Source organism: Enoplosus armatus, chromosome 23, assembly GCF_043641665.1.
Source record: "Enoplosus armatus isolate fEnoArm2 chromosome 23, fEnoArm2.hap1, whole genome shotgun sequence".
Classification (NCBI taxonomy): Eukaryota; Metazoa; Chordata; class Actinopteri; order Centrarchiformes; family Enoplosidae; genus Enoplosus; species Enoplosus armatus.
This window is the reverse complement of record NC_092202.1, coordinates 15,206,973-15,278,360: the sequence shown is the minus strand read 5'-3', so window position 1 is coordinate 15,278,360 and position 71,388 is coordinate 15,206,973. Positions and strand designations below refer to the sequence as shown.

General features: G+C 44.7%; 3 protein-coding genes across 4 annotated transcripts; 2 read left to right on the top strand and 1 right to left on the bottom strand.

Moving 5' to 3' along the window:
- Positions 1-4,369: 4,369 nt before the first annotated feature.
- LOC139306179 (histone H2A.Z) lies at positions 4,370-5,979 on the bottom strand. Of its 2 annotated transcripts, none has more exons than XR_011599412.1 (5): positions 5,850-5,979; positions 5,474-5,551; positions 5,169-5,282; positions 4,918-5,069; positions 4,370-4,697 (listed from the first exon to the last, which is right to left on the bottom strand). XR_011599412.1 is itself a non-coding variant. In XM_070930139.1 (5 exons), exons 1-5 carry the CDS (start codon positions 5,850-5,852, stop codon positions 4,636-4,638), a joined length of 387 nt encoding a protein of 128 aa, XP_070786240.1. In that variant the 5' UTR covers positions 5,853-5,979; the 3' UTR covers positions 4,370-4,635. The 2 variants fall into 2 exon arrangements, 1 of the variants encoding a protein (XP_070786240.1); XM_070930139.1 differs by having other exon boundaries at positions 4,918-5,047.
- A 6,986-nt stretch (positions 5,980-12,965) lies between these two features.
- Positions 12,966-49,181, top strand: lrch4 (leucine-rich repeats and calponin homology (CH) domain containing 4). The gene is made up of 18 exons (XM_070929616.1): positions 12,966-13,241; positions 38,103-38,247; positions 39,227-39,356; positions 39,624-39,729; positions 41,079-41,325; positions 42,377-42,473; positions 43,122-43,233; positions 43,358-43,467; positions 43,585-43,637; positions 45,848-46,006; positions 46,229-46,297; positions 46,475-46,532; positions 46,645-46,708; positions 47,418-47,519; positions 47,608-47,705; positions 47,860-47,997; positions 48,550-48,627; positions 48,945-49,181. The coding sequence occupies exons 1-18, from the start codon at positions 13,070-13,072 to the stop codon at positions 49,170-49,172; spliced, it is 2,166 nt and encodes a 721-aa protein (XP_070785717.1). The 5' UTR covers positions 12,966-13,069; the 3' UTR covers positions 49,173-49,181.
- A 14,066-nt stretch (positions 49,182-63,247) lies between these two features.
- LOC139306323 (E3 SUMO-protein ligase ZBED1-like) lies at positions 63,248-64,889 on the top strand. The gene is made up of 2 exons (XM_070930258.1): positions 63,248-64,122; positions 64,235-64,889. The coding sequence occupies exons 1-2, from the start codon at positions 63,248-63,250 to the stop codon at positions 64,887-64,889; spliced, it is 1,530 nt and encodes a 509-aa protein (XP_070786359.1).
- Positions 64,890-71,388: the final 6,499 nt, after the last annotated feature.

Sequence of the window (71,388 nt, the reverse complement as noted above, 5' to 3'; positions counted from 1 at the left end):
GTCCGATTGTGTGACCGCTCAGGTTCACCAGCTAGTCTCCAACTGTGTCTGATAATAGCGCTGAGACCAAACAGCCATAAAACATAAAAACAATGCGCTAAAAGAAGCAAAAAAACAACAACACAATGAGCCGCAATGAGTGAACCCTTCCCGTCACACGTGGTCATGTGATCCACTGTCCTTCGACGTTTGTAGGTTTCTCGTTTTATAATTCACCGGCCCCATCACCTATCTGTTGGGTGATGATGATGGTGAGTGTTCTCAGGTCCCTCTCAGGCGTATATATGGGACATTTGTTCCTTACGTACTTGCCCGTAATGTCACTGTCACTGTAAATATAGTGTAAACTATGGAATTCAAACCCACCGAAGTCTTTTCACACGTGGTAAATTCTTCATCTAACTCGCGATGACACGGCTGTTATGAGCTCTGTAAAGCCCAATAAATGCTAAATCCATCCAGTGAGGCCAGATGTGCTAATGGCTTCCAGAGAGCTCCGGAGAGACCGTCCAGCCTGAAGGTAGGGTAGGTGAGCGCCGCTGTTTCACTTCCTGCACTTTAATTACAACCAAATTAAAAGGAGCCCCCCCCCACCACCACCACCACCACCACCGCTCTGTCCCCCTCAGTCTACTCTTAATTGACTTAATGGTTGAGTGGTGCCCTGCCTGGCTGGAGCTGTGGGTGGGGGGGGTTGGGGGGGCGGTGGGCTCATTAGCACTCCGCTTTTCACCAGGCCCACAAAACAAATCATCAATAGCCGAGTGGACAGATGTGCTTGTTAAAGACTCCAAAGGTTAATTATGGATCAGCCGACCGCATTTTGAAGTTCATTACGTCCCAAAGTCTTTTGATCCGTGTCAGTCCTGATACTTAGTCCACCAACAGTTTGGGGGGGCGAAAGAAAATCTGGTGCAAATTTGTAGCTCCTCCTCCAAAAAGGCGCACGAATCCAAAAGCAACCAAAGCCGAAGAAACAAAAGAATAAGTTACGTTTTTGAGAAATCTGGACCAAACTTCATTAAGATTTCTTCATTAAACTTCTAAACTTCCTTCCAGCTTCTGTTGACGTTTCGGAAATTTCAACTTTTTTTTCCTTTTAGAAACTCAACTGCGAAGCGTGTCGGGTTGCAAATCCTCAACAGAGATCTTGGAAGAGATACTGAGGTCGGTAAAGGTAAATATTCCCTTCATCGCATTGTCACCTCCCACCCTCACTTCCTCCCACCCGTCCTTATGCGCTCGCAATGCTCAAAATGACAATGCTAACAAAACATAATGTAACGTTTTACCATGTTCACCGTCTTAGTTTGGTGTGTTAGCATGCTAAATTGCTAAACGCTGGTAAAATCTGAAAGGGGCTGGTAGATTTTCAGACACAAAATAATCACTTGCTATCGAGTGGCAGGAGAATTTAAACATTTATCTGTCAGTGGCTGGTAGCGCCTTTTGGTCATAAACCGAAACATCGGGCAAATTGAAAATTTGACCTGGTGATGGCGCCAGTTTATTAGATTGTATCCTTCAGGTGAACACGAAGGTGTGCGCCAAATCGCATGGCAATCCACCCAAAAGTTGTTTGAAAAAAACCCCCACAAAGCTTAACATCAACCTCTAGCGTCGCAGGAGGAGGAGTCACCTCGGGTCTGTAGGTTTCGTCCTCTGCGGACCGCGAACGTCTGTGCCACATTTCATGGCGATCCGTGCAATAACTGCTGAGATGTTCCAGTCCAGACCAAAGTAGCGGACCCACTAGAGCCACTGCTAGCTTGGCTAAAAATGAAAGTTACGTGCTTGGTGTCTTGAGAAACGACAGCCGGGTGCGGTGACTTTGACACCATCGCACCTGCACAGAGAACAAAAACCGAAACTTGAAACGACAGTTCCTTTGAAGCATAATAATAAGACTTTGAAAAGAAGGCCTGCTTGTTGTTGGTTTTGTAAAGAAAAAGGAATGATCCACAGTGTCTTAGCCAGTGCGTGGTGGGGAGGGCTCTGGCCCCATGGAGCCCTGGACAAGACAAACAAAAGACATTACACGACCTCTTGAAAATGAAAAAACTAGCGCAGAAGCGGCGGCGGCGGCGTCAGCGGCGGTCCGAGAGGATCTGACGAGTAGACTGAGCTGACCCCTGCTCATGATTAAGTGCGTACCAGCGTTCGGCGGTTATGGGTTTCGGTGCGGGTCGCACATGGGATCAGTTTACTGATTACTCCTCTCATTATTTCCTCGTAAATGAGTCACAGTGAGGAGTGCACCCGGGTAGCGTTGGGACTCATTTGTCCCGTTAAGGACCTCGGCCTCGCCTCGCATGTTTGATTCGTTTGGACAAGCCAGCGAGGCCAGCTCCGGTGCTGCGTGCGAGCCAGACCTTTTGTCACGCCGAAAAAGGTTTTCTTAATTATTTTTGAATGTCACATCTGATTTCACTTGCACAAAGAGGGAAAAGGAAACAGTCTTATTCTGCAAAGTCCTTAAGCCTGTGCACTGACACACAACTAACAAGGAATTTGTGCTTTCCTTCCTATTTGTCTTAAAGTTACAGTATAGTTTTGACTGAATTAACTCATTTGGACCACTGCATGTCACTAACTAGTATTTAATTGAAGGGCCCCTTTAAAAAAAATAAGGTCTCTGAGCACCCGTCCCTTTTGTATTTAGTCTTTTCAAAAACTGGCTCGAGTGATGTCACTTGAGTCGGCACCGGCTGGGGCTGAAGACTATAAGCTTGAAAATAAGAATGATTTGTGAGCTTACCCGTTGCTCATCTGCCACGTCAGCCGCTACTACATCCAACCAAACTGCCGGTGGTCGAGTGGCACTCTGGGTAATGTAGGCACCGGGTTTTGACAAGGAAGAAGAAGAAGAAGAAGAAGACATGCAACCAAAAATACGATATCTCTTTTAATGCTGTCTTTTAAGGCCAGCGACTGCGGGTTTATTACAAGCCGGATTTTGTTTTCGTCACGGTATCTGACTACTGATAACACGTGGGTTTCTGGGTAATGAAGTCCTACAAATACTCAATCATCCCTTGCTTTAACTAAGTGTTGCTAAAGTGCAGAGTTGGTTGATGCAGCTTTTTACCAAAAGGACGACTCGGTGTCTATTTAAAGTGCAGCTTCCAGTTTGCCGTAAAACTCTCACTCAAAGTCGTCCGGGTCGCTAAGTTGGAGATGGTTTTGTCCCCATAAATCTGCCTGGACACACACACACACACACACACACACACACACACACACACACACACACACACCACAGATCTCAATCCCGTTTTAAAGCACATCACTCAACTCTGGGTTCAAATTGAACACCTGTGGGGGAACATTTTTGGGTGTTGAATCCACATCGTTATTCCTTTTGGGGGTCATTATTACCCCCCCCCCCCATTCTCAGAAGAGAACTTCCCCGACACAAGAGTCTGACGCTTGATGAATACAGACCCTGGCTTTCTGGTCACTTGGGACTCCATATATCAGAATAAACGAGGCCACGGCTGGCACCTCACGCGGTAGCAGGCTTGCGGTGGTATTATAGTGTCACCTGGTGGTGGTCTAATGTTATGGTTAAGCTTTAACTCAAACCTTTCCTGTCTAGACCCATGGATGATTGAAACGTATGTTCTTTAATTTAATTTATTTAAAATATGTTCAGAATCAACTATGTTCTATGAAATCAACCTCCCTGGTAAAAATTATGTGAGGTTATATAACACCGTAATATAAATCCTATACCATATTTTGTGCATTTTGGAAATGTATTGATGGTTGCATTAATACATTTATTGCACTCCCATTATTTTCTATATACATATTTCAATAGATGAAAGGGGAAATTATTTTTTTACTCCAGATCAAACCACCTCATTTTGAAACCAGGATCGGTCAAGCTGCCGTCGTGCAATAAGCCGTCCATATACCACAATATGCAAAGTGTTCTGACTGTGCCAGTCCAGTCTTTATTCAGAATCCACAAATGACTACAGGGGTTTTCCAACCCGAGTTCACGTCAGTCCAGGGGGGGGGGGCATCAAAGCATGCAAACATGCTTTGAAATTCATGCAACGACAAGGCCGAAAGTGATGGTTCGCATGCTTAAAGCTGGTTCTGAGTATGCCATGACTCTTTCTCCATGTGCAGACTGCGGTAGTCCTTTGCTGCTTTTTTTATTTTTTTTTCTCTCTCTCTCTCTTTATTGGACAGGTGGATTCTTTCAAAACTGGGACAAAACACTAAAGCCAAAAACACAATGAACACCAGCCACACTGGGAGTAGTCAACAGAATATCCACAGAGTAGAAATCAAACCAAAAAAAAAGAAAAAAAAAGGGGAACAAGCTCATGAAAATGAAAGAACTGAAAGAACAAACTGCAAAAACGCCCAACAAGAGCTTTATTAAAACACCACTTTTAAAAACATGGGAACGCCACAAAAGCAAGTTTCAACACAAAACTGCAGGGGGGGAAAAAAATTAAAAAAATCTGAGCTTCTCTGAAGCCACTTTAAAAAAAAAAAAAAAAAAAATACCCCAGCTGAGTAAATGCAAGCTCAACCATACAAATACATTTCTAAAAAGGGTGTTGTAACCTAAAAGACATTTAAACCACTTGATGCAAACTTTCCGAGCACTCCAGGTTATACGGTCTTCTGCTGGCCCTTCTTTCCAATCAGAGACTTGTGGATGTGAGGGATCACACCTGGAAAACAGGGGGGGGGTGGAGGACAACGGATGAGCCATTGACAACATGAAAGACGCGTAAATACTTGCAGTTAGTTGAGAAAAGGGCAGAAAATTAAGAGGCATAGAACGGACAGGGATATATTCACTCGTGCATTTGTAGATTCTTTATCATAAAAAAAAAAAAAAAAAGACCAAAACTTTGAAAATGCCACCCCGGTGCACAACCGTTCCCTTACCTCCTCCAGCAATCGTGGCCTTGATAAGTGAATCCAGCTCTTCATCTCCTCTAATGGCCAGCTGCAAGTGGCGTGGGGTTATACGCTTCACCTTAAGATCCTTTGATGCATTTCCTGCCAACTCCAGGACCTGGAAGGCAACCGAGCATTAGCTATAAAAACACACACACACACACTCTGGTCAGAAAACAAAACCTCCCCAGGGCCCTTTTTCGGGGATAAAGTGCAAGATAAATGGAGGTTAACGTTACCTCGGCCGTGAGGTATTCGAGAATAGCTGCGCTGTACACCGCTGCGGTGGCTCCCACTCTGCCGTGGCTGGTGGTTCTGGACTTCAGGTGTCTGTGGATACGGCCCACTGGGAACTGCGGCGGCGAGACAGACCGGACGTTAGAGGACGCAGAGACACACATACACACACAAAAAAAAAAAGGGTCCGCCGGCCCGCCTGTGAGAGACGGCCACCAGCCGAGCTAACCTCTGCGACGTCCGGCTGTTAACGCTAGCTTGCGTGTTAGCACAGCCGAGGAAAATGAATACATGTCAATGGACAAACCTGCAGTCCTGCTCTCTGCGAGCGCGAAATAGCTTTCGTCTTGGTCTTCCCGGAGTCTTTACCTGCCTTGCCACCGGCCTGGAAAACACGAGTGCTGTTAGAAATTACAGCCGCCAAATCGTGGAACAACGTTAACTAAGGGTGGTCAGTTTTATCGCCCCTTTTAGCGTCCCGTGGCCATTATATTGCTTGCTCAGTGCGGCCAATAACGATAAGTTAGCTAGCATGTTAAGCTACTACAACAGCTAACGCTAGCGGCCAACAGTTAGCTATTCACTGAAATGCACTGGCGGCTATTTAACATTTATTGCCAACAAACCACTATCATACACAGCGTGCCCCTCTGGTGTGTCGCCAGCCGGCATGGACAACTTACCATATTTAACACCCACAAATAATCTCTGACGCCGCAGCACAAAAGCGGGTTTCTTGTTGCCGAGTATCGACTCTTGGTTTGAACTACAGCCCCCCGCCTTCGATTGTCCAGAAAATATAGCCAATTTTTATCCGGGTAACTGCAGGGACAGCGCTAGCCAATCGTATTTCATCATGGGTTTCCTGCCATGGCGTTCGGCCAATGAACGAGAAAAGCCCTCTCTTTGCGGGAAAAGTGGTAAATCTCCGTTTAAAGGAATGCTGGGTAATGTAGTTCCGACACAGGCACAGCCTATTCCCATTGTTTTTTTTCACAATAAAAGAAGTTAGACGCGTGCGTGCATACAAGTGTGCAAAACGGATATCATTATTAGTTAAAAAGGGTATTATACTGTGCCAGAAAATGTAAATGTCAGCCCAGTTAGAGTCCAGTAAGACCTCAGCAGCCTCCCAGTCCACTGATGTCCACACTGTGACACAGCGGGGATGAGTCCAGAGAGTCCGGCTACTTCCAATCGCTCCTCTGGAGGAAGTACAGCCGGCGCTGGCCCCTCATGTAGAGCCCCCCCCCCGTGTTCCCAGCCCTATAGCCTGTTGTCCGGGTGCACTCTAAAGGTATCTGCATTAGTGAACCACCTCGACATCCTCCTCCCCTAATGGATACAGGGGTCAGAGGAGACCTAGTCCTGCGGAAGTCCTCAATCAGAATTTGATGAGCAGGGTCAAGCGCAGTAGTGTAGTTTCGTACTGTGACCACATGAGGGCAGTGAATGCTCATGATTGTACATGCAGTCTCTTTTAATGCAAACTCAGCACCCCCTTCATCATCATTTTCAAATGAAAATACTCCACTATATCAGGATTTACCATTATTATTATTATTATTATTATTAATTTAATGGAAATAGAATTATGCTGACTAGAAATATAAAAAATGTTACACACCAATATTGTTTGTTAATTTCAGGCATATATTGTTGTATATTTTAGTCCACATGAGTGGTTTGTGAAAGTGGTCCTTATGATGCTAACATGCTAGAGGTTAAAGTTTAGCCTGGTATCAGCAGCAGGTGCAGGAACAGTGACTGGTAAAGAGTCATGAAACCAGAGGGTTTAACTGCAGCATTATTGTGTCACAGGCTCCAGTCAAGGGGTGTGTGTCAGGACTTGATAAGACAATCTGTGTGTGTGTGTGTGTGTGTGTGTGTGTGTGTGTGTGTGTGTGTGTCTGGGACAACATGCACAGCTGGTGGTGGGCTGGTCATGTCTAAATCTCATACCATTCATTCCCAGGCATATTCCCCCTTTCAGCAGTCGCTCACTCACTCTCCCCCCTCTGACCTCTACCTCGCTCGCTCATTCTCCTCTCCCTCTCTCCCTCAGTCCTTGTCAATCACCTCCCGGTCTCTCCTGCCTCTGTCACTGAACTTTCAATGGCCTGTTTGAAAGTGTTGATAGTCCACCCCTTCGCCTGTCCCATGTATTCACACTGAGATCCTCCACTTGTAAGCCTTTCTTCCTTTAGGTCTTTAGCCCCCCCCCCGCGAGGTCAGAGAGGACTGAGAACTATCCACAGGACGTTCATTTCAGAGAGAAAACCACCAGTGACAGTGAACCAGGAAGCAAAATTGATACAACCCCTTGAAACTGCAGTAAGGACTCAGCCTTAATGGTACGCGCTCTACCAGGTGAGCTACCGCGGCGTCCCGAAATTCTTTCTTCTTGACCGCAGTGCGACATTTGATACAGTGGATCGTATTGTTGGATAGACTGGAAAATTCAGTGGAACTAAGGGGACTGGTCCTAAATCAGGAACTTTTTAGATTTCAGGTCAACACCATACAAACTTCACATGGGGTACCACAGGGTTCAATTCTTGGTCCTGTTTTATTTAAACTCTACATGCCTCCACTTGGCCAGATTATTCACAATAAGAATGTTCCCTATCGTAATTATGCAGACGATACTCAACTTTATATATGACTGGATGTCCCAGAACGTTCTCCAACTTAATATGGGAAACACTGAAGTAGTTGTTTTCAGGACTCCATCTTAACCTCAAATCAAGTCAGGAATCTGGGAGTAGTCATGGACTCTGACCTAAACCTCTGCAGCCCCATCAACTCTGTTACAAGATCTGCCTTTCATCATATGAAAAATTAAAAAAAAGAAAGACCTCATGTCCACAGCTGACCTGAAAAAGCTAATACATGCTTAGCATAAAGACTGGAAGCAGGGGGAAACAGCTAGTAATTCACTCTTTGTTTCTTGTTTGTTTAATATGCGGTATAAGATATGGTAGGGGTATTTTACTTTATGTTTAATGCTAATTAGCCAATTTTAATATGCTAGCACACTCAACTAAGATGGTGAGCATAGCACACACATGTTAACGTTGTCATTTTGACATGTTGACGCCTAAGCTCATATGCTCATAGAGCTGCTAGCATTGCTGTAGACTCTTAAAGTCTTGCCTTGCTGTAGACAGAGTGTGTTGTCTGTATGCTAAGCTAGGCTAACCACGTTTTGACTTCAGTCCAGCACAGTCACGAGCTTGATATTGATCTCCTCGTCTCACTCTCAGAAAGGAAGTGAACTGGCATATAAAATACTCCTCTTCGGATAGTAATTTGTGTCTGATACAGTTTTTCCGTAGAAAAAGTTAAATTCCTTTCTTAAAACCTCTTAGAAATGACATCTAAACCATCTCCCTCACTGAGCAGTCCAGACTCTGTGTGCAAATATTGTTCACTTCAAAAGTCTATTCTCGGTGTGTGTGTGTGTGTGTGTGTGTGTGTGTGTGTGTGTGTGTTCACTGGAGGGTTCAAGTGTCCGCATAGCACTTGAAACTTGAAAGTTGCATACCAGTCGTGATGTCTGCAAAGTCCTGCTGGTGCGTCCACGCCGTTGAACTGAGATTTAAGTTGAGCGCGGTGAAACTTTCCCTTTCAGCGGATGAATGTGAAGGCAGCCTTCTAGGGTCAAACAAACACGCATCATCCTGCACAGGGTGAAAGAGCACCAAGCAGAACACATTTTTGACTGGAGGGGGGGGGGGGGGGGGGGGGGGGGGGCTTTAAATCATGTCAGAAGATACCTTTTTTTTTTTTCTTTTACAGAATTTTCAGGGACAGAAGTAACAGGAAACCTGACAACGTCTACAACCCACTTGGGGCGGGGTGAGGGGGCTCAGAGGAAGAAGGGATGGACAAAGAGCGTGAGAGAAACTGTGATGTCACTCCTCCTGCTGGGACTCAAGTAGAAACAAAAAAAAAAAAAAAAAAAAAGTTCGGTGGGAAAAGACGCCGGAGCTGCTCAACTGGAGACTAGATTACTGGGTCACCGGTCCGCGAAGACCTCAGCAACAAGTAGAGACGCCAGTTCTCTAATAAATACATGGTGTAAATCAGTTAAATTGTAAATAACACCTGAGCTAGGGAGACAACATAGGCAGTAAACTAATGTGTCTCCGTAATCCCAGTAAATATGAACACCGACCCACATGGGACGTGCACTGACCGACGAGCGGAGCCACTGATTGGTCGCAGTGCCAGCCGATGACATCACTCAGAAAGCATGTGGGTCAAATGAGGAGCATGAATATTCACACTCATTAGCAGGGGGCCTTAGTTTGTGCCGCTGCTTCTTTTGTTGCGACGCTCCCGGAGACGGGACGATCACGCCGGGCGTGTTTAAAGGGCGCACTGTGGCCGTTTCCTAAAGCCTTAAACCCCTTACTGGGAGTCGTGCTGAGGTGTAAAGTGGTGCAATACTGTGGGGGTGACGGCGGGTGGCGAACTTGTCGTCTTTGCTCCTGCACATTCGCAACGCAGTCCGTTCAAGATGGGTGCTGGACTCCAAGGTGCTCCCCACTTCCAAGCCATGTTCAAAACCCCACCACTCCGGCCTGAGCGTGGCGCTCCCCTGCCTCAGGGTGACCGCCGATCGAGGAGACTCCCTTCTGGCCCTCACACTGGTGGCATGGATTCAGGAAGTCAGGACTGTAGGGTCGCTGCCCGTGTGCTTTGCTGCACACCTATTTTCCTCAGTGTTTGCCGCAGTATCACCAATACTGCGGCAAACACCTATGCGCGGATTGATTTGTTAACTATCTATATGCTTGATCAGTTAGACATGAAGCAAACAGCATTTCATTTAGTGGCCCTATATAGAGGTGCTGCAGGAATGAGTCCTAAAACCAGGGTTAGATGCCTGAAAATAAGGCCTGTGGTTACGTTCACGCTTCAACCATCCTAAAAGTGGTGTTCATCAGTGAAGATTATCTCGCTGAAAAACTTTTGTTCCCCACAGAGCTCATTTTCTGCGAGAATCCGAAATCCCATGAGAAAAAAAATCCCGTTTGTAGTTTGTGGAGATGAACCAGGGCGATGCCAACTTCCGGTGTTGGCCTACAAAAATACGTCATCCCTGCAGCGCTCTATTGCTCCTCCGTACGCGTTGTAGGTTCATAACATGGGGGGAGAAAAACAAACAAAGGGACAGAACAGCAGACCAAGCAATATCACAGCATCCCCATGGGTGGGGGGAGGTATTATATGCTTTCATTATAATCTCATTGAAATACAGCGGGCAGAGTGAGTTGACCAGAGACTGTTAATGGATTTACAAGTGCATGTAGTGAAAGTTTACCCCCCCCCCCCCCCACACACACACACACACACACACACTAGCCCCGGTCGCAGCTGGGGCAACTAGTCTGACGGGGACTTTGACAGATGGTCCAATGGGACGCTGGAGAGGGAGGGAGGACACAAGAGTGAAAAGGGAAGGATGAAGAGAGGAGGGGACAATGCTAATGGATGCAGAAGTGTGTGCATATATGCGTGTGCGTGTGTGTGTGTGTGTGTGTGTGTGTGTGTAGGAGGGGAGTCATCTGTTCCTGAAAGAATAGAAGAATAAGAATAAGGTCTATAAACCTCGCAGGAGGCAAGAGGGGACCATGCACTCCTGCTGACACTGCATTTGCACTTATATGGATGTTTGGACACGTGTGTGTGTGTGTGTGTGTGTGTGTGTGTGTGTATCCAGACACACAAACACACATGAACACAGTGGACACACACTCCTGTAGTACCCTAGTAACCCCCCCCCCCACACACACACACACACATTTTTCATTTTGCTTATTTGATCTTGTAGATTTTATTGCTATAATGAAGAATTAAGAACAAATTCAATTAACTCAACGGGAGCGTTCATTCATGGTGAATAGGACGCTGATTGGATCACCTGGCTGCCACCTCATCACGCACACGGCTTTGTGATTGGTTCATGTTTTAGTCATGTTAACGTTTCAATCGTGTCCCAAATTAAAAATGTGCAAGTGCTCCTCTGATTCTGATTGGCGCGTATTGGCACCAATCAGAATTGAAATTCTTGAAGTTCAAGCTACTTTCAGTGTAGCAAGCAGAGCCCCCCCCCCCGGGTGTCGGTCAAACAAACCAAAAAAAAATACTCGCGTTGTCACCACGCCCATTCCACCGCCCCCCCCCCCCCCGCTAACCTCGCGCAGGCTGCACCCTCCCGAAACCGCCCCGTGAGAGCCAGGTAGAAAGGAAAACGGTTTCGCTCGACTTCCGCTTGCAACTATCAAAATAAAATTCGAATTCAGCGACATAGAATGCTTTGAGGAGAAAGTAAGGAAATACACTCTAGGAGGCTCATGTATTGATTGAAAATACAATGTACATGTACATTTTCTTTCCACACCAGCTTGCCGGCTGCTTGGTTTTATGGCTACCTTTCTTCACTTCCATCGTTGTTGTTGTTGTTATTTAAAGGATCAGACATGTGGTTTTGCATTTGGTTTAGTTCCCTTAAAGGACAGATTCACATTTTTTTTTAATTTTTATGGTCTGCCCTATAACAATATTCACAATATGTCTACCCATATGTCCATTGAAGGAGTAACTCCGGTGCATACTGGCTGTGAAGGGATCCCTTCCTGATGATAGTCCAGTATAAGGGATGGGAACAAATTCCACAGTCCTTGCTTTGAGCAAAAAGAAAAAAAATGCATCGACACCCAACTTAGGGTTCACTGTCTTGCTCAAGGACACTTTGACATGACGGGGGCAGCCAGGGATTGAACCCCCAACCTGCTCTAACCACCTTGACCTATCATGTGACAGTGCTGAACACTGCGCCACCATGTCGGCAAGGACCCACTGTCTGTGAAAAATGCCATACTACAAAGGAATGGTATATCTAACCATTTTACCGATGTTTTAAAAACATTTCTTTCAAGACTGCCAGGCATTTTGGATAATTTCTGGGCCACAGCTGGGATTTCGCAGATATAGATGCCATGGGATGAAGCCACCATCCCAACCCCTAAAAAGTCTCACGAATGAAAAAAAAAAAAAAGACTGTTTGGATTTCCTTTGAATCTCATTTAAATCAAGGAGTTCTTTTCTGGAAATCAACACTATAATTAGTACCAGATTACATACAATAAAGTGTGATGATTTCATAGCCCTCCCCCATGCAGCTAGGAATAACAATCTGGCGGTGAGTCCTGGTGGAAAAATACTGGACCTAAAAATTATTGGAATCTGCTTTTTTTTTGTTTGTAGAATGTAAACACACGCTTAGGCCATCGGAAGATCTGTAAGATTTGAGCAGGCTGCCAAAACATAGGCTCCTGAATTTAAGAGGTTCTGCACGTTGCTGAAAAATCACTCCCCAAAAGACAAAACACTGGCCCATCAAAAAGATTTCCGTTTAATCATAAGAATGAGTGGGAAATCTATCTAAAAAAAAGTTGTGTGCCCACAGTAATGTAAAGTAGACATGAGTTTTTTTCTGGGTTAAAATGTGCAAAGTCGACAGTCCGTGCGAAACAGGGATGATTTCGTTGCTCTTTTGAAGCGGCAAAGTTTGGCGCCTTTATTTTGAAGGGAATCCACAGTCTTCCGGCTGCATTGTTGGGAAATACGGCGGCTTGACGCAACTTCCTGGAAGATTGACAGCTTGCGCCGCTCTCCTTTACTATTGGAAACGACAGTTCCCCTTGTGCGAGGGACTCAATCACGACTCGCCGCGCCAGCTGAGTTTTCTCGGATTTAATTTCGGCACTTCCAAACAAGTTCGCAAGGCGGGCGCTCGGCGTGGAGTTTAAACAGGAACCGACGGGGTGTGAAAGTGGAGCGGACGCCGCTTCAGACAAAGTAAAAAAGAGGCGGCAGACCCGTACGTTTGATGGCTGCTGGGGATGGAGCCCAGCTGCCGGCCACAGTAGCGGCCAGCCGGAGCGTGGAGAAGGCGCTCGAGGAGGCTGCCGCGAGCGGGGCTCTTAACTTGTCCAACCGAAAACTGAAGGAGTTCCCCCGGAGCGCCAGGAACTACGACCTGTCCGACATCACACACGCAGGTCGGTGTTGCTTTCCACTGTTTTGCCCCAACTTACGAAGCAGCGCAAGCGAGCTAACGTTAGCTGTTATCATGACAACCGCCTTTTGTGTTATCGCCACCTGCCTCTTTCTTCTAACGGGGAAGGCACGTCTTCCCTCAACTCCCGACGCGTTTCGCAAGACTCTTCCAAGTAACTCCGCAGTTTTTGGCCCCGGTGACTGTCACAACTGTAAACCTCGAAAATTCTGAATTAACTAAGACTCCTTTCCAGTCCCCGGGACCTGCCTCTTCCTTCGGCACATGTGTAACGTTACTCCACCGAAACTCTTTTACGTTAATAAGACTAAACTGGCCAATTATCGCTAATCGCTAATCTTCTTCCACCAAACTGCATCTCAGTTGAGCTCCAGTGTTGCCGTTAGCATGCTGCGTGCACCAGAATTGTGTACTTTTCAAATAGAAGTCCCTGCTTGGCGGACTTAAAATAGAGGCTTATTGTGTGGGGTGTTCGCTACTCTCTTTAAGCAGAGCCATGCAAAGTTCCAGCTTTTTTTATTTATTTATTTAAATTTTTTTTTTTTAGAAAGAAGCTTGACGTGTTGTTTTCTTAAAGTGAACTTCAAAGATTAACGTCAGACATGCGAGTTCCTCTTCCTCAACATATCCTCTTAGAAGCCACTGCCGTTCCCCTTCGCTTGGTTTTACTTAAGGTCAGAGCTCCATTCGCTAGGTTCGCGTTGTTCATAGCTTTGCTGCTTTTTGGTAGTTTTTAGTACTTCCTATTTGAGCCTGTAGTGTAACAACATGGCAACCTTTTTTGTTTTTCCTAACCAACCTCCCTGGAGTCCCTCTGAATGTGTCTGTGTGTGTGTGTGTGTGTGTGTGTGTGTGTGTGTGTGTCCCTTCATCCTTCATTGGGCTTAAGTTGCACAGAACCTTGTTGGAAGGCAGAGAGCAAAACCTCACAGTGAGGTAGGTGTGGGTGACGGCGTGGATTAAAGGGAACTACCGTGGGCCTCGCCTTGTTTGAAAAGAGGATTACCCCATCCAGGTTGCTGAAATCAATCCGGCTATGCAGCGGCTTAAAGCAACACCCCTTCTCCACTGCTGCTGCTGCTGCTGCTGCTTTCTGTGCGCCGGCAATTATGGCCGTCTGCTCGCAACAACCCCAGGTCTGGGCCCCGGTTTCTAAGGGGACGAGGAGGCCTCGAGCACACACAGGCACCTGCCACTGGGGCATCCCAACCCCTACTGGGAGTGATGAATACATCCCGCACCGATGGCGATGCCGCTTGATTAGGACGAAGTGTTTATCCCAAGCGCAGGTTCTTGGATGTAACAAAGTAATCCAGCTTGGCAAGTCGGTGAAGGATGCAGCTGCGGTTCTCAGAGGTTTTGGAGCTTGACCCATGCTAGGGACAAAAAACCCCAAAACAAACAAAAAACAGTCAGGATCTCCCGGGCCTCCGCTGGCTTGGTTTCAGGGGTGCATGAGCGGGTCCCAGATGGTAATCCTTCAGGAAGTCTTCAAGGGTTTCGGTGAGGCCCTACGAGTATCCGGAGTTGGTTGAGTGTCGTCTCCAGAAAGGGTCAGTTTCTCTGTCCTCCATGTGTTTAGCTTTCATTGGAGACGCACTAATGGCAGATTCCTTGGATGAACGGGGTCTTGGCTTGCATGCAGTAGGAGACCATAAGGGACAGGTTCGATGCCCTTCATTGTTAAGCTGCAGTAGACCTTGACATTTAGGTTAGCCGAACACAGGTGTAATTAATTACATTCATGACGGCTGCATTCCCTTTTAGATGTTCCAGTTCCCGGGGACCCTGCTGTGGTCAACGTTTGCGATAATGCCATGGCTTACTTGACTGGAATGGAGCCATCTTTTATTATTAATTACACCTGGGCTTTCCCCCGCTGTGACTATTGAACCTCCAGCATTATTTTTTGGTACCAACTGCAATATACTAGTAGCACTGGGTATCAAGAGTATTCATTGTCAATTAATGTGATTCATAATTATTTTTTCCAATGAATCAATGAATCGTTTGCTGTAGGTATTGTCAGAAAATAGTGAAACATGCCCAGTCACACTCTCCCAAAGCCCACGTTGACACGTTTTCATGCTTCCTGTCAGACCAACAGTCCAAAACCCAGAGGCATTCAAGTGGGCATGCAAGCTGAACCAGTGAACTTTTGGCATTTTTATTTACATTTTTTTTTAAATTGAAAAAACATGAATTGACTATCAAAATAATAAATACAATGATAATAATGATTATTATTATTATTTAGACAAAGTTATTTTATGACTGCCTGTGTTCAGACAACGTTTTAACATTTGACAACTTCTTTTATTTTATAACCCTTGAAAAATCTGGTTTCAGAAACAAAAGTGTGGTTTTGGTATTGACGCCGAAACTCTTGCATCGTCACTAGTGTCGAATAAACAATACGCAGGGCTGGATTTTCCCCGTCAAGTCGTAATATCTGCTGCTGAAGAACCCGGCCTGTTGACAGGCTTTTCGCTGAACAATGGCACTTTTTAGACGCTAACGACAGGGGAAAGTCAGGAAATGTAGACGAATCCCAGAGGATTGTCAAGAAATATCATAAAAAAAAAAAAGTCTAAAAGGGACATGTTTGTCATTTCAGTTGGCCTTGGCTTCACCTCCACATTGAACAAGGCAGCTGCTGCCATCACTGTCATTCACACTGGCTCCTGGTGACTCATTTGTTATTCATTCAGCTCTAATTGTAGGGTTGTGCTCTTCTATAGACCAGATTGTAGACATTTAGTCTTGAATACATGTTTTTGCAGCACCTAGGCGGTCTTTGTGGTAATGTCTAGTGTTTGAGTGATGCTCTCAGTTTCACTGAGATACCTGGTAGTTATGACGACTCAGGCAGAGCCCTGCCCCAGCACCTTCTCTGTGTGTGTGTGTGTGTGTGTGTGTGTGTGTGTGTGTGTGTGTGTGTGTGTGTGTGTGTGTGGCGACAGTCCTCCCTGATTCACCAAACCGCCATGGCGGTCGCCAGGTACGGTCTCGCCATAGATCTCATGTTACAAACGCAGTGTAACAAACTTTCCTAACAAGATGATGATCAGATATTTGGGAAAACTGGTTTGACATTTGATAATGAAACAGTTTCCTCTTCAGCGTGTCGATATTTTCCTATTTTCAGCAGTGAGCATTGTTAAGTCGGGGAGAGGGCAAGAGTGTTGCATCAACATGGCATCAAGCTCCTACCCAACAAGCTCTAATTAACCTGAACGAACATTGTTGAAATTACAAAAGGACGAGAGAAATGTGCATTTACATTAGGTTTTTTTGTTGAATCAATGGATGTGCGCTCTGTGTTGCGTGACATCCTCTGAGAACACAGCAGCCAAACTTGGACATCTTGGGCTGTTTTGGACGGTTTTGACTGCTTTTGATTTTGCCTTTTTATATACTATAACATTTTTTTTGCCATGCCAATGTTTGGTGTCTTTGTCTTCAGCACAACATCACCTGTACGACCTGACAATACTTTTTTTCCAAAAGTCTGAGACCACTAGTCAAGATACTTTTATTTTGCATTTGTTTCGAATGTAATAGTATTTTTTTTTTCATTACAAATGATAATATCAGCTGAACAATTTGAGTGAAAAGTTGAATCTTTGAAAAATGTTCAGGAATTTCAGAAAATCTTAGTGTTTTGGTATGCCCCCCTTTTGCTTTTAATGACAGCATGCACTCCAGCTGGCGTGGACTCCACAAGTTTGTGCAAAACCCGATGACCCATGTTATCCCAGCAGGATTTGACAATGTTCCAAAGGGCTCCTTGTGATGTCACAGAATGCTTGGCTTTCTGAGTCTTCAATGCCCCCCCCCTGTTAATAGTTAAATGGGGTTGCGGTCAGGTGACTGTGGAGGAAAGTCCACGACAGCCAGGACTCCTTGGTCTTCTTTGGTCTTCAAGTAGTTCTTGCAAAGCTTTGAGGTGTGTTTTGGGGTCCTTATCCTGCTGCAGTATGAATCCCTCTCCACAAAGATGCAAACCAGAGGGTATATCATGTCTCTGAAGAATGGAGTGGTGCTTCTCCTGGGTCAGGGTGTAGTCGATTCGGTGCAGGTGTCCAACTCCAGAGTAGGCAAAAGACTTGAAGAGACCCCAGACTTGAATATTCCCACACCCGTCTGTTGCTGCCATAAATCTCCAAAGTTTTTTTTTTTTTTTTTTTTTTTTTTTATCTCTCGGAACTAATCTTGCTGTATTGATCTTCTGATGGTGTGGTCACTGATGGTGCTTTGGATACAACTGATCCTGTTTCTTCAAAGCGTTTTAGAGTTCCCTGCATCCCCCCCCCCCCCCTTAGAAACCTTTAGTCTAGCCATGATTTGACGCTGAGGAAGCCCCTCTTTGCTCAGAACAACAATTGGACTTTTACACTTTCACTTAGTTCTGATGCCATGTTTCTCACTATCACAATGCTATAAAGGAGTTAAATTAGTCAAATGTGCTTAAATTTGATTGCTGACCTAAAAACAATCCGGGATCAAAATATTTCGTCTTCATTTTCACACGTCATAACTTCTTGTCACGTGAAGGGGTGATTTTTTTCCCCCCACCAACATGATTAAGTGTCCTGATTCATCAAGCATTTCATTCGCTGGATGAGACCAAAGACACACATCGGCCATAATTCTTCACTGTAACAGTTAGTGCGCCCAAATACTGACGTACATGCAGCATAGAGGCGGCGCGTCTGAGCGCGTTTTGCTGAAATTGGCTCATTACAGTGAAAGCACGCCGCGCTGTACTCGCCTGATCACGCCGTCATCAGGGTGGCGACGCTCCGTATCATCTGGGCGCAGGCTTAGGGACTAAAGCACTGACCTGAGAGAGTTGGCTGGTAATTCCTTGAGCGATTGGCTCTACCAGTGTAGGACTGTACAATTGTCCAACTTGTCAATATTGTGAATCTTTTAAGTGAATAAATCCCATATAATTAAACTGAGAGTAGCCAGTGTGAGCTAACTAGACAAAAGTCCACTCCAGATAATCATAATTAGGATATACAAACCAGAAATGATTATTATTTATGGACTGTACAGACAGGACATTAGCGAAGCTGTGTTGTTACAGAAAGAGAATGAATATGGTGGGCGAACTGGGATAAGACTGGGCTGTGGAGGCCCAGCAGTGTCTATGATAACATCAGCCCCCCCCCCCCCCCCTCTTCCCCACTGGAGCAGCTTCCCTCAGGAAGGTCAAAGGTTCACACACACACACACACACACACACACACACACACACACACACACACACACACACACAAAGAAGACGACTTGGCTTGCCTCCCCCAGAGTGTTTCCCGGTAGCTCAGAGCGGTTGAAGGGGAAACAAAGCCCAGCCATTGTATTCAGTGTGCACCTTGTGGACTCACAAGTCCGTGTGTTGTTGCAGAGTGAATATACGCAGCCCAACCTTGGGGCAAATGCTTTTTTAATTCGTTTTTTTTTTTTTTTTTTTTTAACCAAGTGTGGCCTTTGAAGTGATGACATTTGTGTTACTGGATTGAAGCGGAGATGGGAAAGTGATTTTGTTTTTAGCCAGTGTCCTACATCCAGTACAATATATATACAGTCAAATAGGTGCTAGTTTCATGACTTTTGTATTGTGTTATTGCTGTTACTGTGGCGCAAGGATTTTCTTCCGAGACCATCTGTAAGAACGCTTTGCGATGAAGAGGACATGTTCCCCGCTTTCGAGAGCCTTACTGAGTTGGAGGATTGGATCTTTTGCAGTGAACGAGCCCTATTTGCGTCGCACTAGTATTACCTGGGGATCTCACGTGATGTTTAGTAAGTTCAGAGGTAGTTTGTGTTTTTATTCAAGTTGAGGGCCGCAGCTAATGATTGTTTTCATTACCACTTAATCTGCCGATTGTCAGGATTAATTGATGAATGGTTTAGTCTATAAAATGTTGTGAGGAATGCTCCTCATAATCTCCCAGAGCCCAAAGTGACGCCTTCAAATTGCTTCCATTGTCTAAAACCCAAAGGCTCTTCATTTACTGTCATAAAACGTCAAAGAAACGCACAAACCAGCAAGCGTCTGACTGAAACGATTTATCGGTTGTCAAAACAGTTGGCAACTCATTTTCTTTCGACCGAAAGATCGATTAATCGAGGAATCGTTCCAGCCCTGCACCCAACAGTCCAAAACCTAAAGCTCCTCAGCTGTTCATCACATATGGCGAGGAGAGCAGCCAAATATTTGGCGACTTTGCTTGACAAATGACTACTGATGAAATAGCTAATATATAATCGATTTAATTCTTTTAAAGAGATCCAGCTCTAAATCTGAAAACCCATTCAACTGCAGAGGACCTACTATACGGTATTTCGCATGCTTTGTTTTGGCTGGTGGGAGTCCTCCAGTTGTCTGTGCTTTTTGTTCTCTCCTAAGTGGAAAGCGCTTTTACTGAGAGCAGCTGCCGCCGATCAGACGGGTTCAAATCCACCAAGGGACGCTTGGCTCGCACGGTGGCATCCGTCAAGGCCTCAGTATGCTTTCAGTGAAGTGCTCCTCGGATCGCCTAATGGCATCCGAGACCCGCTTTCCGACGGCTGCGCCACAATGTCTGACTTTCCGAAAGCAGACAATCTTAACGGCCACTTCATTCCTCTCACAACAGCTTTTTACACTTTTTACTGTGTACTGTACGACCGAGTGCAAACACTGTGAATGCCTTTTGAAGAGAGAGCTGTTTATCCTCATTTTGTACAATTCATTAAATTGAGTCTACAAAGATGTAAAAGACACAGGCTGTTTTACCCCACCTGAGTGTGGCCATTCGGTACATGTACACATGTACTTTGCATTTTAGATGTGGTCGGATGACATGTCGTACAACCTAGTATGCTTTGAGGCATACTGAGACCTTTAAGGACCCGGTAACTTGTTGCCAAGCCTGCTATCTTAAGCCCAGGCCGTTTCCGATCCTTTTATTTGCTCTGGGAACGCCGGCTGTAATAACGCCCCATCGCTCTCCATTAAAAAAACAAAACAAAACGAAACCCTGAAACCATACGGCATTGTGAGTGAGTGATTTAAATTGCTTTTCCGATTTTAGGCCTACCGAACGCTAAGTGAGCAAAGTACAAAATGAAGAGACACATAAAAACATCAGATACTTAATATTAAAGGACTCAGACTAGGATCCCTCTTAGGAGTGTACTAGATATTGAGTTCTTATTTCTTACTTTATTAAAAAGAAAAAAAGAAGCTCATAAGTGCATGTTCAGTAGCGACGGAAATGTTGTTGCATGGGCACGAAGTTTAATAAATTGACTTCCCCAGTCTCACATGACCTCTTGGGACATGAGAGACGAGAGCTTGTTGTTGAGAGCAGGAGGGGAGCTGGCAGCCGTGAAATGATGAATGAGGAAAGGAGGTGTGTATGTAAGTGTCCTGTAAAGTGGCTTACAGTGAGGGTTTACAGCCCTGCTGTTGTTTTGATGCTTTCCCAGGATTTATACAGCACCCAGACCTGCTTCATAATCAAACAAGGCATGGACATCTCACTTTCTACAATATGGGACCTTTAAGGCGATGACGGTAGCTCTTTTATTGTTGTTATTGTTGTTTTTAAAACGACGGTAAAACCCAGCGTCTGTAGTCAAAACCTAAATTCCTAAAAGTTTATTTTCCTCTTTTGCATTTCAGACACAAATACCTAGAAAAAGCTGGAGGGGCTCAAACCAAAACGGGTTCAAAGGTGGCTTCAAAACGTCCTTCTTTCAGTGAAGGACCACAGCTGTGCTTAGCTTGGATTCACAACAGTTCACACTGGGTTTGAACTGTGAACCAGTCTCATGGCTCCAGCTCTGTGTGTTACGGCTGAGAAGACGTCAAAACCTGGTGCCAAATGCACCTTTTTTTTTGACGGCTCTGACACCTCCCTAGAATAGCTGCCTAACCATCGAGGGACAGGGCCGCCATCCCAGAACCTCATTACCGGAGCACCTGCATCGGATGCAAACACCTAAATAAATGAAGTTGCCCTGTGCAGTAAGCCAGTCCAGCCACAGACCAGTTGTGTAGAAATCAAGATATTGCTGGAGCAAGCCATCCTTTTTTTATATGTGTGGGAGGGGGCAGTGACTCCAGTACAGCCAGCCAATCGCACCAGTTTTTAAAAAAAAATGTTTTAATTTCGTGTGATGACGTACCAGAGACGGTTTCAAAAGGAGACGATGCAACTTAAGAGTCATTTCCTGTATCGGTGTCACATGGCCTTTTCGCCACCGGCGGGGCGGCAGGTCCTGAGTCTGTTCACTCCGATGGGAGAAGTGAACGTGGTACTGAACCGGCGGTGAATAACAAGTTAAAACTGAAACGGAACGTGTGTTGCTTTGCTTAATAACACTATTATAATTATTATTTAACTGTTTTTGGATGGGGGGGGGGTATTATTACACAGATAAAAAGAGCGGCTGGGAGTTGACCGCGCCCACTTAGGAGACAGGAAGTGTACACCATTTCATACGTTATAGACGTTATAAAGAGTGATACAGTGAATACCCAAATCCCTGAAACAAGTGGCCTGGTCTGAAGTCTGTTGCTGAAAAGCTCTCTGGCTAAGCTGCCCGAAACGACTCTGTACTGTCAGTGAATGGTCGGGTTGAGCAAGCCCTGAATTCATCTGTGTGTGTGTGTGTGTGTGTGAGAGAGCTCAACATATGGCTGTAGCCTTCTCTGTCAGTTGTTTACATCTGTTCTGTGTCACTAAATGAGACTGCGTGCATGGATGTTGGTGCAGTGTGTGAGTGTGTGTTCTTCACACACACACTCACACACCCCCCCGCGTGTTTTATTTCCTCTGGGTTGCGGATGTGGGCTGCCTGTTCACTCAGTCTTCACTTCTGCTTTGTCTGTCTTCTTCTTCTTCTTCTCGGAGTCCTCTCTCTTTCGCCTTTTGCCCTTCTGATTGCTCCACACTAATCTGCCAGCCAACGTGTTTCCATCCAACCGTCCAGCAACTCTTTAAAGGACCTTTTTGTCTTAAATGTCTCGGATCTTATTAGATATTCATGGGAAAGAGTCTTTCATGAACTGATAAATACTGGACATGTTGTTAGTGTCAGCTAATGAATGCCACAGCTTGTGTAATTATAGAATGGAGCTCCTCGCGGAGCAGCGTGCACATCTTCAAGCATTCTTGCATCAACACTGACCAGAAGTCAGTTATTCATTTCAGTGGAGAATAAATGAGGCTTTAATTTACAGTATTTTTAGCTTCATGTCTCTCTCTCTCTCTCTCTGTCTGAAACCTGCTGGTGTGTTTTCTCTCTCAGAAGCGCAGCAGCTGGTGTGGGAGGGGGTGTTGGGGGGGGGGGGGGGGGGTCCCTCGTCAGTCCCATGGGAGGTAACCAGAGAAAAAGGCAGGAGACACAGACAAGGGAGACTGTAGGACAACACTAGCAGTCTGCCAGCAACCATATACCGTGCCATACATGCATACATATCCCGGTCTGGAGTCGTGTGTATGTGTGTGTGGAGAGACCATTGTTCCTTGGGCACCGAGTCATGAGGTGGCTGCTGTGTTGTAGCAGCATTTTAGCAGGTTTAAGGTGCAAAGATCTCCCTACAGAACCAGATCTCAACTGCTCGAAGGCTCTTTAAATGAGACTCCCATACAGAACAAGCAGGGAGCTGTATTTAGCCAGTGCTTTCCGTACATATGATGTACTGGTGAGAACTTTGTATTGTTTTAAAGCTTTGCTCTCCAACTGGTCTGGCCTTGGGATCTGTTTCGTTCTCATTCATTATGTCACTGTCCACACAGGCTAAATTAACACCCATTCAGTTTTTATGTCCATCCATTTTCTCATAGAAAGTGAGAGGCAGGTGACCTGGAAAAAAAAACTTTTGCTTAAAAAAAAAAAAACAATTAGCAAAATTGTTTACCATTCATTTCTTGTCTGTCAGTATTACAACGTGCTAATTCAAGACCACGTGACCATCAAAGCTGGTCTGTCTGTACTGTTACTGTAAAGCTGCATGTCGTGGCGTGGCTAATGGCGCCCAAAGACCTACTTCAAAACTAAAGGTGACGTGCTGGAAATTTGCTGTACTTTGGCAGACACTCCACGCTTTTGGATCCACCAGTTGGGAGACACCGTTTTCAAAGGATAACTCAAGCATTATTCTATATTTTGTCAACAAATCTGACGAAAAAGACCCAAAGCCAACAGTGTGTCTCACCTCTCACCTTCCCATCCTGTCTGTGGCCCCCAAGCCCATTGGTTCCTTCTGAAGACATAAATCCACAATCAAACAAATTTTTTTTTTCATTACATCTCCGAGAACGTCTGGTCACGGTAGTTCTTTTTTTCTTTTTCTTTTTTTTTTTTAGCAAACATAACTTTGGGGTTAAAAACATTTTTGGGGACTATTTTCAGCGGTGGATTAATCCACATTTGGTGCTCTAGTGAGTATTTGGGGCAGCAGGGCGGTGTATGTGGCATTGAGTCAAAATAAACTAGCGTGTGTGTTCATGGGTGATGAAGGAACATGTCACCCAGTTAGGGCTGCAGGATGGCTACACATTGAACACGGTGCATTCCTTTGCTGTGGCGTTATCTTTTTTCTTTTTTTTTCTTTTTTTTTAGTGAAGCTAAGCCAAACATTTGAGCGTTCGCTGCGGTCAGCCATGCTCCAGGATGTAAACGGAAGCGTCTCTTCTCACATGCTTTGCTGACGTACTGGGCAACAAATCACGTGACGTTAGGTCCACGTAGCAGGATAAGTGCAACTTTTATGGACTGTAAAAAAAAAAAAAAATATATATATAAAACTGCCGTTCACTCGGGAGCGCGAAATGCACGTGTCTTACTGGATCCACGGGGTCTCGGAAATTTGGAATACTAGTTCTTGATGGCTAACCCTGGTCTGGCTATGCGAGACTACCCCAAAAGTGAAGCCAAAACGATCTCGATCGCCCCCTGGTGATGGCTGTTAGTTTAGGGAGCGCTTGATTTGATACGCGTTGAGTTTTCGATGAGCGGAGAGCGCATTTTAAACGTCAATATCACAGTTGATCATGTTCATTTAAGTAATAATGGATTAATTGTGAAGCCCTACACCCAGTGCATCAGTGTGGGCTGTGTTTTTAATAGTTTTTGGGCGACAATGGAGCTCTGTGGCACAGAGGAAGAAGATATGTCAGGCTGGTTTGGCTCTTTTCAATAATTAAGCTATAGAATATTGTTAGCCTCATGTGTGTGAAGTGAGGAAGTGTATCATTTGTTTGTCTACAGTGACATTACATCTATCTCGAGGATAAAGTAACTAGTATCCATGACACTGCCACAGGGAACCCAGCCAAGCAACACACTCCTGTTTTTAAACTTTTGACACTTATGTAGTATAGTCGGACAAGATGATAGAGAGGCTGGGGGGGGGGGCAGCTGACCCACACCAAAGGTCCCAGGCTGGATTTGAAACCAGGACATCATGGCTTGTCTGGTCTCTACTTTCTGTTATTTCCTTTTTTATCTGTTGTGCCGTAGCTGCTGTCTCTCCTCCAGGCTCAGCAGGCAGCCATTAGTTAATGTGCCTAAGTCCCCCCCCGGCCCTGTGTTTGTCCCGCCACACAATGTAACACTATAAGAGTGAGCGTAAATAATCTAATGCCGTGGAGTGGACTACTTGGTGAATAATGAAAGCCGAGGCCCTGCCTGTCTTATGTAACCCAGCAGATCCATTAACTCCCACAGTGTTTGGTGTCCAGATGGCTGACTCACTGAGGATGTCGGTACACGATGGAGAAGGCATGGAGGGGCCTAGGAGGGGTTGGAATGGCAAAGTTTGTGTATGCATATATACACCTACTATAGAGTTATTATAGGATTACTGTAACATTTTCATTGAATAAAATCTGCTTCTCAGTCTCGGAGGATGCGATCGTAGAAAGAAGGATGAACTTTTCATTAGGGTACCAAATAAAGGAAGTCCAGAGACCATTTTTAATGAACTGAAAGACTTGTATGACAGATTTATGCGCACCAAGGGTCCACCCTTGGCCCCATGTATTTCCTGCTATTTCAGTGCAGACGATAGCGAGTTGTACGTTGCAGTTTGGACGAATTTAGGATTCGGTTTAAAACAAAATCACAGAACTGGCTCAGTCATGGTCCCTTCATCTCAAAAATATGAAGTTGTCCATGCCTTTGTACCTTCCCAGTTATTAGAGCCAAAAGAGTCAACAGAAGTAATACAACTGTTTTGATAATGAAGTAATTGTTAAGACTCATTTTTCAAGCTGAAACACCCAAAACAAGCAAATTGGCGATATCACATAGGGCTTTAAAAAAATCCTGATGAGCTTTTTGTCTGTTTTTAAGACACTTTATAGACCAAGTGATTATTGGTTTAAATTATGAATAGGTCACATGACTCCGATTTTAGACTCCGATGTCCTTTTTTAAAGCCATCACATGGCAAAACCACAGACTACATTGCTGAGCTATTAAAACCAAACTATCCATCACAATGACGAAGTCATCTGCGTCCCTCAAGCTGAGCTCAAAATCTAAAGGTGGGCAAAGCTTTTGCGAGCATGGACCTAAACTCTGGAATCGCTGATGTCGTATCATGATAGAATGCCTGAGTCTGTTTAATCGCTTTTGAATCTCATTTAAAGACGCTTTTGGACAGTTTGGCCTTTTGTCATAATTTCTATATTGCCCGCTCCTACTTTGTGTTTTCCTGTCTATTTTTGAGTCTAAACAAACAAAAAAATGATCTTTATCCCATCATTTTCTATCCTTGCCTTAACCAGTGCTTGAAATAAAGACTCTTAATAGCTGCAGTATATGTGCATGGACGTGGTGGTGATTACAGTATGTGTTGCTGATGTCTGTTTTTCATCAGAGGGACATCTGGAAGGCTAATTGATACCATAGACCTCCATGTGCATCCCAGTGTCCCTCCATAGATTCTTCCACTAACAACATATCCTTTGCCAGCCTCTTCACTGATCTGTCGCTGTAACCATTTCAACGTCGCACGTCCAAACCCAATTGCATATATACTTAACTGTATATCTCTTTTCTGTGGCGTAACTGGTTTTGACACTCCTTCAGTGTGCATGCCGTTGCCATGACGATTGCTGCCGTCTGTTTTTAACTTTTCAGGTTTCACCTACATGCATGATGCCTCTGTATCTATATGTTGCTTGCCGTTTGCTTACAGTTATATCTAAACGTATTCCACTTTACTTTGGGATGGATTGCACCATCGAAATGATTTTCATTTTCCGTCCATGCGAGCCTTGTTGCCTGTGTACGAGGTTCTGAGTGTGCTCGTAAGTGTATTTCCCCTTTTTTGCATGAGCGCCCTGAGCTTTGCATAGTGCGAGTGCAGGAGGCGGCAAGAAGCGAAAGTCGAAGATGGAAGGGGGAGAGAACGTTGGCGTAGGAGGAGGGAGACAGACTGAGAGGAGGGCAAGTGAATCAGGTCCGACTTGATTTGCCAAGTACAATACATCAGAAAAGGCGAGTTCCTCCCCATCATCTGTTGTAGCCTGGAAATGAACCTCTCAGGAAGTGTTCTGACACCACCGTCTTTACTCACTTGACCCGCTGTGAGAGGAATATAAACGTCCCCCTTGGTCTGTCTTTAGACCCTTGGCACTGGGGTCTTGGCCGTGGGTTAGCGTTAGCAAAGCACAAAGACTGGAAGGAGGAGGAATTCCACTGCCGCAGCTCTGCCAAAAGTGAAAGAATTGCCTTCCGACAAAGTCAAAAACAATCCTATTTACATGTTGTGTCTTGTCACGCAGCTGAGTCACCTGGGTTTTTGCTAGTCACGACAGTATGTGCTGGCCTGGCAACAACAATAAGACTTCTGAGATGCTACCACACAGTAACTGCACAAAGCTAACTTTTCCCTTTAACCACAGTTTGCATTAGTGTATTTAACTCCTTGTGCCTTGAAGATTTAGCACAATGTATGTTTTACAGTTGAAAACTCCTAAAAGAGCCAGGAAAATGAACCTTGAGTTAAGTATATATATATATATATATATATATATATATATATATATATATATATATATATATATATATAATCTCCATTTTCAAATGAAGTTGATATTTGGACACTCTTGACGAGTGGAAAAGTATTCAGGCGTTCTAGCGAGGCGCTATCTCTGCGTTCCCTGGACTTGGGTACCATCTTAGCGAGTGTTTATTCTCCGCTGTGGGGTCTCAGACTGCGCACTAGACTAACCCCACAGCATGTCGACACGTCGCTATATCTGAATAAAAAAACCAGTAGAGTCAGGACTGAGGTAGGCCTGGCTTTTTTGATTTTGGGACGATTCGAGGTCTGAAAAATGCGATGGCAAGTTTCCGTTTTTGCTAACCTGTCGGCTGCTTTTGATCATTAATTATCCAATTACAAAAGTCTGGCTACTGTTTGCGAGGCTATTTATTTTTAATAAGTTTAATAAGTCAAATATTTTCTACACTGGCGAGCTAGGCTGTTATGCCAATGTGTGTCTGCCCACGATGTGTGACTCCTCATGTTCTGTTGTTGTTTGTGCTGCTGTTGCACATAAAAATAAATTAGCATCCCTAATTGAAACCGTAGAAAAGCCGGTTATCATATGACTGGCTGATAGAAAAATAGTCATCAAAGACTCTGCTGTTTGAAGAACTGCGTGGTGATAATAAACCGTGACTAACCTGGACTGAGTCAACGTCCAAATGTCTTGTAAGTGGTGCCGGAGTGAGTGACAGAACATCATGTAGTTCTCTCCATTCACACACTTTCAGGCCTACTCATGCCTCACAACAGCCTCACCCACACACACACACACACACACACATGCACACGCACTAACAGAGCTGTGGTGTTCAGCTTCTGTCTACAGTGCCGCTCCTCAACCCGCTGTAACTAACACGGTAACAGGAATCAACACCACCACATCCTGTCTTACAGCAGACACCGAGACACAGAGTTTGTGTTGTCATTGGCAACGTTGTGAAATAAGAAAACCCAAAACGGCTTCAGATTGAACGGCGAGGCTCGAATGTGCTTCTCCAGCATTTTAAAGAAGCCAGGGTCGGTGTGGCTGGTAAATATAGGACTCAGATTTGAAACAAAGTGGGCATATATATATATATATATATATATATATATATAACAATGGATCAATTGGCCATGTGTAATGCGGAAGTGATCCTCATCGCAAGAAATACCACAGAAAACCACCACTACCGTCGCACTTCCTCTCAGTTTGTCAAGTTGTCTTTCAGCTCGTTGTTTTGGTTTTACCGTCTGGTTTAGTCTCGCTCTGATAAAGCAACTCGTACACTATCAAACCGCGGACAGGCACAGCTAAGACACCCGCTGGTGAACACAGTGCAGCATTTAGCAGCTAAAGAGCCAGATGTGTTTTTCCCAGGATGAGGATGACGACAGCTAAAAGAGTGAATGTTGGATTTACAATGTGTATCTATTAGCTAGCATTAGCCACCATAAGCTACTGGTCCGACCACACCAAGCAATCCTGAAGCTGTAAAACTGAATGTATTGAATTGAGCAGTGAGTCATTCCTGGGTTTGCAAAGAGGTTTTTTGTTGAGTCACTCCTCCTCTCGGGGGGGTTGTTGTCTTGGTGTCCTTGTGAGTCGGCCTCCTTTTTTTTTTTTTTTTCTTTTTTTCATCGTCTTTCTAGCTGCTCCTCAGCTCCTTTTGTCCATGCTCTCCTGCTGGTGTTATTTTCCTGTTAATCATTCACTCCTCCCCCTCCTTCTGTACCTTTTTAAATAAAAAAACAAAAAAAAGGATTTGTTTATTTATTTTTATGAACCTCACCCCCCTTCTTCAGAACGTAGTATTAGTAGAGTGTGTGTGTTTGTTTCTTGGCTGCGTGTCGTGGAATAAATTGTCTTTTTTTTCCTCTTTTTTTTTTTTGCTGCTTTTTGAACTTCGTTTGCACTTCGTAAACACCCCACAGCCTGTGAGATGAGGTGGAGGTACAGTTTATGAACTCAGATAAACGCGCTAATCAGAAAACTTTCAAATTGATATTCCTATATCTGTAAAATCATAGTAGAGAGTGAGTTTTAGTAGCTACAAGTGTGAGCATGCTCTACCTTAAGTGTGGTTTTGGCTTCTTTACTTACCAGGGTTGAGAGAGAAAAGCATGGATTTTATTCTTGTCTTTTTACCTCCTTTCTCCAGTGCGGGTGAGATCTCCATCAGCTGCTCACATGTCGCATAAATAATTTACTCTTTTTTTACTTTGTCTTTCATGGAAAAATACAGACTCCTTAATGCTTTCCTCGTCATGCTCCTCAGAATTCAGTCTCAACCCTAAAGCAGGTGAGGCATTCGGAAACCCGATATCCTCGTGTTTCTCGGGTATGTGTGACAAAACACGGGAAAACACAGGAGATGGGCAAAATAACGGGAACACCTCAAAGCATTTTTTATCAATATCAGCAGCCCTGCAGGAAATGCCACCTATTTTAGGCTTACTCTTTTTTTTGATTTGTGTTAATCTCTGGCCATTTTTGAAGCAGTATTGTAAGGTTTCACTCCCTCTATGAGAGATACTGCAAGGCCTTCAACACTTGATCAGTGCCCGCTAGCTGGAAGGCACCATTCCTTTTTGAAGTGCTAATCCAATTCAAAGGAGGGTAGCGGTGCACGCTTTCAGACTAACCTCCAAGGTATTCATAGTGTCGCGCTTGTTTGGTACATGTGAAAAGTGACAGAAGTAGTTGAGGAACGGAAACCGAGAGCTCACTTTCACACCCCTGCGCATCTGGCGAATTGCTGCGTGATGTGGGGATTGCCAGAAAAGTTTGAAAAATTGTCGAACGCAGCCTCCCACATTTGAAAGGTGTGGGCACAGCGGGTTCGAGATGCCGTCCAACGATCAAACAAGCACACCAAGAGGTGTCCGAAGCTATCCTGGCTGATCCAGGCATATTTTAATAGGTCGGTTTATAGAGTGCTGCAGGAGTGACGTATTCTTGGAGGCAAATCCGGTCCTCGTTCCCTCGACAAATAACCAACGGGATTTTTCCATGGGATTTTGGATTATTGCAGAAAATAAGCTCAAGTTTATGACACTAAAAAGCTAACGTTCGGCTATAAAGGAACTACAGCACGGTCGCATGACTTCAACGTCACCACTAAGCTTCACTTTTTAGAGAATATAGATAGATATAGATATATAGACAGATAAATATTTTTTTATTTTTTTTATTTTCTATTTCTTATTTTTATATTTTGTACATACCTTTAGTTCTAAATTATGCTATTTTTCTACTCTGGAATGGGAGCACCGGTACTGTACAATTTCCCCCCGGGGATCAATAAAGTATTTCTGATTCTGATTCTGATTCTGAAATATAGAGTATAAACACAACAAGGCTGTAAAGGCGGACTAGTGAGCAGATGACTTTAATGTCCATTTTTATGACGCATAAAAGCTTCAAAATTCACGAGTGTGGTATCATGAACGTGAAAATCTCTCTCACAGACCTATCTAACCAAAAAACCCATTCCAAGAAGCCATTGACTTCCAGACGAGGGAACCGGAAGTGTAAAAATGCTGACTCATTTCCGGGTTTTAGGACTCATTCCTGCAGCGCTCCAACTCAGCCCGCTGTTGCAAAGCTGCCCTGTTTTACAACAGCCCCTCTTTAGTGCCAGCATTTCACTACGCATTTTTTTTTTTTTTTTTTATCTCTCCCCTCTCTCTTTCTTGTTAGCAAAGAGCAGTGTACAAACCGTGGCCGGCTGCAGGTCATATCAGCCGCTGCTTATTGATGTTAATACAGAGAGACCAAAATGGCTGTCGTCTTCTCTCTAGCTGATGGAATTCTCCCAGTTAAACTTGGACTCATATCTATGATTTAGGTTTATCAACTCAAATAGTTTGGGACCACGACCTCCCAGTATTTGAACCAAGTAGCCTGTGAAAAATAAGGTGTGTTTTAATCAACACTGCATATCTTCTGCTGCTGTGATTATTTTTTACAGTGTATACTGACCATTCTTGCCCCAAAAAATGCGACGAATGAAGTTATTATTGTATTTATCACTGGGCAGCGGCGCCATTTAGGTAAATGTGGGATTGGCCTTGGTCTCACGGCAGAGACCCAATATTAAATGACCCGGGGCGCCTTAACGTTGATGGAAGCAGCACAGAGCTCGATTGCCAGCGCGTCTCGACTAGCACAGAAATGTGTCTGGTGAGCTGCTGATGCATCAAACCACGCCCAGTCATCACAAACCACACCTGGTTTTTGCACCATAGCAACAAGCAATTGGTCTGTATTGGCCTTCAGCAACGCATGACATAAGGTGAGGTAGACTGCAGCTTCTTATGGTCCTGACAGTTTAAGTCTTGCGACTTGAAAAGGTAATAAGATTTGCAGACAGATTAGCGCGTTAATTGACTTTGACAGCTCACAGCAGTGCGTGCGGACGTGTAAGTTCTATTGAAGACTCCTTTTTTAGAATGGAAAACAAGATCTGTGCTGTCATTGTATATAAAGATGGACGACATGACCGCTCCCCCAAAAGTGAAGCCAAAACGTCTTGATCGGTTGCAGTATAGGGCCCTCCATGTTAGCGGATGGGACATGGGCCAAACTAAAAAAAAAAAAATCAAATTTGAGGTAATTCTTTTCACGCTGATGTTCATTTTTTTTAATTAGTTATTTGATGCTATAAAAAGGGAGTGAAGTGGGAGGAAGTGGAGACGCGGCGGCCATCTTTATGTACAGTCTATGGTCTACAGTATGTCTAACTAGAAGTCTAGTATACATAAAGAAACCACAAAGCTTTGAAGACTTATGGAACAGTACGGTCTCGGTTGTAAAATGAAGTGACTTTGGAGCAGCCGAGTAAAGCCCGGCTGATGATGTCAGTGTGTTGAACAGTGTCTGAGTGAGGGGGGGCCCCCCAGGTTATGCAACACACTGTAGAATATGAGACTGTTGTTGTCTGTATTTTCTTTTCTACAATGAATCTGCCGACCTGTTTCGATGCCCTGATGCGGTTTTGCCTCCGCGCGTGAAAGAGACTTTCCGAAAGTCCTGCTTACAAGTGTGTCATAAGTTCTAGAGGCCATCGGGTCAGCAGTGATGTAAGAGCCCCCGCCGTCACGTCCTGCCCTGTAATTAGACACAGTGCTCTCTCCTCTGACAGGCCAGTCCTCCCCGTTCTGCTGATCCTTTCAAATCTTGCAGATTAGGCCGTGTGATCTGGTCTCACAGTTCCAGTTAATACACCGTCCTGTAGTTTTAAAGGTTTGGAAAGGTTGAATACTTCATTTGAAGTTGAAATGCGTTAACTGCCTTTTTTTTTTTTTTATATAAGAGATGTGATGTTTTTAACCACATGATAACAGATTTCTTTTAAACACGTTTCACTTTGCCAAAAACTCACACGGTCTTCGCCGGAGGATGGAGTTTGCTCAGTTGTCATGGAGATTTTCTGTTTCTGTCGATATTTAAGCTCAGTAGCTGTTTATTATTATTATTTTTTTTTCCTTTCTTTTTTTTTTGTCAAACCTTCCGTTTCCAAGGTCAAGACTGCTCTTTGATGCTTAAGTTTCGTTATGATAAAGCTTTATCGTCACATAATGGTGATGACGAATTCTTTCCACTTTGAAATATTTAGAGGAGGCAGAGTTGGAAAGGGGGAAAAAAAAAAAGTTCCATTTAGATAGAGTTGGTTTGACCATTACTACTGCTTGTCTTGGCCTATTTTGTTGACCACAATCACTTTTGCCCTGATGATTTGCATGTAGCACCTTTTTTAAACTCCAACAACAAACGCGTACATCAGCAGACTGCAGGAGGCTGCTGCTGCTGCTGCTGCTGCTTTGTGGGTTGAAGTGTGTTGCACTGCTGGCAACGCCACAATCAGTGATTTCATAGTAGGTGTTTTCCATTAGCTGTCAAAGAGGGGCCCATATGTGCGGATCCAACCAGCACACACTGGAGCTCGCCTAGGTTCGGCTGATTTAGAAAACCGACAAACAAGAGGCTTTAATCTGGCACCTAAGACAGGGGGGGGGGCACAAAAACATAAAAGTATGACACAGGACAATGACAGGTGAGGTCAAAGCGGTTCCGAGCTTTTCTAACCCCCGCCCCCCCAGGTACTCAAAGCACATACACATGTTCTCGCCTTTGGCTTTCTTTATTCGACCAAGCTCTATTTCTCCAGGCTGATGATAGGTGAGCCCGCTTTTAAGCCTGTCACAAAATCTGCATGGTCGCCATGGTAACTCCACAGGGGTCAATCCAGGTCAGCAGAGACCTTTTTTTTTTTTTAAAGTGGCTAGTATGGGGGGGAGGGGGTGGGGGCGTTTAACACATGACATTAATTTGTCATGTGCTTGTGGCTCATTGGTCCATGCCTTTTCTCCTCTGTAGACATTTTTCATTTTATATTTTTATATATCATTCACTCCCCTAACTTACTAAACCTCTATATCAGCCCACATCAGTCTCATGCAGTAGAGGAGGATGTGCCAGCGCCGGCTTCAAAAAGTAGTTTATCCGACTTCATTGATAGTCGGCACCGGAGCTGAGAGTCCTGCTGGTCCCGCTTGGGTTTTTTGTACTTGTTTACAAAGCCTGCCATGCTGTTGCTCCTGTCTTCTCAAATCACCGACCTTTTAGGGAGCAGCCCTGAACAAATACTGCTCTGTGATGTCTCATTGCGGTATATATTGTTGTCTATGGTGCTTTGAATGTGGGTGAGAAGTCATTGGAGCACATGGATATGGATATGGTCATATAATCAAACTGATTACTGCCATGTTTTTTTTTTTCTTTCCAGCCTGACATCATTTTCATCTTGACTGGGTGGGGGTTGTTTTGTTTTGCCCTAACCAGTAGTGAGGGATTTGCTTTTAAGAAACATGTTGCTTTAAGAGCTCTAAGTCGACTTATAGCAACCCGTATAGCTACGGCAGTCTCATCTGCACATGTCGTCATTTTTCATGAATGTAGCCACAAACTGACTGTCCTTAATCCCGCCTACAAAGTTTTTATTGGTCAACTGTGATTTAGGTTTCCCCAATTTACCAACAAATCTGAACTCAAGGTCCGCTTGCAGGGTTTTTTTCCGATCACATCTCACTGTTTTCATCACTGTAATAGTGTTGCATCGATGACTGTACTTTCTGTAGGCCAACCTGGAGGTTAGCCTCGCCCTGGTTCACCTCCACAAAAAGCCAATGGGATTTTTTTTCCCCGTGGGATTTTGGATTGTTGCAGAAAATCAGCTCAAGTTTATGATACTTGCACGTTTTGTTCAGCGAGAGAAACGCACTCATCACCACTTTTATGATTTTTGAAGTGTAAATGGAATCGCCAGAAGCTAAAAAGCTAACGTTATAGCTATAAAGGAACTACAGCACGGTCGCATGACTTCAACCTCACCACCACTAAGCTTCACTTTAAAGAGACTATAGATAGATGTAGAGTATAAACACAACGAGGCCATAAAGATGAACTAGTGAGTAGATGACTTTAATGTCCGCGACAACCTCTGTTGTCTCATTTAGCCACTTGTCAGCAACCGCCTTTTTTAAGACACGTAAAAGCTTCAAAATTCACGAGTGGGGGAACAAAACGTGAAAATCTCTTGAGCTTGTGTTAACCACAGACCTTATTTCCTGCAGCACTCCATTAAAAAGCTAGTAAGTGGACCTTGAATTAGGATTTTTTTCCAAGTACACTTACTCCCCAGCTGTGTGGATGTAAGGCTCTCCATTTGCGCTGTGCAGGGATGCCAAATCAGAGCGCATAGAAGACGAATCCAACTGGCCACTCGAGACACACTTGACACTCACTATAATGCCAGTCTCAGCTGGATCTAGACAAAATTGGAAACAAAATGCGAGGACCAGGGTGAGTCAGCTGTTCTTAACCCGGAAAGGATCTCACTTCTCGTCATCGTGACATGTTGACCCTCCCTCCCTCCCTCCCTCCTCATGCAGCTTTGTTGTAGCTGACAGAGCTGGCTCTGGACCGTAGAGCGCGTCCTGCTGTGTGAACCATGGCAGGCCCATTCCACAGCACATGCTTTTCCCATGATGCCTGTAGTGAGTCAGTCTGGCTTTGTTTCAACAGCTACCATGACATTTGGGCAGAAATGCCTCCTGGTGGGGGAAAAAAAAAAAGAGAGCAGGGAAAGGCCTGCCTTGGACTTTTCAGCTGTTAGGATGTGTGTGTGTGTGTGTGTGTGTGTGTGTGTGTGTGTGTGTGTATATTTCTGTGCTTAATACCAAATATGGGCCATCTCTGTATTAATGCATGTGTTTAAGGTTAAGATAAGAACTGGAGTTAGTTTTAGCATATGAGGTCAAGTTTAGGGAATGAATGTAGTCATCGCAAGGTGCTCACAAGTATAGTATTACAAATGTGTGTGTGCGCGTTGGACAGCAAATACTATGATTTTGCCGTAGAAATAAGTTCCAAACCATCACTTTCTTTTTTTTTAAACCGAACCGTAGCTCTCAGATATCTGGTTGTCTTTTGCAACAACGGATACAAACACAACCTCTCCATCCCCCAGAGCAGACACACACACACACACACACACACACACACACACTACTATTTCCACCCCCACCTATTGTTCAGACAGCTCCCCTCCAGCTATGGGACAGCGAAGAAGGGGAGAGATCGGGCTTTAGAGCTACTGTACAGTATCTAGCCACTCTCACGTTTACTGTATATGCAGAAAACACATACACACACACACACACACACACACACACACACACACACACACACACACACACACACTTAACACACATTGAACCATGCGGCTGTGCTTTATTAAGGCCATGTGAAATGGTCCTGATAATGAAACTCTTGGTCTGGTTTCTTTGTTCACTCTTACGTCAACATGGCTCTGTAGTCTTTTCTGCTTTCTATAAATACTCAGTTAGACCTCTTTTCCTTTTTATTTACTGTTGTCCCCTGTCTTCTTCTGTCCATTTATAGTTATTAGCTGCTATTAGCTATTTTTAGAGGTAAGAAATAGGTTGGTTTTGCCATATTTATTTTTCTGTTTTGGTTGTTAACTTGGTAGTTGCAGCCCTAATTAAAGCTACAGAATAACCAATTATTTTCCATTATCGCTAATGTTTTGATGAATCACTCGGTATTAAAATGTCAACAAATAGTAATAAATTGCTTTTCCAGCTAACAGTCTAAAACCCCCAAAATATTTATTATCACGTAGGACAAAGAAAAGCAGCAAATTCTCACAACTGAGATGCTGGAACTTTTCTTTCTTTCTGAATTTTTCGGTAAAATCCTCCAAAAATAAAAGTCGCCCCAACAAAGAGAAGAACTGCCTCCCCCTCCTCCCCCTCCTCCTCCTCCTCCTCCTCCTCCGGCCCTGCTGCTTCTAACAGCGATCAATAAACAGCCATTGGGCTGTCTGCCATTGACAGACGTCTGTCTCATCCCGCTGCCAGCGCTAATGGTGCCTCTTTTTGGAATCACTGCAGCTCTCCGGACAATCTATTGACGCTTTATCCTGTCTGCTGCACGCTCACATTCCTTTTTTTTTTCATCCAGCCTGATATTGAGTTTTAAGTGAAGAGGAGGGTCAGAACTGAGCACGTATAAAGGAATAAAAAGAATAAAACAAAGTATTTTTATTGAACAGTTTTGTAGTATCTAAGATCTCCTAATCAGCAAACTGTACTACGGTAAGAAAACCACGTGGCTTACTTGGAATTCAATGAAATCAGTTATTTATCTCAATTCACCTGAGCCATTGAACAAAACGGAGTGCGCTTGTTTATCGAACTGAAACATAAATGTGACTTGGCTCCCACACCAAAGTTTTTCTCCCAATCATGGCTTAATGTCTCCACTTAAAACTGGAACCATTTTGTCATTATGGAAAGAAAACCTGGGATGTTGCAGTTACTGTACATGGTGTGCGTTTTTAGACCACTGGATCACCAGGATGCCCCAGCGTCTCACAAAGACCCTTTTAAAAATGAATAAATAGAATGGGACAACCCGAACTGAAGAAGAATACTGTCTGAGAGCAGAAATGAAAGAACTCTCCCAATGAGGAACTTAAATTCTCGGATTGGGGAGAGTTCCTCTTAGTCCCGAACTGAGCGGTATTTCATGTGTCCTTCAAGGTGCACGAGAATGGCCTATATACAGTAACTCTGGAAACAGAAACCCGGGAAGCAGCCAGCAGCGGCTATTTTTGGAAATGCTCACCCAGTTTGGTCAGAAGTGGTTGAGCGTTGGCCTCGCCAAGATTTTGTCACAGCGGTGCGGGTTCCCTGCTCGGAGCCGTTTGTTCATTTCAGGCCGGTGGTTTTGGGAAATGGTGTGGATGCTGTCATGTGGCGCAAGGATACATCAAATGTAAAAACCCAAAGTATGAATTTGACTGATGCCATCGGGCTGCCATCTCTGTCACAACACAAAGCGTGCATTTACAAGCTAAGGGCAACAAAAGTTTACAGCTTGGTTCAAAGTGGGGAGGTCACGCTTCACCCTAACTGAAGAAGAAACCTTTCTTTCCACTCCGGAAATCATAAAGAAGATCAAACTGCCATATTGCAAAAGTCTAATTGAATTCAGCCTCATGAGAATTATAATGATCATTTTCAGGAGCTCTTTTGCTAATTCCCAGTCCCTTAATCAAGTAATTCCAGAAGTCTGTTTTAGCTTGAAACAAAACCATTAGTTTCCACTGATGTCTTCCTTTCCTTTATTGCGTGGCGGCAGTGTAAATACTGGAGAAACTTAGATGGATGAGTCTAACGCTTGGCCATTTCGTGTGTTGCCAGATCTGTCCAAGAACCGACTGTGTGAGCTGCCGGAGGAGCTCTGTCAGTTCATCTCCCTGGAGACGCTGAGCCTCTACCACAATGGGATGCGTTCACTGTCCTCCAGCCTGGGCAACCTCCAGGCCCTCACCTACCTCAACCTCAGGTAACGCCATAACGCCACACACACATGCTATACATTTGAGCCAGTTTGCTAGCTCTCATCGCACTGTCTTGCTTACTACGTCAGGTAATCGACCATTTTCCTTATTTAACCATCTCGTTAGTGCAGTTTTATCTCTCTATTTATCCTCCAGACACACAAATAAGCCTTTATAGTCTATCATGAAAAAGTGTTTCACTGTGCTTACTAACTAAATAAACCACAGATGGATGTCTCAGCAACACTCAGGTGGTTTCCTTTCACAGATTGCATGTTGCCACTGCTCAAAAATCTAACCCATAATAGCCTATAAAGTTATGGAGTATTATTCAGCATATATTCCTCATGGTCCTGTAGCCGGGTTTCGTGGCCCGCACCAGTCGGCGGACACGGGCCCTTAATTTGAAAAAGCTGAAAATTAGTGTGCCCGAAATGTTTGTCATAAACAAATCTTACACTGCACATCAAGTTTAACCAGGAAGTTGGTCTGTAAAAGCCCCAAATGAATAAATAAATTGTAATAGATTGTGATTATTGTAACACTTTAAACCCTTCGCAAGTTTGCAGTTTGCATGTGCGCGACGCCTCCTGAGGCGCAGCTGTTGTTTGCAAACTGCACTTGAACTGCAGTGTTTGCTCATGCTGGAGATGAGACGGTGCCGTCCTAAATCCTGTCCAAACTTCCTTACAACAACAGAACCACACTGACACTCCCCTCCGGTCGACACTCGTCATTTTACCGTTGCTAGGAGACCAGCGAAAGCCGTCCAGGTTGCTGGTAATACATGCAGCAAAAGTGTAGGCTCAAAGCAAATGTACTGTGGAACCGGGAAAAAAACGAAACAAAAAAAAAAACCCACAACAAAGCTGCTAGCTAGTTAGCTACAAAATGACACTGTCTCCTCTAACTGCAAGAAAATGTGTGTGTGTGTGTGTGTGTGTGTGTGTGTGTGTGTGTGTGTGTGTGTGTGTGTCTCCACAGTCGTAATCTTCTGTCCGGTTTACCCCCGTCGGTGTTCCAGCTTCCCCTCCTACGAGTGCTCATCGTCAGCAACAACAAACTGTGTTCACTGCCCGCCTCCATATACTCCCTCACACACCTCCGACAGCTGGTATGATATACACACTTACACACACACACACACACACACATTCTCTCGCAGCGAGGGCAGATAGTTTCTATGGTAATGGAAGGACAAAAAAAGTCCACCACTACAGATCTTTGTATGTCCTTGTTGGTCATGGTCCAAAAGTGTCTGTTTTTAAAGTCTTGAGTTTCAAGCAAGAGGGTCTCCAGATGTGGTCTCCAGATGTGGTCCTATCAGTCCTCTGCACTTCTCAAAGACTGGTCTTGGCTCACTTCATTCTCTCTCTCCCAGGACGTAAGCTGCAACGAGCTGCAGTGTTTGCCAGCAGAGCTCGGTCAGCTCGAGGGTCTGAGGGACTTAAACCTGAGGAGGAACCAGCTCACCACCTTGCCTGAAGGTATAGACACACTTGGCCTCCGGTGGTCCTCCCCAATGCGATCCCCCTCGGCTCAACCCCACACACCTCAGCGATGTCACTGTGCGCAGTTGTCATCCATTTGGTATTGAGTGCATCTGGAAGTATACAAAAAGGCCTGCAAAGTACAACTGTAACAGCGTAATTCAATTCTCTCTCTCTGTGTAGAATAGTTAGATGGTAATTGCATCATTATTGTGAGCCATCGATTGTTTACATGTGCAAGTATTGGACTGCCTCGGACTTACTGCCAGCCTAAATGGATCTTACGCCATTAGTGCCTCGTTCTCCAGCTCATTGGGAGGAAATGTAAATCATTCTACTTCCTAAACAGCGGACTACCAGTGGGTCTTGCTCGCGCAGCAGCTTTTTCCCAACTTGAAACATCTGACCAGACACTTGGAAATACTGTTCAAAAATGATGTAAACTAAATGCAAACAAGGGCTCCTCTCGAACATCAAACATTCACTAATTACTTCCAATAATCTTAGGTTATTGTTTTTTTTTTGTTTTTTTTTGTTGCTCTTAGGCTACATCAATGAAACTCGGTGCTTCCTGCGGATTTTTCACATTAATCAGCCTACCAGCAACGTTTTAATGGGAAACCTCTGCAGGAATTGCTGGAAATTTGCAGCTGAAAACTATAAATAGTTGAAATACTGACGGGAGTTAAAGTGGCAGTCAAAAAAAAAACAATTACTGAAAGAAGTTAAAATTTCAGTTTAAAGGTAACCCGTGGAGTTTCGGACTTCTAGTTTTTTTTTTTTTCTTAAATGAGTGGTCCCCGTTTTGCACGGCAATTGTACTAGAACTATTCCACCGATCCACAGGTGGCAGTAATGCGCCAAGAAATGTACCAATGAGCCGGCTTGGCTGAGGGCGGTGACTGTATAGTTGTGACATCACAACCTTACGGAAGTCCTGACGGCTCGTTTAACGGCGCAGTGTCTGAAATTAGTGTTTTGATCCTTTCGCAGTATTTATACAGCACCTAGACCTGCTTTATAATCAAACAAGACATGAGAGCTCACTTTCTACAATATGGAACCTTTTGAGAAAGTCTACTATAGTGGAACCACTGAAAAGTAAAGTAAATTGTGCCCGACGACAGTGGAAGTTATGGGAGCTTCAAAGGTGAAGAGAGAGACCTTTTAAAGGGTTTGATGTGTCAGTCGAAGTGTAATCATTGAAAGGAGTTGAGGTGTCAGTTATGTAATCTGGCTCCAACCATTATTTTAGAAATCGTGTGTTGAGTGTCAACAATTACCAACAAGTTGAGGTCCAAATGACACTATAACCAATACATTTGCCCTCTCTTTGCACCATCCAGAGATATCCGAGCTCCCCCTCGTCCGTCTCGACGTGTCCTGCAACCGCATTTCCCACGTGCCCTTATGCTACCGCCACCTCCGGCACCTCCAGAGCATCTCGCTGGACAACAATCCGCTGCAAATGCCGCCAGCGCAGATCTGCTCCAAGGGCAAATACCACATCTTCAAGTACCTCAACATGGAGGCCTGCAAGAGGAGCCAGGAGGAGCTGGAGAGGCACCTGAGGCCCACTGGATTCAACAGCTGGTGAGGAGGACTGGAGGGAGGGAGCAACTTAGAACTTTAAAAGGGAGTAAAGGAAAAATAGAAAAGGCAATTCAAGGAGGAGGTGGTCAGGGAGCAACAGAAAGGAACAAGCTCATTTCCACCGGTCACATTTACTAGAATATCTGACAGTTTTAGGTATATTTAGCCACTGGACGCCAGGAAATGCACTATATATATATACACTTGTTTGCTTTCTTTCCAAGAGTGAGTTGTGGGGAGGCGAGCCCTGGCATTAAAACGGCACATAAAATAGTAAACGACGCGTGCAGACCATGTGATTTGCAGCATGGTCATGGACATGCAGCCGACATCCGGTGAGGTTATTCCCTTTACAAACCAGTAGGAAAGAGTGTTTCATGGAGGCACTCTTGGTAGTCACGTAGTCATGGAATATTACATCCAGCCCACAGTGGATTTCAGTGGACAGTCATTGCATTTGCTGTTTCTCAGGATGAACAAAACCTTCAACTGCACAATAGACAGCTGACACTTGACTACAACATTAACACAATCCAGAAAAACAATGGAGAAGGTGGAGACAGAGGTTGCTGTCATATTTAAGTGGCCGTCGGACATAAGCACTGTTTACTGATAGTGGCAACTGCTGCAGCTAGTCATTATGGGATAATGGGGCTATGCACTTGAGGACAAAATAGGACGATGTGAACATGAGGTGAGAGGATAAATGGAGGCAGGAGGAACACTCCAAGTAGAATGGGGGAATGGATGATAAATGATGACAGTGAAAGGGTATGTTAACTAAGAGGAAGCAGCATTATCAAATATTTATGAACTTGAATGGACCCCCTGTAGATGCCCAGTGAGCCATTTCCATGAAATAGACAGGACCAAGGACAGAGAGAGGGACTATTTGAACAGGAAAGCTCGGAGTCTGAAGACAAATCATGAGTCACTGCCCTTTAGGCTAATGAACCACTCTGTAACAGTCTGCCAACAAGACTGCTGTGTATTTACGTGTGTGTGTGTGTGTGTGTGTGTGTGTGTGTGTGTTCTACATGTTTCCCTGCAGTCTGTCAGACCAGGAGCTGTTCACAGGTCAGTTCGGAGGGCTAGACTCTGGCTTCAACAGCGTGGACAGCGGCAGCAAACGGTGGTCTGGGAACGAGGTAACGCCACAGGACGCACTCACACAGTCATTGGTGACCACATTGTATGCTGAGCCAATAGAAGTGTGTGAAATCAAGGCGTGAATGTACTCGCGCCGCATTTAAGATCTGATGACCCAAAACAGGGACAATCGATCAATGTCAAAGCAATATGATATTACATGAACCAAAGGTCCCCGAAAGTGAAGCCAAAAACGTGTTGCCCCCCCCCCCCCTCATTTTTTCTGATAAGTTTGGTTTTAATTCGTTATTTGATGCTATAAAAAGGGGGTGAACCATCACGATTGACAGCTGGGATTGACTGCGGTGTGCTCACGATTGGGTCGGGCGGGTGTATGGGCGGGACCTTGACACCGCGGCTCACCGACTCTGGCTCCAAATGACGTCACCAGCGCAAGATGGCAGCGGCATTATACACAATGCCATAGGGCATCATTAGCAAGAGCTTCTCAGCTGTTTAGCAAATGCTTTACTCATTTTAACGTAGACCTACTGTACCCAAAGTGTGTTTTATATAAGGTAAACTGAACCAAAATATAATGAAAGTAAATCTCAGATTAGAGAAACAAATCAACATGGTTAGGACACCTTCTCTACAGTGTCAACAATCGACTGCATATCAAGGACTCTGTCCGTCTGTGTGTCCAGTCAGCAGATGACTTCTCGGAGCGTTCCCTTCGCATGGCCGAGGTCAGCAGAGACCAGAGGAATCTGGAGGAGGAGGAAGAGGAGGACGCATCTCCTCTGGAAGCGAACAAAGGTGAGGAAGGACGCGCCTGCACTCAAGTCGTAGTAACTGATGTATGTTTCTGTTTGACCCCAAACAGCAGATTTGCTTGCGCCTTGTTTTGGAACAAATCGTTTCCGCTCTCTCGCCCTTGCAGTGAACGGAGAGGCCGAGCACGTGGACTTCATCGACAGCAGTGTGACGGAGGAGGAGGAGGAGGGGCTCAGGACGGACCCGCCCACGCCTCCTCTCGCAGCACCTCCTCTGGTACCTCTCATTCACAGACTGCTCAGCGAATTGTGTCCGAGCCTCTCGTTGCTCAACGTCTTGCTTTGTATGTTGTCATAGAACAGGGAAGTTACTGATTGCGTCATTGACTTCCAGGAGCAGAAGGAGAACTCTTCGCAGCCCCAAACCCAGGACTCGACAGTATGCAGGTAAAATATACTGTAAAAGAAACCCTTTGCATTCCTTAATATTTAGCAGAGTGAACTAGAGTAAGTTTGCAACACGTTTAAAGCACAAAACTTGTCACGTTGGTAACTCCACACTACACTGCACTCTCTGGAAGGAGGCGTTGTCTGTTGTAATTGTGACCACGCCCAGCAGTGATGTAGCTTGGTACTGTAGTGTCACGATACATGGGCATGGCTTGTGTACTGTTGCATCTGCAAGGTGGTTTTGTTCCGTCCCCCGCAACGGCTTTCAGAAGCCCAGTCCAATTTTGTTGACTTGCTCAGATTTAGTTGAATTGGTCATTTTTCCTTTATTTTTGGGCACTTAGCATGCGTAAGTCAGTTTTTTAAATTGTTTTTGTTGTTGATATACAATCGGGAATCTGCACAGGGAGTGTTTTATTTTGAAAATTGACCGGATGCTCCATGCCGCTCCTGTGTTTGGAACCAGAAGTCACCCCCCAGGGGACACTATGCAAGTCCACCTATACTGGCAACCTGACCGCACCTGGCTACACCATGCGAAGTAGCTGCTAACAAAGCTAGCTTGTAAATGTACTTACTGGAAAAAATGAACAGCCAAACGCCGCTATCCTGATTGACAGGTCGCCATGGTAGCCCCGCCCAAAAGCATACCCTGCTTCATTGTCTATTTTACTCTAAATGGGACCATAATTTACAAAATGAACATCGTGCTGTATTGAAGAAGACTTGAAACTAGCGATTGAGACCTTTAAATCATTAGGAAAATGTTTACTGAGGTTATAAATCAAGTGAGATGTAGGATCATTGTCTCATAGACTTCTATACAATCGGACTTCTTTTTACAACCAGTGGAGTCGCCCCCTGCTGGCCATCATAAAGGATGCAGGTTTAAGGCACTTCTGCATTGGCCTCACTTTTCAGACCCAGAAGCAGAAGGGGTTTATGGGAAGTGTCTCAGTTTTCTGTCACACCATTGGCTGACGCCGGGAGTGACCTCTACCAAGGTCTCATTTGTTTACAGTTCCTGAGGCAAGGCATTCCAGTGTATTTGAAAGGCATTTACATATCGCCTTTAATTCTACTCCAGCCTGTTGCTGCGACGGATTCTTCGCCTAAACTCTGGCTGGAAACTGTGCGCTCAGTCATTTGGAGTGACAAGGTTTTATCACTTTTTCTCGCTCTCCTTCCTTGTTTTACAGGGTCACTTCACAGAGTATTTGAAGAGCTGGGAAAAGTCAATAGACTGCAGCTCCCATTACTCACTGCCCCTCTAAACTCATGCATGTCGAGCGCTGTTATCTTGGGACGTTAACAGGCCGGACTCGCCCAGTTTTACATTTAGTACTTTGTGGCAACATGACAGCGTTCGGTCGCCATCGGTGTGTGAATGAGAGAATGAGACCTGGTCTGTAAAGCGCTTTGGGAACCCTTAAGGTCAAAGAGCACTATATAAGTGAAGATTCAGCAGCTGCGTTCCTTATTTCCCGCCTCAAATTTGTTCAGAAATACAGTGAAAGTTTCTAGCCACATCGTTGAGATTTCGCGTCCCAGCGGGCCATTGTTCCCAGCCTCTGGAGCAAGGAGTAGCATGCTCCATTGTTCTGCGTCCTTTTGAGTTTTATTTACTGTACTCAGGCCAAATTACTAACATTCATTCGGCCTCAAAGCCTCATTAAGCCTCATGTACTGCCAGTCAGGCAGATTCGGTTTAGCTGTTGCACAATCCTGTATCTCCTCTGCGAACACAACAATGATGTATCTTGAACCAACGGATGTTCCAAGTCTTGGCTTCCAACACTTCCTTTGGGACTTCTAAAAATAGAATGCAGAGACCTAGTATGGAGACTCGACACACAGCTTCAACAACTTGGACCAAATCGGTTTTCAATGTCGTGGAGGTCTAATGGCTGGACCCGCGTCACAAAAACCACTATAACTTGTGATCGTGTTGCGCCATTGACCAAGTTTTTACCCCAGTGTGCTGGGCTCCTTTTTTGTCTAATTTCAGTCAGTCAGTCCAATGACTCGGGGGGGCCCTTCCCCTCCTCTTGTAAGAATAGGTATGATTGAGGGTGACAGTGCACTGATGACCGATGACCCACAGAACCAATGTCAGTTCATTGCTCTGAGATAGTTCTGTAATAGTGTTGCACGGATGACTCATCAGCATTCTCTAACACCCCCCACCCACCCCTTTCCCTTTCTAGGTCCAGCCTCCATGTGGAGGTGAGCCCCCCATCGTCATCATCAGCCTCCTCCTCTCCCCTGTCCCCCTCCAGCCCCACCCTGGAGGAGCGGAGGAGACCGGGGACCCTGTTCATCTGGCAGGAGAGGGAGCGTCTGCAGCAGCAGCGAGAAAAGGCCAGGCAAGTACTCATTCAAGATGCTGTCAACTGTGATTATCTGATTTCATTTGAATTTATTATGAAGTTTGACGTTTTATTTTGAAAGCTTCATACTCCAGTTTACTGCTGACAGTTGGGGGGGGGGGGGGTGCATTTGATGCCATCTTAGGCTTTAAGTCCTTTTTTGTCCCTCTTGTATCCAATCATACGCTCTCCATGTCGAAACTCTTTTAAATTTTGCAGCTTGCTGAAGTCATCCACCAAAACAGGAAGTCACACGGCCACCGCACCACCGACAGGAAGTAGCTCAGCGTAAGTCAGGCCTGTTGAACAGATAAAACACCCAGCAGACACACACTTGACACACACTTGAAGTTAAAACTTGCTTCCATCCATTCTTGCATTTCGTCAGTCTATGCTGAATCACACATTGAGGGTGTGGAAAGTGTTTTCTGTAGTGGACAAACTCCAGTGTCTGTCTCCCCCTAGTGGCGCATCTCCAGACAGCAGCAGCAGCTCGCTCTCAGGCCTTCGGCAGCGATGTGCAGTGAGTAGCACTCCTTCACTCCTTCAGTAAACAGAGCTGAGAGGTGCACAGCTGGACTGTGTGTTTCCACTGTTGAAACTTTGGATTGTATTTCTTTTTCTTTCCAATTCAGAGTGCCGATCAGATGAGCACAGTATCTCCCTCAACACTCCTACAACGCTCCAACAGCAGAACAGGTACTTTTCTGTTTTTAAAATACACCAGTTTGTTGAAACGTATCTAAAGAAGCAGTATTTTATAATTATTAGTTTGTTGCATAATACAGGAGCTGCTGTGTTATTAGGACATATTGTGTCACGCCCACAGAAAGTGCGTCAAACAGATCCAGGGTTATTTATATTGTATAAAGCAGTGGCTCCTGACCTTTTTCTTAAGGGACCCCTATTTTACCATTGTATATCCACTGACGACCCCCACCAACATTAACTGTACAATGAACCTAAATAGTGAACTTAATACCGGCAGGAAGTTTGTGTAAAACTAGAGATCTGAACAGACTATTTCCAGTGGATATTGCAATGTATCAGAGGATTAGGAAGGGTTAATGTAGTGAACCTCAGTACTTTTTAAGTACCAAATTGTTTCCAAACTGAGTATAGAGAGTATTTTATTCAGGCTGAGGTGTCCTGCGGTTGTTACACACTGATGCATTTCAGAAGTTTAGCTCTTTTTGTTGAAAAGGTAAAGGAGTATCTGTATAAGAAAGTTGTAAACTGTAGTTTGACAAAAAAACAGCTTTCACTCAATACACTCAATTGCTCTTGCCTGAGCATTCAACCCTCATATGAAGTCCACGGTATAAAAATGTACGATGCGAGTGTATATATATATATATAATACAATATATAATACTCCTGTCACATTGACCTGAATGTTTTGCGTCAGATGTCCCATTGTCCCCGAAGACTTCCCCTCCGCCCGGCCAGGCCCAGAAGCCCAACAGTTTCCTGTTCCGCACCTCCTCCCGCAGCAACGTCAAACCCACAGGTACACAAACAGCACCACACACACACTTTACACTCCTCAGTCAGTGCTTTTATTTAACACAGTTTATTGTCTCTTTTTTTTTTGTCAGGGTCCATCTTTACTCTTGGCGAGTCTGGCAGAAGTGAGTCTCGCACCATGCTGCGTTCTCCTAAAGAGGAGAGACCAGACATCACACAACTACGCAAGGTAAAGCACAATATTCACATAACTTCTTTTCAAATCAAGAAGTTGGTACAGTCATTGGACATGATGTAAGATGCCTCGACACACACAGTTTGTGTTCTGTGGTGTAAATGCTGCCTAACAAAGACCTGACGTAACACTCTGTGTCCCTCCTCAGACTTTGGAGTCTCGGCTGAAGATCACCCTGCCGGAGGATCTGGGCGAGGCCTTATCCAACGGCACCGTCCTCTGCCAGCTGGTTAATCAGATTCGACCGCGCTCCGTGTCAATCATCCACATTCCCTCCCCAGCAGTGGTGAGTTGGACTGCCAAATCCCCTGCCTGTCAGTGTCAGTCAGTAATAGAGACAGTGATAGAGCGAGATAGAGATAGTAATAGATAACCACAGATGGATAGTGATAGATAGTTAAGCGATAACTAGAGCTAGTCAGCGCTCCAAGCACCAGTAATAACCATAGCAAGAGTGTGTCTGCATCCTGGACCCAAACTGGGAGCTGATTCCAAAGTCCCGCAACGACAAAGAAGACCAGTTACTAATAATCAGGGTTAGACGTAGTTGTACTGTGGAGTCATGTCACACTCACCACTCTGCAGCCACTGTTTTCATCCACTCACAACACCAGGAACAGGAGGGTTCATATCTTTTCAAGCAACTGGAAGGGGGTGGGTTCTTACTGACATATGATCAAATCAGTTTTTCTCTGCACTTGAGGTAACTAAAAACCGCTGTTTCACACTTCACGGTATCCTGATCCCGACTGATGCAAACTGTTTATACAAAAGCAAAGCAGTGCTTTCACTCCTGCATGACGTGAACCTAAATGTGGTCGCCTGATGTTGTTTTCAGCCAAAACTGAGCTCAGCCAAGTGTCGACTCAACGTGGAGAACTTCGTTGCTGCTTGTCGCAAGCTGGGAGTCCCTGAGGTAAAGACCCTGCCTCCTGATTCCCACTTTCCTGGCCTTTCATTCTATACGTCCAAATGTAATGCTTGTTGTTTGACAGATTTTCCATGTGCATCAAGCTCAGTTGTGTTGCTACATCCTCCTGTCAGGGTTGGACTGATCGGGCTGTTTGAAGGTCTTGTGTCCACAGATGGATCACATGCTAATATCGGTCCAACCCTAACTCTGCTTTGTGTAAGTCTACACTCTGTTCTGTCTTGTCTCCTAGTTTTAACAATATAACTACTTGTATTTTCCTCCTCTCTCTGTGTGTGTGTGTGTGTGTGCGTGCTGTCCAGACGGACGTGTGTGTGAGCTCTGATGTGCTTCTGTGTAAGCTGTCCGCTGTGCTGCGCTGTGTGACGGCCCTGCTGGCCGCGAAGGGGGGGAAGACGGCGGAGGACCAGTCCCCCCACCATTCCTCACCTTCGTCATCGTCCTCCTCGCTGCTGTCCACAGGCTTCCTGTTCTTCTACTGTGCGGCCATGGCCCTGCTCTACATCCTCTACTGCTGCCTGCTCACCTAGAGGAGCAACACACAACACTTATATATTCACATGACTGTTGAAACTGCTCTACATACTTACTGAACACACACAGCTGCTCCCACAGTTGTCATCTCAGACAATACTCTGCAGTGTGTGTTGTCAGTACACACACCAGCTGACCCGAGAGTGTGTGTGTGTCGACTGTCCACAGCTGACCCTGGTTGGACGTTAGAGCCGCACAGAGCACCTTTGAGACACAAACAGAATCCATGACAGGCGTTCAGAGGAATAGCGAGCTCCACACTGACGGACAAATGCTGAATGAGAGCAGATGAGCAGAGAAAATGCCTTAGCCTAGTTTAGCCTTCACTTTCTGTTGAACTGTCTGAGGCAGAGCTGCTCCACAGGCAGAAACGATCTCATTGGTTGAGACATGAATGGGCGGAGCAAAGGAACCACACCCTCTGTTGAACCCCATTGACATACTATACCATGTGTTCATACCTTATATAAACCTGGGTGACAGGACAGCTCCCCGAAGGTGACGCCAAAATGTCTTGATTGCCCCCCCCAGTGGCTGACAGCAGTATAGGTCATAAGCCCCGCTTCCTCCATGTCAGTGGATGGGACATGGGCCAAACTGAAAGAAAAATCAAAGTACACGTCAGCAAGTACAAGTACACTCAAAGCTGCATTCATTGACTTTTTGTTGTTGTTGCTTTTTGACCACTAGCTCTGCTTTGGTCTCTGTAAGCTGCTAAACGCTCCACTATGTTCCCCAGCTGGTCTCTTAACTGTGTCTGTCTGCTGTTTGCTGCTGAGCAGGCGGTGCGCGGTGGCTTTATCAGAGCTTTTTCACTGACAGCAGAGCAGTGAAAAAGTCGCGTCTGTAAAACAGTCAGCTGAAAGAAGCTGATGGTGATGATTCTCAGTGGGTTCGTCACTAGTGGAAGAGAAAGAAGACGAACGGCAAAGTTATTATATAGACTTATCCTCAGATGAGTACATAGTGTATGCTTTTCAGTGTGTAGTATGGAATTGGGGAACCGTGATAAATCTCAGGGGCTCAGCAGACTAGCAACATTAGCTACTTGGCTAACTTGGTATCCTAGAAAACTCAATATGGCTGGATTGAGTCCTGTGGTTCTTCAGCTCTGCTCACCAAGTTTAATCTTGAGATTATGTCTGCGTTCAGAGCAGCTCTACCTCTGAGAAACATTCAAACTCCAGTCTGCGTGTTTTGTCTCTCATCCTGAGGGAGAAGCCTGTTGAAGTAACCCGAGACTAAACTGTGAATGTGATGACTTTATTTTTAAATCTCGAGACAGATGCAGGTTAGTGAAATGTGGAAACTGGATGTGAAGCGATGTTAGTTGTCACACACCGATGTATCAGTGTGATACGCAGTGCCTCTTACTGAACACTGACTGAGACCACTCGCAGAGACTGCTCTTCTTTTCTTATGTCTGCTATGTGAACTGCAAGCAGCAGGGGGCGATGTCGCTGCATCAGTCCCCCCCCTTCCAGAATTCATGTGCTCAAACTGACGGTACAAACCCCCCCCCTCCCCGCATGAGGTTGTGTGTGTAAAGTCTTTTGTTGGTACTGGTACGTTTTGACCAGCGGGCTTCAAGTTTGTATAAATGTAAACAGGTTATTAAATTATTGCTTTTTTAATTTTATTTATTTTGGATTCTGTTCTGTTTTATGGTTATTTCTGTTTCTGAGGTGAAACAGCAGAGGCGTCACTCATTTTCAGCCTTTAGTTCAGCCTCATATAGCTTTGTGTGGGCTTTAAAACACACACACACACACACACACACACACACACAGAGGTAAATTAGATGTAATCAATATTCAATTATTCAGACTTAAAATAACATTGATTTTTAAAAAAAGTTTTCTCCTTCATTGGATTGGTAAACCATTGATCGTCTATAGGCTCCGCATTTAACAGGGCATCAAACGGCCTCTGCTGTTTCTACCTCACGCTGTGTCTGGCTTCTTGCTCGCAGAAGGTCAACGTCCGCAACTGAACACAGATCGGAATCTGATTATAATGCTTATGACTACGTTTGGAAGCTGATATCAATAGTGAGATTTTTGGGATTCTGCTGCTAAAGCCCTAAAATTCCCATCATTTATTGTTTATGCTCTTATCAAGGCCTCTGAAACAACATTTAAATTGTTGTGGGACACTAAAACCTACTGAAACTCAAATCAATGGACTACAAACAGGTGGCCAATGTAACTTGTTCATAGGGAAAACCAAATGAATAAATAACCTGAAATATCTTGTTAGGCTTTCTTCTGTAACTGTGATAAGAGAGCAACATCCTAACATCAGAGGTGAACAGATATTTCCCCTTATCAGCAAACTGTTGTGTTTAACTTAAGTCTTGAGTAGTTTGCGCAGGACTGATCCTCTTAAAACATGGAGCCCCAAATCAATACACTGTGTAAAATATATAGAAATGAACCCTTAATTCAATAATTGGATAAATTATTTAAACTAAACTCATTATTCCACAATGGCAAATTTTTATTTCATGATATGTTGCTCTAGCTAACAGAGGCTAACTGGCTAAATGTGGGAGCACTAGTTGCTTCAGAGGCAGGGGGGCATGTGATTGGCTGAAAGGTGAGCAGGCAGTGACAACAGCTCAATCACTTGAAAAAAATGTCAAATCATTAAACCCAGACTTTTGAGATCCACTTCTACCGTGAAAAAGTAGATGAACTCTAAGAAATTATAACAACAAAACCTAAATATCAAATGTTCTGTTGTTCATTAAATTATTTTTCATCTATATATTTTACACAATGTATTCATGATTATTAATTTCACGTCTTCTTAATTTATTGAATTTCACATTAACACGTTTAGTTTGGGGCCAGTTTAGTTTTATAACTTGATTTACTTATTTAACAAGGTGTGCAGAACACTGGTTATTTTTGTCCACCGTCCATTTCACTGTCCACACCTCTGCTGCCGTCTCGGGGTCAGAATGTCCACTGTAAAATCCTCCCTTTTCATGTCTGAAGTTTTTCTATTAACCTGCTGTTCAGATGAAATTTATACTGAGTCGATTCAAATGTATATTTTATAAATGAAACTGGATAAGCAACACACAGAAAATCCATTCACTGGCTTAGACCAAGCTATATTCTTAAATATGTTAGTGGAACAGAAATACCTTTTTGTATATTTATATGATACCCTTGTATTATTAAGAATCATTTTTGAGTTTATATAAATCTATATGTAAAGTTCTTTTTCCTCCCGCTGTAAAGAAATTATTAAAAAACCCAAACTTTGATCATGTGCTGTTTGTCTGCGCGCCTGCTGCCGTGCCTTTGCTTAATCGGCCTGGAACTTTGAGTGACATCAGGGTATCTGCGGCTGCCTATTGTGACAAAAGCAGTGAACTCACGGCCCACTTACTGGCTTCGTATGGAGCTTTCGACTGCCTCTCGTGGTCTTCAGAGGATGGAGTCTGCTGAGTTGTGACCTAAGTATGAAAAGGACTCATTGTTACTGTGTCAGCACGTCAAGACAGGTTAGATGCTCCAATTGATTTTCATTAAAGGATAAGTCAGGTGATGTTCTAGATTTTTCTTCTTGTCAACAAACCTCACGGGCAGAGCCGAACAAACGCCCAATGTATCGACCAACAGGGTCCTGCTGCCAGACATACGCACCAAATGTGGATTCATCTGCTAATGAAAATAGTCCCCCCAACAAAAGCACTATTTCCCGTTCGATAGAAACTACAGTGTCCTTTGTTGGACACGGCTCTTTCTGTGGGGAGCTGAGTCCTCGTCCTTCTAAAACCGGACAAAACACAGTTTGGAAAACGCTTCCTTTATGTAGCTTGGCCTCATTCATTTTAAACCGTCTTCTGTCATTACGTTTGGTAAAGTATGTTTCATGTCCAAACAGAGAGGCTACTCGCAGCGCACATTCACACTCTGCATCAGGACAAGAAATGATTTGGGATTTGTTGACAATAAGAAACATCTAGATGAACACCAGACGTATCTTTTACATACAAAACATTCAGCAGTAATTGGTGGAGTTGGACAGGGTTGACAAAATGTGACTAAAGGCACACTAGCTTGGGTCGCTTTCACAACGCATTCAAACTAACAAAATGTGCTAAAATAGTGGGCAGGCGTGCAGGTATCCTGATGTGACCCCCCCCCCCCCCGTGCTTTTAACCTCTTCAAAAGCTCCTGTGTGCTTTCCAAATGGCAGGTTTACCGTCACAAAATGTCCAGCTGGGCCGTGTTTGGAGCAGGTGAGTGTGTCGAGCCGAGGTCAGGAGGGGGGGGGGGGGGGGGGTGGGGGGCACCGTTCACAAGGAGGAGAGACTCCATAAATAACTGCTGTTGCCTTTCTGATTTCCCCTCTCTGCATCACTTCAGCCTGCCCTGCTGCTCACACGTCACTGGAGCTGTGAGCTCGGGATTAGCTATATTTCACGCGTATAGTCAGACTTTAAAAAGGTTCACCGGTTCATCAAGTAAAGGGGGGGGGGCATCTGACTGTAAAATGAAAATGCACACTGCAGACATTACATGGCAGCTTCCTTACACTCCCAGAGACCCAGAAACACTTCGTTCGTTTGTGGTAATATTAAGTCTTAACAACTAGTTTGACCACCTCGACTACTACTTGCTTTTTTTTTTCCCCTGGAGCTTTCAACCACATCTCACAGCTTCAGAACTGACATAATTGAAGAACCAGTTCAATTATTCAGTGTTGCAAGTGTGTCTGAATGAACCACATTTTGGCAATTCATGGGTACATATTACAAAATAGTGTCATCATCATCATCATGAACTCTGAGTTAAAATTTCCTTTTAAGATCACATCTCCTCATACTGTGCACCTATCCAACAATATATTCCAAAAAAATCCAATCACGCTTTCTTCCTGTAAAATAAAATATGACGTGTGCTTACGTAAGCTTGAACCAATACAATAACATCATGACATCCACCCGTCAATCAATCTTCAACTCTTAACAGTAAGGAGCTAAGATTCATTAGTTAGCTAGCTAGCAACAGCCTGGTACGTCAGTTAGGACACGCCCACTTTTCAACGTTCAAAATCATATTGTCCCGACGTTACGTGCCGCCTAACTATCCTGTTTCACTTGGAAATACGGCGCCATACGGATCTCGACTTTAAGGATTTCATTAAAGCCACTGCGGGCAGAGTTTGAAAATGTCTGATTACGTCGCCCCCCCGGTGGTACTATCATAAAAGACACTGTGGCAGGCCGCCATGCATGCTGCTACCCTGCAATTGAATGTTCCTGTTACATCATGTTGAATTTCAAAGCGCCCGTGTTCATGTCACATTTTCTTTTGTCATACAGGCGTGAAACCAGCCGAAAATCGTTGGTTGAACCAATATTTGGCGAATAACTTTAGTTCTGTCTTTAAAGCTGAGTAGTGTAGTCTTCTTAGCCACAGTTATAGCTGTTAGATTGTGTATATATATATATATATATATATATATGTATTTAATCCATAAATCAGACATTGCTGTTGTATGACGACCGCTTCCTGTTGTTATTATGCTGTAGTTGATCACATTTTACTGTGAAGCCAGAGACTAAAGTTGGTTCTATCGAATCATTTGCAGACGCGATCTGAGGTGAAACTAGGACCTGCTCCTTAAAAGAACTGTGTTGGATCCCCCCCCCCCCCCGAGTTTACCTGGAGCTGCTGTCGTCAGACCCTTAAAAGCCCAGATCTGGAAAACCGAAACTGACCCAGGTTAGCCTGGCACGCTAGCCCTGTAGCTATCCAACATACAGAATGCCTGGGTTGAGAGACAGAAAAACGTCATTATAAATCAGATCAGAGGTGCAGCTTTACTATTGTACGGCGTGAGTGAGTGCGTGCTCGGTTTTTATTTGGATGCGCCTGGTCGCTTGTTCCAAAGGAAAGTGGAAGTGCGTCCTGATTTTATGGCCTTTTTCCATTTCAGGCCTGGAGGCAATACACACGCCGCCATCTGACAGGGTGTGTGCATGACTCTGATATCCGCTGTACATGAGATTGAAATGATGTGCTTTGCTACAGAATGCCACTGAGGCTGTCTTATAATAATAACAGTCTTTCACCACCAGGTTGACCTTTAAATAAAATTAAAGATTATATCTGACTCCGTCACCGGCAATAACTATTCCCAGCAACGGTTAAAACCAGAGCCCCCATGGCCTTGATGGCGGGGTCACGTGGTAATCCAGATAGGATTTCTGTGCCACGGTGCCATTCTTGATACTACCACCTGACGGCGCCAAAGTAAGGAAGTCCTACACGTAGTGGCTTTAAAATAGACTGTGTTATTTCAATGTAATCCGTCTACGGATCCCTGAAGTGCAAAAGTAACCTTGCAGTGTGGTATGTGTGGTAAGTAATAATCATGCAGGTATCATGCCCCCCCCCCCCCCCACAACTTGTTGGAACAAACTTTTAAACGAGGCCTTGCAGATCTAATATGAGTGAAGATTTGGTAACTGGGTGGCTTATTTCTCACCTCATATTTGTTCAGAAGCAGATTCCGGTGGACTGCTGAGGTGAAAAGTGTATGGCGCCACCGGCGCTTTGCATTGTGGGACACAGTATGCAAGGTAGAGCGGTCCGATGCAGACTGGTGATTTTGTTCCGAATCAGTACGACATTCGGGTGTTTTTGACATACTGTATATTTTGCTTTTGTTTGCATGCTGCATGCTACATGCTACATTTTGGCCAAATCAGTATGCCCTGCTAGTATAGTAGGTGGTTTCCAATACAGCCTTAGCCTCGCTTTAAATATGTTTAGCTTAGCTTAGCATAAAGACTAGAAACAGGGGGAAACAGCGAGCCTGACTGCATGGCCTTGTCTTTTTGAAAGACCTGTGTTAATTGGCTTATATAATTGGTTCATATTCCTGTACATAAGTTGTATTTCATTAAATTGCCACAAACTGACTGACACACAGAAAACCTGGGGCCAGGTTGTATTACGCCAGCAAAGCAGTAGTGGTTGGCAGGGTGCATACAGACAATCCACAAAGGCAGGAATCAAAATAAATAATGAATATATTAAAGCTGCAAATTGCCAGAAACAGAGCCAATATTCGATGTATAGAAAAGTATCCAATTCATGCCAAAAACGTGTGTTTGTATCTTACTTGTCCTTCCTTCTTCTTCCCTTCCCCAGGATTCCTTGTGTTCCCCCCAACTCATCGTGGAGGACGAGGGGCTGAGTCGGCTGGCCCAGGCCGTCCAGGTGTTGGTCGACCTGGCCGACGGCTCCCGGCGGGCCCCGAAACGGGAAACCTCGGGGGCTGCTGGCTCAGTGCAATGCTAGCACCACGTAGCTGCATCTGCATTTAACAGTATCACAGTGTTCTGGGTTTTTTTTTTTTTTTTTTAAACATGCTTCATTAGACCTCCAAACATCAAATAGATGGTAACAATAAAAAGACTTGTGTAAATGACTTCAAAGCCGTGCTGTGTCTTTCTTCTTTAAAGGGAATAGTTCAACATGCACTTTCTTTCCAAGGCTTAAATGAGAAGATCAATATCGGTCTGTGGTTAGCCTAGCTTAGCATAAAGACTGGATGCTTACATTTCTGCATGTGTGCCGTATCCGGGGAGAGTCTGGCTTCGTTTTTGAAGGAGGAAAGGAAGGAAGTGGAGACGCGTCGGCCATCTTTATCTACAGTCTGTGCTTTTGACAAGGAAGAACATGTGGAATAAATAAAATGATGTGTCCGGTTCTGCTGCATCAATTTAGCTCCTCTTTCTCTTTTTTTTTTTAAAGCGTCCATCATAAACTGGTGGAGGACTCTTAATCCACAGAGATCAATCGGACAGAAAGAGAGGGACAGCTACATTAAACAATACTGTGTGGAAACGGGCAAAAATGTCTGGATACTACTTTCAACAGCATGTAAAATAGCAGCAGTTATCAGCAGCAGCAGACAAAAAAAAAGAAACAGGCGACCAATTTTGGACATGGTGGGGACTGTGAATATACAGGTTTATTTTAGAGAAACCAGTGAACGAGGCGACCTGCGTCTCGTTCAGGGCTGCCAAAGCGTAGCAGAATGTCCTGAATAGGCAGGGTGTTAAATTGAACATCCAGTTTGAAAGTCTCTACTGCAGCTGTGTGTGTGTGTGTGTGTGTGTGTGTGTGTGTGTGTGTGTGTGTGTGTGTCCTCTTTGGCCACGCATCACAATGTTGACAGTAACGGTTTAATTAACGGTGTGAAATGCTCCAATCCGAGGCGCGTTGGTGTCTGTTAGGAACACAGTTTTTCACCTCTGACTCATTCATCCAGAACAGGAGTAAACAGATCTGTTGCAAGGCTGTTGCAAAGTGTTTCACACTGTTCAACAAAAAGGTGAAACATTCTGCTGGAGCTGAAAAACATTTATTTTTATTTATTTATTTATTTTTTACATTGAACGCACCACAGGACGCATGCTGTGAACCAGGAGACGGATGATGGAGCTGGTGCAACTATCTCCGGAGTTTCTTTCTCATTTTGTCCAACACAAACAGTCCAGAGGTTTGGCCAATTTACAACCAAAAAACACAACACAAAACAATTTCCTCACTTACCTCTTGTGGCTCATGCAGACATGCTTTGATTTGTCCAGGTGTCTCTGAGACAGACGTCAACCCAATGGAGGATGCAGAAAGTAGTTCCGAAACGTGTTGGTGGGTGTGGGTTATCCAGAGTGATCGGTGTGTGAGACCTGTAAGACATGACAAGGACCACAAGAAAGGCTTGAAAGCTTTGTATAAAAGACGCTAAGCTAACCTTTGGCAAAGTGTGATTCTTCAGTTGACGATTGTTGTAAAATACGAAACCACGAACACATTTAATTCAGCTGATAGCGCCGCAGGGATGATGTGTTTTTGTAGGCAAACCCCGGAAGTTAGCGTCGCCCTGGTTCCCTCCACAAAGAGCCAATGGGATTGTACCATGGGATTTTGGATTATTGCAGAAAATGAACTCAGTGGGGGAAAAAAATTTATGACACTTACATATTTTGTTCAGCGAGATAATCTCCACTAATGAACACCAGTTTTATGATGTTTGAAGCGTAAATGGAATCGTCAGAAGTACAAAGCTAACGTTAGGCTACAAACGAGCTACACCGCGGTCGCGTTACTTCAACGTCACCACCGCTGAGCTTTACTTTGAAGAGAATATAGATAGATATAGATATATAGACAGATATAGAGTATAAACACAATGAGGCTGTAAAGGTGAACTAGTGAGCAGATGACTTTCCGTGTTCAACCTCTGTTTTGACACAATACATACCTTTTTTTATTTCATTAAGTTGATTCTGTTCTGGTTTTTATTGCTTATTGTTTCGCCTGTATTCTACTGCTTTTCTTTGTTGGCCTGTGTAACGCACTTCTGAGTTGCCTCCGTTTGAAATGTGCTGTGTAAATAACGCTGCCTTGCCTACTTACGCATCAATATAGTGAAACCTGGACAAACGAAACCACAACTAACTAACAGTCGCAGGATGATGAAACACTTAGAAACGGGGAGGAAGCACTTTAACGGGTAAAGGTATGCCGTGCGACAGCGAGGCTCTGTCTCGCTCCGACAGGCCGCTGAACGCGAGACGAACAACAAATAAAAAGGCAGCTTCACGGCCGAACATGAACGCTTGTGAGGGCCCAGCTGCTCCTCTGTTTATTTCTGTGCATCGCCACCATATCACACCCCCTCCCCAAGAAGAAGAAGAAGAAGAAGAAGAAGAAGAAGAGAGCTGCCTTCGCTTTATTAATCAGCTCTGGCTTTAATCACGAGTCAATTAGCGGCACGGTCTAATTGACTATCATCTTAATTGCTCTATCACGCGCCGCCTTGGAGGACCGTCTGCTGCCCGCTTATCGCCTCGCTTCTCCGCAAGACACACACACACACACACACACACACACTTAATGAACGCCCGCACTTGTGCATGGAAATGACGCGAGTCCGATTCCCCTCACGTCTGAGCGGGCGGGCCCCGTGAGGCCTCGCGCTAACCGAGGCGGGGGCCGACGAGGCAGCCTGACATTTATGGGATGTAATTGAAGATGGGTATGAAGCCCCACGCTCCGACACGGATGGATATCAGATCTGCCGTCCCGCTTCATCAGGCGAGAGGTGAAGGAGGTGGCTGTTAAATGGGAAGCTGCTGATAAAGAAACTGCAGCCCAGACTTGTGGATCTGAGTGTGTTTTCACTCAGTGTGGGCAGGACCACAGGCCCCAGCCACAGACGGGATAGATGGAACTTATCGTCACCAGTTAAAACTAATGCAAAGATGAGGTGACACGCAACACAGTACAGTACTACATTTTGACAGTTTTGGGACACCATTTCCTCAGCAGACATTTTCCTCAAGAGTTCATGGTCTCAGTCGCTAGTTTCAAGTCTTCTTCAAAACTGCACGATGCTCCTTTAATAAATGATGGTCCCGTTTTAGAGTAAAATAGACCATAAAGCAGGGTATGCTTTGGGGGGGGCGGGGCTTCCTTGTTATTAACAAGTTGCTACCACTGCGATCTGTCAATCAGGATAGCAGCCCCCCCCGATTTGTCTGGTGTATTGAACAGCTTCTATGTGAAGAGCACGCCGTCCACATTTCTGGGTCAAATGCCGACAAGCCGGCTGCGTTGTGAACACGGCGTACCCGTGGGTGGCCCGACCGCCTGAGGCTACAGATCAAGGCGTTAGATGAGGGGAGCAGTGGATTAGATTTGGTGGACGTGAATCCCTCCGGAAAGATGATGGGATTTAAAGTTGTTGGGGGGGTGAAGTGGAAGAAAGAAAGAAGAGGGTTAGTGTGTAACTGAGTCTTTCCACTAAGTGGAACCTTTATTAACACCTAACTCAGATTGGGAACATGCAGAAACACTGATCAGTGTATTCTAATGCAGGTACTGCTCGTGTCACTGTGCTTCCACAACCAACTTTAATCACTTCACCCCCCCCCCCCCCCCCGCTTCATTTCCAACGCCGACAGTGGCGCCGTCATCTGAGAATAATTTCTTCTTTGGAAATCACTGGGTTGAATCTCCACGTCCGCGCTGTCAATGGGTTTCTGTATGCGCAGCTCACCGGCCAGACGCACGGTGTCCGGGCGTCTGCAGTGCTACGGCAACACGCCAGGACAAACCGACACAATGTGTTTTGGTTTTGTTTCTTTCTTTTAACACAAAGGGAGAAACAACTTAATGTTGTACATTTGCTGAATTTACAACAAGGCACGAATAAATAAGAATTTAAACAGACAAACAGCATTTCTCAAAGTGTACAACTGTGCCTCCATTTGCCTGTTATGTTTGCTCATAAACTAAATACTGGTCGCTGGGAATAATACTGATAATATTGATGGATTGTGGGGGAGTGTGTCTAAAATTATGCACTGGACTTCAAAGGCATTAAGGTGAAATGTGAGGGTAACTGCAGGGTTTATGCTTTTAGAACCATGTGAAAATTAACAATTGACAACTAGACGGGCCCAGCGAGCACTGAAAGTCTGGGAAACGTCCGTCCAAACTGCGGCCTTTTTGGTGGAGCAGTTAAAATGTCTTCTGAGAAAACAAACTGGCAGGTAAATTAAAGGCACCCTGCTCAGTTTTCTTTGTGAACAAAGTGTCTGTTTACATTCAGCGTTACTCACCAAAAAACCACACCGTATGTATCCTTAAGGACACTCGCAGAGCCGATTTACGGCAGAATTTCCAACACTCGTCGTCCCTGCCTTTGTTGACGCACTGCTACATTCCTTGGAATGTTATACAGCCACAAATGTCAGTTAAACTTTAGCCTAACGTTGCTAACTTTAGGACCCAGCAGGGAGAAAATGACACAAGACGTGACCTTGTCCTCCGAGTCTTTTCCAAGAAAGTCATGCAGCCATTTCTTTCCAATCTTCATCTCATTCTGACTCTTCGAACACCACAGCCCATGGCACGCCTAGCTAAGACATGCAGGGACCAAGCGAAAAACACTACATTCACAGGTTTCTTGGAGTTCTGCCGTATATATCTTTATGTTCTTTCTTGGAGAGGTGCTTATTGGAGAGGTGGGGCACAGGGAAATAAATGAATTTCCCTCGAGAAGGTCTGTTTGGTTTGCTTTGATAATATCACTCCTTTTTCAACTGACTTTTTCTTTCCTTCGCTAACAATGTAAATGTAAATGGCTCAGTTAAACTACAGCTCGTTCTGTAATTACAACATAGAGAAAGGTTCAAACGGCACTGAGCCTGGAGCCCATCAGTGAGCAGGTGGCTCTGATGGGGAGGACGAACTCTAACCTGTGGCTGGTGGCAGAGGGTTATAATCTGTCACAACAACGCAAAGTGTTCCCGACTCTGTGCTGTACCTGCGCTGTCTGTTGACAGTCCAGTTTCCAGCAGGAGGAGGAGGGAGGGAGGCGGAGGACGCTGCACAGGGAGACTCTGAACGTTGCCGCCTGTAGAGGTGGAGCATACAGAAGAACCAGGTTGGGGTCTTAATAGACCACTGGCGTTATTAGTGTAGGTTTTAACGGGACAAGAAACCAAATGGAAAGCTCGTTGGTGCTGAATGCTGATGGAGTATCAGTACACCTGAGAAGAGAGCCTGGCGTGCGAGTTCTATACACCAAATAGATCCAAGTACTCCGAGACAAACACAGCAAGCTCTACATTTGACTTTGGGTGTACAAGGGCTGGGCGATCGGACGAATATACCTGCTATCTGCGATTGGCTGAGTCTGGTTGGCTTTTTGTTTTTTGGGCGATTGCTGTCATTTTAATTTTGCTAATTTAATGGTCCGCCACATTGAGAATTCAACTCCGTAAATAATTCACCTCTGAAGCGCGATTCAAAGCGTGTGCGTGAATAGGAACTGGCATGTTATGCGCGCCGCGGTTGTCTTTCACAAACGATGGCGACGAAGACGTTTTTAGCAGCAATGTCGATTCAAATCAGATTTGAGAACTGGACCAAAAATCACTTGGTAGCGGCAGATCTGTTATCTCCACCTCCACCATTGGAGGCGGTAGTTTATTCTCATACCATCCTGCCCATTCGCTCCTCCATCATTTCCTGCCGCCATTGTCTGGGCCATCGATTGACACGTCATCTGCCCAATAGCTTAGCGACGCACCTTCGCTGTTAGCCTATCGTCTTGATGCCGTCTTTTTAAATTTGATTCTCTCTCTCTCTGCCTTCGCTACGTTATCGCTGCCCTCCACCCCCCAATCAGCCTCAGCAGAGTCATCAGCCACCACCATCAGTGTACTGGACTTTGGCGCTTAGTCTCCCTGTGGAGTCTAAGCGCCCAAGACTCGCTGTCAAGACTTAATCATCTCTTATCGTCTGTTCGTTTTAATAAACAAAGACTTCATTCACTTGTCTCCCCTGATTGAAATAGTGTTGGGACAGCTGTTCAGCCTGTCTTCACGACTTATTGCTGAGGAAACATCTCAAGGTCGCGATGGCATTACAATTACTGCGCGAGTATGTCAGCAGTTGCCGACGGCGGCCTGTTGGAACATTTGAACGTATCGCCTAAGCCTAGCGTGCACCCTATTTTGATGTGCACTCCGACAGCTGTGGCAGTACGACAAGCGCGGGCAACAAATATATATATATATATATTAGGGGTGGGACGCGTTAATTACGATTAATTAATTTAAAAAAAAATAACGCGTTAAAAAAATTAACGCATTTAATCGCAGTTTGCATTCCAAACAACGCGGAATGTTCCTCACTGCACGATTTCCTGGTACACCGATTACACTGGTGCACACAGCTGAGCTCGGCTAACGGCTACCAAAATGGAGGAATCTGACGAAAGCTCTTTGCTAGGACTGATGGAAGGAAAATTTCATTTCAAAAAATTATCCGATGGAAGTATTGACAAAAGTGTGGTTTTATGCAAATTGTGCAAAAAAGAGTTTGCATACCACCGAAGCACGTCAACCCTACGGTATCACCTAAATGCAAAGCATGTTGCAGCGAGCACAGAGCCAGGCACTAGCAGTCCCGGTCCGAGTACGAACAAGCGGTGTCGGCAGCCCAAACTCGATGAAATGTCTGGCTTCAGGACCAAAATGAGTAAGACAACATCGGACAGACTCACAAGTTCACTCGCAAAATGGATTGCGCTGGACTGCAGACCGCTATTAGTGGTGGAAGATAAGGGGTTAGAAAATGTGCTACAGATAGCGACATGTGATCCAACTTTTCAACTGCCGTGCAGAAAGACTATTTCCGGCAAAATTCAACAGCTTTATGACACTGAAAAGCAAGCAAAGTTGGATGCATTGCAGAAAGCTGAATTTGTGGCTCTGACTGGGGATCATTGGACCTCCGTTAGTAATTCTAATTACGTCGGTGTCACTGCACACCTTGCTGATGTCACAGAAGGAACATGGCATCTACAGTCTTTTGCCCTGACTGTGCAAAAGACAAACACCAGACACTATGCTGAAAACTGCGCTGAGCAGTTTCTCTCTGTGGCAGAGGAATGGGGAATTCAACAAAAGGTCACCACAATTGGGACAGACAGTGCACGAACCATGATGGCTACAGCAAGACGTCTCCCATTCCAACACATGCCTTGTGTTGCTCACATCGTGCAAAGAACCATCACTGTTAGCCTTGCTGATAGTGGGTTTAGTGATGCTTTAGCAAAATGTCGCAAGATAGTGGGTCACTTTAAACACAGCCCTGCTAATACAGATGAACTACACCAGGAGCAAACTAGACTGGGACAAGAAAAAGAGTCACTCATTCAGGATGTTTCCACAAGGTGGAATTCAACGCTGGATATGATTTCTCGTCTACTAAAGAATCAAGAGGCTGTTTTTGCTGCTTTAGCCAAACAGAAGCACAAACTAGTCATATTGACTCCATCAGAGCTGGTAAAACTCCAAAAGCTGGCGACTGTCCTTGGGCCATGCAGGTAAATAAAACTATTTTTTAATAGGATTTATTGTTACTGTTTATTTAAAAAGCTCTATAGTTGAAATTTATTTTGTAGATTAATAATTACTTTCCTGAACTGTCTCCTGCAGATTTGTGACAGAGCTCCTTGGAGGAGAGACATATGTCTCATGTTCAGTGGTTTTACCTGCTCTCTGCCACCTGTGCCACACGATGGAGGTCTCCGATGATGACTCAGCCTACATGGTGAAATTCAAGACTGCGTTCAAAAAGGACTTATCCCAACGTAAAGCTACACTCAACCATGAATGGCTCAAAATGGCTACTGTGCTCGACCCACGCTTTAAGGATTTAAAGTGTCTTGCAAGGGGAGAGCGGGCAGAGGTTTGGACCAGCCTTGAGGCTCTGCTGCAGGAACAGCGTCAAGGTACCACCACACAGGAGCCAGCAAAGAAAAAGAGCCTCTTTCTCTCGCCATTGTCTTCAGAGTCTGATTCAGACGAGGAAGCCCTGTGTAACAGGGCCCTGAGTTTGTACAGAGCAGAATCCACCATCAGTGAGACAGACTGCCCATTGCAGTGGTGGTCCAGTCGAGCAGGGACCCACCCACAGCTGTCTGTCCTAGCCCACAAGTATCTGACTAGCCCTGCCACTTCTGTCCCATGTGAGAGGCTGTTCTCACTTGCAGGTCACATAGTAACAAAAAAGAGAGCTGCCTTGAGCTCTGAAAATGTGAACAGGCTAGTTTGTCTAAGCAACTGGCTGAAACAGAGGGAGGCGAAATAGGCATGGCGGTATTGTGAGGCCAATGGGTTTGTTATTTTTTGCACTAAAATGTCAATTGCACTGTTATAGCCTAATGTACAAAATAAGTTGTGCTCAGGGTATTTGGAGTTTAAAGGAGATTTAAGCCTGTCAAATGACCATTTATAGAAGAGAGAAGTAGAGATTGCACTTTATGTTGAATTGTTTGTTGTTGTTTTTTTGTTTTTTACCATTTAAAGGCAAAACTGTTCTGAAAAAGTACTAAAGTACTTAAAATGGCACTTTAACTTTGGGTCAATTAAATTTTGGCCAGAGATATTTTCTTTCTCTGATTTGAATTGAAATGCAATTCAATTTATTTTTTCAGACATTAAAAGAGCTTGGGTTTACAGTATTCAAGTCTGTGTCTTTTATTTGATTCAGTGTTCTACTAAAATCCATTTAAATTAAAAAATGTTGCTTTTGGGGGCAAATATTGTTATGCGATTAATCGAGATTAATTAATTCAAAGCCTCTAATTAATTAGATTATTTTTTTTAATCGAGTCCCACCCCTAATATATATATGTCGAAAGTATCCACGACATTACAGCAATTGGAGCTGCCTGCCGCCTCCTGCAGTAAACAGTTTACCAGTTTGTTTTGTATCCAGTTCTGCTGAAATTTGCGCCGCGTGCAAAGCATCCTTTATCTCTGTCGCTTGGAATGAGCTTTCAAGGAAGTTTAATGGAGAAGAATCAGCCGAGTGGCGCGCGCATCGCCTGCAATTGTCCTGCGATGGGCGACTTCACGCGTCTGTGGTCAAAACTAATTACACTAACGGCTGCCACATTACCCGGGACGCCCGGGGAATACTTTTTGTTGTTCACAGAGAGACAAAACACTGCCCTAATGGCGTGTTACAAGAGCACACCGTTTTTTGTTAAAGTTGGAACAGCGTGGGGTTGGTTAGGTTTTTTTTTTTGTGTGTGTGTGTGTGTGTGTGGGGGGGGTCCACCATGGTAACCTGCACAACTAACCTGGTTCGAGATAACAGATCAACTCGTATAAAAAGCACCGTTCTACTGGCCAATCAACTCTCTTTGGAAAACGGCATCACCAATCATAGTCACTGCTTTGCTATATTTTGATATTCATATTCACGTCTGCTTGAAACGCCGGGGGTTGCAGCTGAAAGAATGAGACTAAAATTGTCATGGTGCATCCAAGCGACACACGAATTCAACAGAATACGCAAATGTAATTGCAGTCAGAGCTCCTCGTGCCCTAACGACGGGCCGGTGATATGAGAAGCCTTATGCTTTCAAACAGTGGGGGACTTTTTTTTTTGGTGCCAGCTGTCTTGCTTTCAGCCTGGATGATCGTCGCGTTTGTCTAATATTAGAGTTTGCTCTTCGTGGTCAGATGCAAATGCAAACGCCGCTCGTGGCTACACTGGGAAACCCTGGGTTGACTCACCGAGCTGATAACCACCGTCGAGTGACCGCTGACACTTTTTGGATTATTTCTCATTCAGTCGTGACTATTGAATTTTAAGGAGAAATACTTAAGATGGGTTTTCAGGGGCTTTAAGACACAAATTCACAACTTGTAGTTTTTCCTGTCCCTTTAATGTTGGCAAGTACAGACTGAGGAGGGGCTTGTGTAAACCTGGTTTAGATGACGACAAAACAAAACTTAACTGTAAATAGTAACAGGATATGAGGAAAATAAAATGTGTAGAAGTGAAAATGTAACACAACTGAAAGTACACACACTACATGACACATTAAGCAGCAATACGGAAATGAAAATGAAGTATTTAACTAAACACTAATGAGGTATAAGGGCAATTCTTGATAGTCCACGTCTGAAATTCAAACATGAAACCAGAGCGTGACTTGGCGATTATTCTCTCTGGCTGATTAAAGGTGGGCAGGAGGCTTTTAGAAACTCTCAAAAGGCTCTTTATTAGCTATTGTGAATTGGCCAACAGGTGAGGGCTCTTCTCTGAATGAGCGCTGATTGCTGCGCTGATGCAATCAATGGGCCCGGGGCCGGGTGGGCAGACACGTCTGATTGCCAAGTGGATCGTATGTCAAAGGGCAGAGGGGGGGGGGGACAGCAGACGCAGGGCTTGCAGGAATTTCTGTAGGTAGCACTGTTGTTTTCGAGCGGCGGCTTGTTGATAAAAATGCCTCCCGGTTCAAAAATACAAATTTCCTGTTTCACAAATGTTTGGAGATCAGGAAATCGTGTCGTCGTATTTAAGCTTCATTGAGCAATACTTGGCATTCAGGCCAGAATCTTTATATAAAACAAATCAGCTGTTCCGTGTGTAGGGACACTGGGCTGGCAGTATTATATCTAGACTACGCTCATATGTACTCAATTATAATTGAGTAAGTGAGCTGCGTCGCCGGCCCACTTCCATTGTGCACCAGCCCACGACCTCCTCCCTCAAGATCCGCAATGCCGGTTCAGCTGTTAAGTCAAGGTTTGCCGCCCAACAGGAGGCAGCAGGGAGAGGAGGAGCAGGTTCTGGGGTTGGCTAGCGGGCCGGTTGAAACAAGTTCCAACTTTTCATAAAAGTCAAAGCGCCCGTCATTGTCACTTCCTGTGACAGCCTGGATGGGGCGGGGCTGCAGTAAACTTTGGAAATGTTGAACTCGTTGTTATGCATGAACGATTCTGATTGACAAGTTAGTACTTTGCATTAACATTAGAGACTAACCCCCCCCCCCGTCTTATCATATAGCTGCAATCCCTAATGCAGCATTTCTTCATTGAAAAGAAACGATCTAGTGAATTAACTGACTTCACATGATCTCCCATGAAATCATCATGCAAGGTGTACAGCTCTTCTTGATTAAGCCCATACCATAACATGGTAGCACAAACCTTTTCAAACATAACCTTCCCCCCCCCCATTTTTATATATAAAGTAACATTTTACCTCTTGTTATTCGTTTCCCCTCTCCTAGCGTGCGATACAACTGTAATATAAAAACCTCTCCACTGTATTTCTTACCTCTTCCCAAAAAGGAGTTGGTTTATTTTTCTGCATCACCAAACCCAACGTCCCCTTCGCCTATGCACATCTAGAGCATCACTGCACTATACTGGTTTGATTGGATTGGACATATGGTCCCATTAAGCAGTTATGCTGCATATACACTGTGTCTGCGCTGACCTGATTCCCAGTCCTCCACTGTTGCATATCCGTTTCTACGTCCTCCTCAGTTCTCTGTTTACAAAATCGGTCCTCTGATGACCTTGATAACAATAGGTTGTAAGACTTGTTTGGAATCCCCCAAAATCTATTCTGGACCCATTGGTACCTTTCATTTGACCACAATGTATTCCTGAGTGTCCACACAGTGTCACAGATATGAAGCACTGTTGGTTGAATGTAGGACATCAAAGTAGGACATCTTCCGATTCCACACGTAATACAGCTTTAAATCAAAATATCACGAGTATTTGATGTTGAGTACAAAGTTGTTACTGCACATGCCAACATATTCGCAAAGGGTAACACACACACACACACACACACACACACACACACATACACACTTTGTAAGACCAGCAGGAGGACAGAGAGGGTTTGTTACCTGAGTTTGTCCGTGATCCATTATTAGCAATCGAGGAGGCCAATATTTGGAACTGATTTTGCAGCAAAAAAGAAAATCTTGGTGTCTGAAATGTAGAATAACACAATCATTGTTTAAATGCCTTTAAGCATATGTTTAATTAAATACTGCAAAAGAGAACTTTTCAACATTATCATAAAAAACCCAAAACATGTGGGGAGCTCCCAGCAGAGAGAGAGAGAGAGAGAGTTAAGATGGGCCGCAGGCTGACATATTCTTTAATTATTACAGCACAAATGTGCCTCAGCTAAACAGCTTCGGAAAGCCATTTAATGTTATATATTAACACCGTGTGGTAACAGGGAACCTGTCTAACGACTCAAACAGCTCAATATCGCAGTCCACGCGTGGATTAACACAGGCTTTGGATGCGGTTCCATTACGTCTAAAGTCTAAAGTCTCCAGCAACGGTGTCCTGCGAGTCAGAGGCGGCTTCAGAGGGCTGAGACTGAGAGTGTGACGTGCAAGAAATGATGCTGTAGCCTGTCAACAGGATGGATTGTCCTCGATAATGTAAGTGAAGGGAAAGTCAGGTTCAGGACCCAGGTGGCCTGAGGGGAGAAACTCCTCCTCAGCCTCTCTGTTTTGGCCTTGAGGCAGCGGTAGGGCCTCCCAGACCGCAGCAGAGAGAGGAGTCTGTTGTCGGGGTGATAAAGGTCTTTTGCGATCCTCTCAGCCCTCAGACCTGCACCTCAGGACGCTCTCTACGGTGCAGGTGAAAGTCTTTCAGCACTTCGAGGGGCAGCCTGAAGTCCCTTAGGCGTCTTGAGGTGGTAAAGACGCTGAAGTGAGAGGACCATGATCAATCCTGATAAAACCATGATACATTTCCCATGTACGAGTTAGCTGCAGTGGGGTGGGGGGGGCTGATGCACGACCGCATGGTTGTTTCCTTGTAAAAATTGGTTGTCACAAGTCATTTTTTTGTAACTTCTGTGCTCCCAGGTATGTAAAGTGTTAAACTGGGAAATAATTGAATGGAGTTTGGTTCACGCTGTCTGCTGTACATGTCATCGAGAGCTGCGTTTCCGTGAGTGATAGCGATGAAACAAGATTTTCTTTCTCGCTCGCTGCAACGCCCGTCTGCCACCGCGCACCCTGATCCTCCGCTCATTCGTTTCGGCGTGGATTTCATTAAAGCAGAGCCTTGTTCGGGCTCGGTCGGAGCGAGGGGGAGTGAATAATTATCGCACAGAGTATATGCACGCTGAATGGAAGCGCTCGAGCAGCCGCCATCAGAGACACCACAAAGTAGCAGCTCCATCCTCTTGTTCTCCCGTCCTAATGCACATCCCCGCTCCGAAAGAATTCCCCAGTCGAGTGCCAGAGCAGAACATCAGAATCTGCACAAATGTGTAATGATAGACTAAAGCTGAATGAAATTATAGGTCTTTCGCTTCCTGCTGCGACGCACTTAACGCCTCATTAATTTCATGTGGGAGTTGTAGTAAGTGGCAGTTTCTGACTTTTAACTGGCGGTGCATGTCAGCACCCAAGTTGTAATTAACGACTGGAAAAGTCGGATGTTTTTGAAAGTTCTAATATGTCTGACGGGGTGGTTTAAGAAAAGAAAGCACGGAAGTGAAAATACAAAAGAAATGTGGACGCCTCACATCCATAAGACTGCATATAAAGATGGCCGACGCGTCCCCACTTCCTCCCCCTGTACAAAAAAAAAAAATATTCCGGATATGTGACGTCATTTGGAGCCAGAATCTGCGCAGTGGTGATTGGGGGGGGGGGTGTGATAAAACCAAACTTATCAGACAAACCAGAGTGATAACAACTACCTGAAATGACAGAAACCACCTTTGGGAAATATTTATTTGACGTGTACTTACGTCCCATCCGCTCACATGGAGGGGGGCGATTGAGGCGCTTCGGCTTCACTTTCGGGGAGCTGTCATGTCGTCCATCTTTATATACAAGTCAAATTTGTTCAACTTCCTCCTTTTTTATTTTTTGTCAATTTTAGAGCAGGAAATGAACCTTTTCTACTAATAATCCATTAATGGATTAAAGTGACTACAATTGACATTTTTATAATAATAGTGATGAACCTACAGAGAATTGCCCCACCCCCCTATTTTTCTCAGGATATGTTGAAGACTGGACTTACATCCACTCATTATACACAGTTATATCTTGAATATAATGTCAAGAATTGAAACAAAGTGCTTGTTTGATAAATACACCGATGGATCGCCAGAAGCGTTCTTTGAGAAGATCAATACTAATCTGATCTGATGCATGTTTGGATCACCGCTGGACACGAGTCAATTTTGTGCACACCAATAATAAAGCTGCATCTTAATTTAACATCTGTCATTATTTGTGGAGTCCAGTAATAACTCCAATAACAATATAAGTGTAATCAAAAATCGCATGTCAGCTTCCTTAACAAGTCCACTGTGGAGTCAGTCGGTATCGGTATTGCGGCTTCATTTCCACTAATGTTTTGTGGGTTTTTTTTTTTCCTAAGCGTTTCGTGTGCCAGGAACGGCCCGGGGTGCCTGGAACAGTACAGAGTCCACAACCATTGTCTCATCCTGGGGAGTCTGGCCATGCCGCTTGGCAAGAAGATCAAGGGCGGATTCCTGGTGCCTGCGGTGAGTATATCTCTTAGCTCATGGGGCCTGCAGGTTTTCTCTCCACCCAAAACACTCCACCAGCTGATTTCACTTATTAGCAGCGTCATCATGAGATGAAGAGATGCCTTTCTGGCATGTTCTCGCATTGGTTCGGACCTCTTTGGCCTTTATCTGGGAGACCACAGCGACTCTCTCAAAACCGTGGCTTTTGAGGTGTAGAGTTTCTTTTCTGTCAAGATAACACGACGGCTGGCCTTTGCTGAATTAATATGATTTTGGCCGCTGAACGAGAGGT

Bases quoted from the DNA above. Each gene is read 5' to 3' on its own strand.
- LOC139306179 (XM_070930139.1), bottom strand. The intron at 5,048-5,168 runs GTAACGTTAACC...GTTGCCTTCCAG, and splicing joins TCGAATACCTCACGGCCGAG to GTCCTGGAGTTGGCAGGAAA. The intron at 4,698-4,917 runs GTAAGGGAACGG...CCTGTTTTCCAG, and splicing joins GGCCACGATTGCTGGAGGAG to GTGTGATCCCTCACATCCAC.
- lrch4 (XM_070929616.1), top strand. From the start codon at position 13,070: ATGGCTGCTGGGGATGGAGCCCAGCTGCCGGCCACAGTAGCGGCCAGC. The intron at 39,357-39,623 runs GTATGATATACA...TCTCTCTCCCAG, and splicing joins TCACACACCTCCGACAGCTG to GACGTAAGCTGCAACGAGCT. The intron at 47,520-47,607 runs GTACACAAACAG...TTTTTTTGTCAG, and splicing joins CAGCAACGTCAAACCCACAG to GGTCCATCTTTACTCTTGGC.
- LOC139306323 (XM_070930258.1), top strand. From the start codon at position 63,248: ATGTCTGGCTTCAGGACCAAAATGAGTAAGACAACATCGGACAGACTC. The intron at 64,123-64,234 runs GTAAATAAAACT...TGTCTCCTGCAG, and splicing joins ACTGTCCTTGGGCCATGCAG to ATTTGTGACAGAGCTCCTTG.